This window comes from Trifolium pratense, linkage group LG2 (genome assembly GCF_020283565.1).
Source record: "Trifolium pratense cultivar HEN17-A07 linkage group LG2, ARS_RC_1.1, whole genome shotgun sequence".
Classification (NCBI taxonomy): Eukaryota; Viridiplantae; Streptophyta; class Magnoliopsida; order Fabales; family Fabaceae; genus Trifolium; species Trifolium pratense.
In genome coordinates, this window is record NC_060060.1 from 60,392,710 (window position 1) to 60,464,129 (window position 71,420).

The window sequence follows — 71,420 nt, forward strand, 5'->3', positions numbered from 1 at the left end:
ATAAGTGAAGTGTCCCGAGTTCGAACCCGGCCTCCTCCACATATAGTGTGATGTCCCTACCAACTGAGCTAAGCTTACGGGGACAAATCAACAACAAATTTAGTGGCAAACAAATCCTCACAAAGTTTGACTTTTCATAAAAAAAAATTCCTCACAAAGTTTGACATTTTTAGCCAATAAGCACATTTAAATTTTACAAGTTGTAACTGGTTTTTTTTTCTTTTCCGCCATCTTTTTAAAATTGACCACAAATAAGTGTTATCTTTGTAGTTTCAATTCGAAAATGACAAATCAAAGACAGCAATTCTTTGCAAAATCGATCGTGATTTTCAGGGCAAGTCATTCATCAATGGTAGTATTCTGAAAACCATTCAATTTGGTAGTGATTTTTTAATTTATGCAACAAATTTAATATTTTATTTGAGTTCAGAGATTTTTTTTTTTTGACTCAGAGTTCAGAGAAACTTAAGATATAATTTTCTTAATTTACCCGCTAATTATTTTGGAGGAATAAAATTATTTAGTTATCGGTTCACCAAGTCGTAGTTCAATTGATAAAAAATTATCGAAATTGTTAGGCCGGACAAGTGTTAGGTTGCGAGGGAGTAGTCGGGATCATCCACATTGAGCTCAGACTTTATGGCACTAGGTTTTTGGGTACTTTCACTTATAAAGTATTCAACCTCCACATTTCTAAGTATGTGAGACTTAACTCATCTCACAGTTGACACAACAAAAGTTTTTTTTTTTTTTTACAAGAATATGTTTGAATACAATCTAAAATGTCTGGACACTCTGAATAAGAGTGTGAACAAAGTCTCTTGTTATTAACCGTCGAAAATCTTAACCAATTGAAAATTTAATTATTCATCTTAGTGGAAGGAAGTCTCTGGAAGGAACATACATTATAGTTAACCATTTTAGTTTGTCAAGTCCAAATTTACATTAGACAATGAACTGTTTAAATGACCATATAAATCTTCAATCAACATTTTGGTTGGTCTATATATACATCAAAATTCAACCATGTTGCCACCTTGGGAGGATATACTGCAAGACTCCATCTTAGAATGGGATGTATCAATTTTTTATGGCTGTGGATATTGCTTAATAAGTTGTTAATTGGCTTTATCTTCACCTAATACATGATTTGATACAACAATAAACGGTAACCATCACAATCATGCATCAAATCAAATTTTATATGAAAAGAGAAAGGATAATCACAAATATTGGCAGACATATCTCATTAATTCTTTTCAAAGACAAATTTTTTTTTTGACAGGATTTCAAAGACAAATATTAATAATTGTTGGATGTTGTTATGTTAGTAAATGACTCTTTTCCTAGCAACAAATAGTTCGAGCCATACATAATGTGCTTTTCATCAATCGATTGAAAATCAGAGAGATGTAGCCATCATTTTTACTGTTTCTTTTCTTACAGTTGTCAAATTTACTACTTTGGATTTTAAAATCTGAATGACGAAAATTCAGTTTTATACATCTAAGTTTTAGAACCTGAACACCTCCTATACATGGTTTGAATCTGAACATCCCATATACATCCAAATTTTAAAATTCGGATATAAAAAATCTCGAAATTTCATTTTATCACAAGAGGAGTTCAAACTTTGTATGGGAACGTTCACATTCAAAAATTCAGATTGTAAAATTAGTTTTTGACATCCAGATTTTAAAATTTGGAAAGGGTAAACTTGACAAAATAAATAAATTTGGGGTTGAGCGAGAACTGTGGGGGTGGAAAAAGAAACAACGCATAATTTTTACTGACAAGCCCAATATTGTACATTTGTACACAAGGCCTTACATCTTTTATGGGAATAGAAAAAAAGTAGGACAAACATTAAACTTTAGAATTCTACTTCTCGCACCCCTTGGCACACATGCACGCCCCCTGATATTCCCTTGGCCTAAATATTCAACATTAAAAAAACTTCCGTTGCAAGCATTTCCATTTATGTTTTGGTAAAGCTTTCCTTTTCATGAGCGTTTGACTTTGGAGAGTTTTACTGCTCATAATTTCAAAATATCTTCTTGATTTCCTTGATCATTGGCTTCGTATTTATTGTGTGTTGAAGCATGATTTGAAATCTTCTTTGAGTCCTTTACTTGATCATATGTCCTGATGGTGCAAAAGCGTTTTACTTGTATGATCAAAGTGCACAGCTAGACTATCAATGTCTTACTACTTCTGAGTCCAGAGTTGATCTTGATTGTATATATCAAAGTCAAACGTTGATTCTTGTTTCATAGTCGATCTTGATTCAGAGTCCAGAGTTGATCTTGATTCAGTGGCTAGCGCTTGACTTCATTCACGCTTGTCCATTATTTAAGACTTTGTATTTTTGCGTTGAGTCGATGTCTTATCTGATGCACACTTGACAAACTGATTAATGAACAAAATTGTTCTCTATACTTTTTGTTATAATCAAAACTTAAGACAAGAGTTGTAGAACCAAACTTGTTCCAACAATTACTTGGTTCATATTCACAATTATACGTAGTGCTGCATTGAATTTCCCCCCATAATGTGGGACTAAGGAACCCACAAGGATATTAGCTAGAGTAGATCAAGAAACATTATTGCTCTTTAAGAAAACATCAGAATTGCTTTATTGACAAGTGAAATATGTAACAATAAAGTAAAAGAGTTTCATTCTCAATCAACCAAAAACATCCGCATGTCTGAAATTAAATGATCCAAAGTTAATATTCAATTCAAGCATATAATTTCCTTAATCACCATCACCTTCAGTCCTTCCCCAAACTCATATTAGATTTTCAATCTAACTCCATCTAATTATTATCAGCTTTAGAGACTAGAAACCATAACATCCTATTAGGCATATGACAATCAGCAAAAACAAAATCAAACATAACACAGTAAAATCACTCAAAATCAAAACAAACAGTCCCTAAACATATGCTAATCATGAACAATGTTATCGTCACACCTTTTAACACACTCACCTAAACAAACTCCCATCTATTGAGCCACGTCACCCTATTTGTTTTAATTTTTACCTGCTTACCGGTTTAGCACAGTTGATTATCAAGGCAAGACTCATTATATGAGACGAAGCTCCTATGATGCACAAACATTGTTTTGAGGCAGTTGATCGCACCTTAAGGGATATTCTTGCACCTTATGATGAGCGCAATAAATACATTCCTTTTGGGTGAAAAGTTGTAGTATTTGATGGTGATTTTCGACAAATTCTACCGGTCATACCCAAAGGAACTAGGCAAGCTGTTGTAAATGCTAGCATTAATTCATCCAAAATTTGGCATCACTGCGAGGTATTGACATTAACCACTAATATGAGACTTTTGCATGGTAGTGTTGGTCAGGATCTACATGAAAGAAAAATGTTCTCAGATTGAGTTTTCGGAATTGGTGTTGGAAGTATTGGAGACATAGATGATGTTGACATTAACCTGCGTATTTCAGATGATATTCTGATACCAAACTCAGATGATTTTATTGCCTCGATTGTTACTACCATATATCCATCTATAATTGTAATATGAAAGATCCTACATTTTTTCAGGATATTAACTCCAAAAAATTCAATTGTTGACTTGACTTGATTAATGAGTACATGTTGTCATTGATAGACAGTGAAGAGAAAGTATATTTGAGCTACGATTTTCCAGAAAATGATAACTCTGGTTTCGACATGCCGGATGATATACACACTCCCGAAATTTTAAATACAATTACCTGTTTGGGCCTTCCAAATCACAAGGTACTATTATGTTATTGAGAAATATGGATCTAACTCATAGGTTGTGCAATGGAACTCGGTTGATTATTACAAAGATGGAACAATTTATTATAAAATGAAAGATAATATCAGGAAGCAATATAGGCAACACAATTTTTATTCCCAGATTATCCTTAACACCATCTAACGTCAGAATCCCTTTCAAATTTCAACGTCGGCAGTTTCCTATCGCTATTTCATTTGCCATGACTATTAACAAGAGTCAGAGTCAGTCACTGAAAAATGTTGGAGTGTATCTTTCGCAATAAGTATTTTCGCATGGTCAGTTATACGTTGTTGTGACAGTAGTTACATCGAGAAATGGTTTGAAGATTTTAATCGTTGATGATGACGGAAACCCTACAAATACCATTTCAAATGTCGTTTATAAAGAAATTTTCCGTAATTTGTAGGATTGCTTGTACTTTCATATTTATGTAAGTTGGTAGAAATAAATTAAACAGTAAATATTTTTGATTTCTTCGCGTATGAATTACTTTGTTCATTAGTCAAAATAGATATAATATTATTGATATATTAATATTGACCCATGCGAACGCACGGGCATGGTGACTAGTTTCTTATATATTCTTTAAGAATATATTCAGGCATCCCTCAAGGATCGCAAAAGATAATAATTTCATGTTAAAATGTTGCTAATAATGAATTTTAATTAATGCAATTATGGTAATGGTCAATTGCCTATAATAATTTTGATGCCAATTTTAATAACGAAAGTTAATAGAGAAAGTTAATAATGAAGATTTTATGACAAAATTATAATCTTTACTATGCTTTTTTTTTTGGTATAATTATTTTTTTAGTTTGGCAATTTTTTTTGTTCATATTATTATTCCTGATCCATGATCACGTTGTTTCTTATATTTTAATTTTATTTATATTTTCACATGTAAATTATATCTAATCTTGATGAATTCTAAAAGAATTTAACGAGCATTCTTGAATGATTCCTTAAATACCCATTTTTGTGTATAAAGATCAATCATGATATAGTTTCCGAAGAACTAAAGATGATAAAATAAAATCCTAAGATGGAAGCATCCCTGAAGAATTGCTGGAAAAAAAAAATGATACTCGTTTTGAAAATAATTTGTGAGACATTTCTTGAAGAACTAATTTTTTAATATTAAAACATTCTCGAAGGAATGTTGACAATATTTTTGCACATAATAAAGCGATATATGTGAGAAATGTCAATGAGGATCATGAATCAAAGTCTATTAAGGATTATAGACAATGAAATGATTGACTATACAAAATTAAATAGAGATGGTCTGTAGTCAAAAGTTTAATGTATTCACATCTATTACTGTTGGATAAAGATAAGAAGATTGATGACGTATCGTCACACTCTCATAATCCATGCTTATTTGAGGAATATTAGGCTTATTTTAGAGTTTTTAAGCAATAAATCAAGAGAAAATCGACTCGGAAACAAGATTGCTTGATACACAAGAAAGCAGGAAAAGATGCAGGAAAAATCTCATTTGAACTACGCTGGGGGCGTAGCCCATCACGCGCCGCGTGATGAGGGTCTCAGAGAGCCCAAGTTTTCACTCTGATCACGCGCGGCGTGAAGCTTTGATCAAGAAAGGATTGCTCTCTGACTAGTGCCACGCGCGGCGTAGCATTGATCACGCGCGGCGTGATGGAAGGAAAATGAACTACGCCGGGGGTGTGGGACGTTACACGCGCGGCGCAGGATGGAGATCAGCAACCACGCGCGGCGTGATGGATCTGACGCGCGGCGTGGTTGCAATTCCTATATAAGGAAACTCGATTTTTTGCATCTGGGTTCGAAATTTTAGAATCTGATCTTGATCTTGAGAGTTCCAGGCACGAATTGAAGACTGATCCTGTGTTCCAGTGGCTAGATTGGAAGCATTCAACATCATGGGAGCTGATTCCTTGAAGTTGGAGCAAGAATTGAGCTACTTCACTATGAGAGGCTAGACCTCCATTGAGGTTGGATCATGATGAGGAACTAAACTAATGTATTCCATGTAATCATTTGTATCAGTGTTGAATCTCTCTTATGAATGTTATTCAATGAAATTCTGTCTTTAATGCTTTACAATTTATAATCAATCTTGCAATGAACTTAGATTTTAATTATGTATGAGAGTATGAGTTAAAATCAGAACTGAATTCATTATGCATTTGAGTGTTTCCGGTCGAGAGATTGAAACATAGAATGTAGCATACGATCAACACGTTTTCAAATACTCCGCTACCGGTAGCTTCCATCCAAGAGATTGGAGAAGTATCGGTAGAGGATAGGGTGGATTTTGACAAGAGATTGCGATTCACCATATTGCTGATCTAGTTGTAACATTCGAGTGGTTCATTACGATACAATTGAATTGCATGTGAATACTATTGTTTAGGGAATTGTCGACGATCCAACCTCACTCTTAATCAATTGATTTCTCAACATTTTCGTACAAACCAATCATTCAAACCAAACCCCCAATATGTGTGTTATCTTTAATACGTTTATAGACACGAATCTACTTGTTTAATCGGGCAATCCCTGTGGATCGATACTCTTTTATTACTATGTGGCGATATTCGTACACTTGCGAATAAGTCATCAAAGATCTAGATCTCAAGCTCAGTATTTTTATTTAAAAAATAAAAATTGTATAGAAATTTGAATCATCTGATCTTAATACAATGGTCACAAATTTGTTTAATGCGTCAATTTTTTATTGCAGGGAATCCGACTTCAAATTTTTTAGGATTTAGTAGCACATTTGCTTCCGACGCCTTCCATTGTCTTCACCTCGACGCCTTCCACTGTCTTCACCTCTGTAGATATTCTTCTTTTTCATGTAGAAATTTATCCTCTTCTCCGTGTTCTTCTTTGGAAATGGAGGTGCGAATAGTAACCATCCGCTACCTTTATGTTGAATAAAAATTAAAAATGATATACATGCCCCATTTTTACTAACAGACCCAATACTCTACATCCCAAACTATGCCAAAGCTATAAAGGAGCCTCTTGTTAAACTTTTCCACTTCCAAAACTATGTTAATCTCGTTGGCTCGTCTTTGGACCAAGATTGCCTGCAGTGAAAAGTTCAACGCACTCAACCAGTCGATTATTTGATCAAGATCGAAAGGTCAAGGTCTCAATCGTGAAATTTTTTACTTTAAAAAAATTTAAAAACTGCATTGTGCCAATTGTGTTAATGTAACCGTATATAGGAGAGATCAACCATTACAACATCGAAAGAAGACACATTACATGTAACGTGTAGGTGATTATGTACATTGTGCAATTTCAAGTCTATAGTATACAAATTACTTATGAAATATGATCATGATTGTGAGTATTTAAATGGCCGGTGATGCGAATCATCACTCTACTTTGTGACTAGGTAAGGTCGAATAACCACAAGCACAAGTGTTTCTGTAACAGAATCATATAAATTAGCTGATTTATACAACATAACGACGAAGATAATCCAATCGAGCTGAAAGTTTGAGCTTCATGAGAGCCTTGACTTCGTGCTTTCTCACCATTTCTCTAGAGATGTTCAAGTTTGACGCAATCTCTCCCAATGTTCTGTCACCCTTACCATCAAGTCCAAATCTCTGTCTGATCACCAAGTTCTCCTTAGGCTTCAGCGAATCAAGCTAGAAACACAATAAAACAAATCTAATATTAGTTGCAAAGGGTTTATACTCGATGTTTCACAAATTTAACCGACTTTAGCAGCTCATCACACAATTCCAATTATGTTCATTGTTCACGATAATAAAATTGAATATAATGACCTATTGTAATACAGTAATATTATCGAACAAAGCCTTAAGAGGTTAGAGTCGTTACCACGTCATCAAGAGCAAGCCTTAGTAAAGCAGGTTGCCTCCTATTATCACCATCAAGACCGCCATCATCAACGACACCATTGATAAACTCTTCTTCCGTGGTTATATGTCTCGAATGCAGTGAAAGAATAGGTTGTGATGCCTTCGTTACATCACGGTATCTTTCAGGGGATATGTGAACTCTTTCTATTATTTCTTCCTCCGTTGGTGGCCTTTGATGCTTAAATGTTAACTCACTTTTAGCTCTTTGGATCTCTGCTCTAACCTGCACAGAATTAAAAGATATCAGGCACGGCCGAATCAATCAACCAAGTTCATTCTTAAGTTTCTTAAAAGCCATATTTTCTATGAACGTTCTAAGGCTGAAATCTTGTATAGTATACCAATTATTGGCCAAAGAAAATATTGTTTGATGAAAATAGTAATTATAAGTAGCGGACTCTGAAAATATAGTATGCTTCTGCTAACACGAAACATAAATAAGAAAACAGTAGTAGTGTAAGCTGCTTAACCCAAAACATTAATCAGCATGAGTGGTAAGAAGAAGAATGCATACCGACTCAAGTCCAAAGGGAACCCGCGAGAAGCTTGAAAGGGTCATGGAACGAACGATAGCATGTCTTATCCAAAACAAACCGTAGGTTGAAAGCCGAAATTTCCGGTTTGGCTCAAAACGATCAATTGCTGTTATAAGTCCCTTAACTCCTGCCTGACAAAGATCTTGGAACCTCGGGCTATTAGCAAAATCGGAAAAGTATCTGTTGATCACGAACAAGACAAGCCGGAGGTTGTGCTGCAAAAGATCATATTACCACCATTTCTTAATTAATAAAATAACTTGATCATTCCAAACAATATCACTAAACTGCCGCTATCATGGTGAAATTTTATTAGAAACTCCCTCTAATCCTTAATATAAGAAAAAATTTACTTTTAGATTCATTGAAAGATTGATGTATTTGGTCTATGATATAGACTAGATACATCAATTTTTTAATGAATCTAAAAATTAAACTTTTTCTTATATTAAGGATTAGAGGGAGTACATGTGTAAGGCTTTTTTACACTTGCAGTACCTATTTTTAAACTGTTGCGTAAGAAACAAAAAAATCAAATTATATTTATAATACGGCCATGTGGGGGTGTATCTGTCATGATGAAATCTTCGATGATTTTCTGATGTTAAAATTTGTATCATTCTCTCTTCTTAGGTATCTACTAATATTTTCAAGACCGCACTCATGAAGAGAGAGATACGAAATTTTAAGATTATGAAGTCATCAGAAATTCCAATGCAGGAGCATCTATTCCCATAACCATTAAACTCAACATCATGATTTAACAATTATTATAATTCAACTACTATTGGTGTGAATATTGGTCAATTGAGTTTCTCGGTCAGAAGTTAGAATGAGATTCAGTTCATGCAATTTCTCCAAATATGATTGTAGAATCTTAGATAGTATATTGAGGAGTAATCAGGTTTAGAGAATATGATGAAAACGATCGTTACTCAATCCTAACTCCCTCTTCTAAGTTGAGTTGACTACTATAAGAAGAATTAGTAAAGAAATGAACAATTTGAATTTTACCTTTATCAGCTTGTTTCTTGCAGCTCGACCAACCTCTATTGCTTTCTTTACTTTAGTAGTGCGCATGTTTGTTGCATCAGCTATTTCCTCCTCTGTAGGTTCTCTTGATAGCTCCTTCTCTAAATCGTCTTTCACTTGAAGAAGTGCCTGAAAATTAAGAATTATCGTTTAATATCAGAAATCAAATAAAATTTCCGTGTTTTTGCCTAACATCCTTGACCACTATATTGGAAATATTCTCTACATTTTGAATTCCTTGATCAAGTATCTAGGAATGGATTATTTGCAAATGTTTTAGGTTTTCAAGAAGTTACAACTTACAAGTTCAAAGTCCATTATGCCATATGAAAAAAAATAATTAAAAATTGATCATATGGTCAAGATGTGGATTCTCAACGCCGTCAAAGGGTGTTAACATGAAAACCTAGAACAAATTATGAAACTTGACTTGCAAGCTTATGCCATTAGGTTGAATGCATTCTTGCTTCTCAGCAACGAAAAGATCTACACTATTTTAAGAAGAGAAAAATCAAAGAAAGTGGGGTCGACGGGATAAAATTACAGTAATTAGCTTCTCACCTTCATCGGTTGCATCAACTTGAACAAAAATGCATGCTCGGAATTAGGAAGAACTGGAGGTATTTTCATTTTTTTCCAGTCCAGACTGACCAAACTAGCTGGTGCTGAATATTCCCTAAGAAGTTCGTCAATCTTCTCAATTCTATTCCTTCCATTTCTTTTTTTCCTAGTTGGAATGACATCTTCACTATTGTCGGTTGTTTTTAACGCAATCCTCTCATCAAGATTCATCCGTTTGGCTTTTGTTTTCTGGCTTCTAACCACCCTATCATCGTTTAACTCCTCTTTACTTACATCATCGATCTTCTTACCCCTTCGAGAGACTCTTTTGATCTTACTTTTTATATAATCTACATCAAATGCATCGGATGGCGGACTAAGTTTGTATATATTTTCAAGTATGGCAGCAGCTTCGTTGTAGTCCACATCCAATGAAGAAGGAAAATTTTCCTCAGTGAAGACAGCTTTTTCTTTCTTAGGTAGTTTATTGGTTTTCGCTATCCTTTTTTTGTGCGTCTTTGTTTTAACTTGCGTCGGAATTTTCTCTTGAGTTGTAACCAAAGCTGTGTCATTCTGTTTATCTCCTTTAAATGCTACAATTATCGGTCTCTTCAATACAGTATGGTGAGTTGAAAACTTTGTATTCAATCCTAGTGGAGACCGAGCAGCTGAGCTAGAAACGGTCACAACTCCCATACCAAGTTCGCCTAAGCAGCGTTTAGAAAGAAATTCAAATGACAGATTCTCAATGCCAATATCCTGCAACAGGCAACAACAATATTTCATTGAATTACCAAATTACTCAAGTGCATAACTAACTATGAAGCATGGACACAGACACCGGACACGACACTGATACGCCAACACCGATAATAATTTGAAAAAAATGACATAATTCAGTGTAATCATAAGTGTCGGTGTCGTGTTGGTGTCCGACACCGACACGTGTCCGACACCAGGACACACCTAATATGAGGAGTCTCAGTGTGCTTCATAGATAACTAATAGCTTCACTGAATTATCAACTGGTAAACACAAATAATCACATGATTAACCATTCAATTTAGCTTCAATATCAATATCAAAACATAAATACATGGACAACAAGTAAATATATTGCTTTACTAGCTACAAATACATATTAATTCTTATTGATTAACCAGTGATTAGAAAGAAAAAAAACACTCTAATCACCTAAACAATGCACATTAACACACCTAAACCAATTTGTGTCCCTGTGAACCTAGCTCAGTTGTTAGTATATTGCATCTTCGAACTTGATACATTCACTTATTCACCTTTAAAAGGTGAAATTATAGCCACTAAACTACTTAGCAAAAAAATCACCTTAACCAATTTAGAAAGGAAAAACAACTACTCTATAATCGATTGCTTACTTTCAAATTATCGATTGCAAGTTTCACACACAAAATCATTCAATTCAACTATCCATTTTTCTATACTTAAAGAAAGACTAAAAAAAAAAACTCAAAGAAGAAACACATGTTAGAAAAAACAGTGAATGTACCTTTGATCTCTGAGACGCCGATGAATCTAGACGAAGAATCTATTGGATGATGCGAGAGAAGTTTTATGTGTTTGAGGTTGTAGTATTTAACTCAGATTCGAAAATTACGATAACCACAATTTTTGTCTTTGAAAAATCAACGGTCAAGAATAAATGTTTATGAGATCTACGGTGCATAAATTGGACACGTAAGATGTGATTTGGAATATGAGTGCTGACGTAGCTATGTTAGAAAGAAGATAGTGTTGGTGAAGTAACTACGTGGCGTTTTTGGAGTGGATGTGGTGATATTTTGTACAGAAAAATAAAATGAAATTGTGGATGAGAACTTTGACACATGGCTGATGGAAAATATTTTTGTTACTTTTTTTGTGACAAAAATTATATGAGAGGTGTTCTGTTGAATACGTTGCACATTAGGAACCATGATCCTTTGTCCACGTTACTTAAGTCCATCCATGGCCTTAATCTTTTTCAAAATACAAAGTCTCACTACTATCTATATTTTTATTGTGTTAAAGAATTACACCTTCTGTCCCAAATTTTTAATGTAGATACAAATATTAAAAAATACTAATAAGGTTAAGGTATATTAATAAATTTTTTTTTGAATAAGTTCAATTAGTCCATCCAAATTGGCGTCAGAGAAAATCGAACCTTAAACCTCAAGAGGAGCACACTCCAAGTCCAAGCCAATATCAATGCACCAACCCAAGTTGTTTCATAAATTTAATAAATTTAAATAGACTTGTACTATAATTTTACTTTTAATTTATTTAATGAAAAAATAATTGTTTCATGTATATTTTTATTTCTGTAAGAGTATAAAAGGAAAAATATTATTAATTGTGTGTTGATTTTTTTAAAATCCAAATTTTAGAGCTAAACTAAAATATTAAAAGGATCAATGATCAGAGAGACGAGGAGTTGTTAAAAAGAAAATTTTACGTTGAAAATAGTTTTCTTAAAAAAACTTTTAAAGGATAACTATAAAATTTTAATATAAAAAAAAATTGGTTAAGAAAACTGATGCATCTAATTCAAAATTTGGATCAAATACATAAATTTTTATTGATCTAATTTTTTCTTATATTAAAAACAAAAGATAATATTGTATAAGTTTTCTTTTTACAAAAAAGATAGCAGTGTTGGCCTAAAAAAAAATAGTAGTGTAAGTGTCTTAATGATATTCATTAACATTTTTATATTCCTCGTAATGAATAATTTTATCACAATTTATTTTTCTTACAAAAGAGAACAATCCAAAGGAAAAAAACTACAAAATTAGAAGAACGTTATGTGACATGCAAACCCTAGAGATGCCATCAAATAGAAGACCCTCAAGTTTAATGGAGGGATCTCCAAAACATGAAAATTCATCGAACCTAATAAAAAAACTAAAGTTAACAAGTCAATCTGCACTTATGTTGCCTACACACAATGTATGATTAATTTGGACAGAATGCTCAACCTCAAAATCTTACGATAGGTCGAACTAAAGTAGAAATTGTCATTAGTTAGATTAACAAATTTTTTGAATCATTCTCAATTATAAGGTGAGTGATGTTCTCCCTCCAAAACCATGTATAAATCAAGGTACATGTTTCACATCTCAGCATGAAATGATGATATAAGAAAATGTTGCAACTTACATGCCTAGAATACTTTCCTTCCAACAATTGTGACCTTGAATTGGTTCATTTTGTGACCTTCATTCATTTTTTATTTTTAAAATAATTGACGTGGTTCTTAATTCAAATAGCAACATGATACATGCTCCAGTTTAATAATTGGGTCAAAGAAGATTCCACACGCTAAGGCTGACGTGAATGCACCGTGGATCATAAAGCCCACACACTTCTTCGGCCCATAAAATTTTTTGTTGGGAAAAACAGATCATAGAAAAAATAAAAGAATGCAATCAACAAGACAAAAATATAACGTGGAAATTCCAAAACCGGAGAAAAAACTACGGCCGTTGTCAAAACCGACAACCAGAGAATAAACAATAAAAATTGTTACAACACATAGATTTCACTCTCAACCAAGGTTATCAAAACCGGACCGGACCGGCCGGTCGGACCGTGAACCGATCATGAAAACGGTTCGGTTTTGAGTAAAAAATGGATAGTAAACCGACCGGCAAAAAAACGCGCGAACCGGGTTGAACCGGCGAACCGGCCGGACGGTTCAAGCGGTTTTGCAGATTTTTTTTTAAGAAATAGGCCAAAACGACGTCGTTTTAATTTTTTTATTTTTTTTTTAAAAAAATCTGAAACAAAACAATGACGTCGTAGGAATAGGAAAGATTTTTGTTTTTCATCTATTTTTCATTTGGTTTGAATTATAAATTTTATTTTATTTTGACTTGTGATATTTTATCTTTTTAATGTTTGAAATTATGAAATTTTGAGCAATTATTCATATATATTTATTTATATATTAATTAAAATATATATTTAATTAAAAACGGTTCGACCCCGATTGAACCCGGTCCGACCAATTGAACCTTGAACCGGTGATCTCGTCGGTTCGATGACCGGTCCGATTCTGACAACCTTGCTCTCAACCACCCCCATGACCCCAGTACACTCACATTATCCAAAGTAAATATTTGAACTACATCTAAAATTCTCTTAAACAAGTGCACAAGAGAAAAGAAAAAAGACACAAATATAAACTTAAAGGGCTCGTTTGGTGCGCATGATAGCATAGTGACATGATAGGATATAAAACAGGATAATGATATGATATGATAACAGCAGGATAACAGTTATACTCAATTATCATATTCTGTGTTTGGTGCACACAGGATAACAAACATGATAACTATTATATTTTGTTTTTAATACATACTTGCTCATAATAATATGATAAGATATATAACATATTAAATTGACAAAATTACTCTTGTAAAACAATTTTTATTTTTTTTAAATTATTTTGTAATACTTTGAATTTTATAAATAAAAAATATAAATAAGTAAACAAATAACTTTATATAATTTAAAATAAAAATCATGAGAAAATAATCAAGTTTAATTTTTTATATGAATCATGATCAAATAAATAACTCAATAATATATACATGTTAGATAAGCCAAATAAATATATGATATATCTCATACGTAAATAATAAAACTACTATTGCAAAAGAATTATATTTAATTTTTTATAAAATTTAAATTAATATCCCTATTTGTCAATTTTTTAATAATCGTTTTACTTTAAAATATTGTAATTTTAGTAAAATTTTGATTTTTTAGAATATATAAATTACAAAATTACCCCTGTGAGAAAATCACATATATATTTAAAAATTAATTGTTTTATTATTTATATTTTATTAATTTTATTTTATGTATTTTAAAATATATTTTATAAAATAAATCAATATTTTTTTTCCTTATCCTATCCTGCTGGTAACCCAGCTCAAATTCAGGATAAGAATTATAACTAGAGAGACAGGATATGATAAGCTTCAGGATTAACTTATCATATCCTGCTGTATCACCAAACACTGGATTGCGGCAGAATATGATATAGTTATCCTATCATGTTTCTTATCCTGTGCACCAAACGGGCCCAAAGTGTTTATAAGTGCTACCACTTGGTGCATTGAAACAAGAAACTTGAGGTCTCTAAGCGATGTGAGACTTCTCCACTATGACTTTCTTGACATTTTTCCTTCATTAGCAAAGTGAGACTTACATTGCAATCAACCCCAACATTTTTGGCTACCAATGTTGGTTGCGATGACTTCTCTTTAGGCTCCTCATTGTTCTTTTTCCTTTCCTGAATTTTACTTTTTTGCCCTTCAATAAAAACTTCGGTTTCTACGAACCGGATTTTTTTGCCTTGAAAAAAAAAATTGGTTTCTGTTAATCGAATTTTTCCTGAATTTAAACTAAAAAAAACTTCAATTTCTACGAACCGAAATTTTTACCGAACACAAAATTGGATTTTTAGGGATATAAAAAAAACATGGGACTAGGGGTGTGCAAAAAATTTGGTTATCCTTAACCAAATTACTAACCAATCCATATCCAATTTTAGTTTGCAAAATCCATTTAAAAAAAAAACCACACCACTCCAATAAAAAAACACCAATTATAAACCATAACCATATTTTGTAATTTGGTTTGGAATTGGTTTGAAAATTTAGGCTCAATAGCTAATTCATGCCCAATCTTCAATTTTTTAAAATTTTTTATTATATAATAAAATAATTAATTATAAGAGGGGTGGAGGACCGGTGGTCAACGCCGGACCACCGGCGGCCGGTGCGGCGGTGCTCCTGCCGGGACGGCGGCGGACGACGGTTTCCGGCGGACCTCCGGCACTTTCACGGCGGTCGGTGGTGGTGCTCCGGTGGCCGCCGGTGGTGCTCCGGCGGTTGGCCACCACCAACCACCCATACTATTTTAATATTATTTTATTTTAAAAATCAGATTTTTAATAATTATTTTAAAAATAATTAAAAAAATCAGTTTTTAATTTTTAAAAATAATTAAAAAATTCAGTTTTTTTTTAAAATAATTAAAAAAATCAGTTTTTAATGTTTTTAGTTTTTCAAAAATTTAGTATTTTAATTTTTTTCCTATTTATTAGTTTTTTTTTGTATTTAAAAATCAGATTTTTTAATTTTAAAAATTACTCTTTTTTTAAATAATAAAAAATATTTTTAAAACAATATAAAAAATAAGTTTTCGGCTAAGTAAAAAATAATTTGGGTTTAAAAAAAATATTTTGTGGGTTGATTATAAACCAATTCAATCATAAAATTAATGAAAAATTATGTTTTTAAAATAATTAATAAATCTATTTTTTTTAATCAACTAATAAAAAAAATTAGTTTAAGTAAAAAACCTATTTAAAATTGGATCATGTGAATAACTTAAATTTTATTATAAACCGGTTATAAATTGGTTCGATCCGGTTAATAACTAAATCCAAATTAGTTTTAAAAAATAACCGGTTTGTTATTGAAATGATTTTGGTTTAGAACCAAAACCATCAATTAGGTGTGGTGTGGTTTCCAAACCATGCACACCCCTACATGGGACCTAAAGAGATTTCATCGTTGGTTGCTTCTACAAATAAAATTCATAGAAGATTCCCAAAAGACGAAAAAGTAGCTTATCAAAAAAAAAAAAAGACGAAAAAGTAAATATTTCTAACAACTGAAGTGTTGTTTTCTTCCGTTTTTCTGATAGCTAATTTCCTTTTCTTTTTGACGACGGGAGGACGGAGGAGTAGTGTCTGCGTCTCCACTCCACTCTTGCCATTATTAACTAATATTGAATTGGTCTTATTCTATTTCTAGATGACTTTTTTTTTATAGTACCATCGTATTTATATATTTCAGTCTGAATCTTTTAAAAGGAAGGACGGTGCAAGTTAATTTGGTGCAACTAAAGTGAATTTTAAGGTCGGTTAAATAATTTTTATCATATGATAAATATTTTTTTTTTATCATATGAGATTTTTTTTTCATATATGACATGTTGTTGAATAATTTTTTTTTTTTTTGGAAGTTTAAAGTTAAGGCATTGCTGGTCGTACCTTGATAATAAGAGTCGATCCAATATCTAATAGATCATATGCTATCAAATTTTTACTATCGGGTCATTCATGTCACATTTTAGATGTTCAATCTTGGGTGCGAGAGATGTATATTAAAAATCCTACATTGATTCGAACGTGCATACTATCATTTTTTTAAAAAAAGTTATATGATTTAGTTTTTGATACAAACTTAATCAAACCCCACTTCAAAAGAATCAATCCTAAAATGATAGAATTGTCTAATCTTAAATAAACTTTCAAAATAGATTTATAATTTTTGGTCTAAGTTGAGTTCATTAAACTTTCTTACAAATAAAAAGGTAATAGAGTGAGGTCTATACCATTTTTTTTTGGGTAAAACATGTTTTTCGTCCCAAATTAAATTTAAATTTTGGTTTTAGTTCTAAATATTAGATCAACTAAGGTTGTCAGAACCGGACCGGTCATCGAACCGGTGAGCTCACCGGTTCAAGGTTCAATTGGTCGGACCGGGTTCAATCGGGGTCGAACCGTTTTTAATTAAATATATATTTTAATTAATATATAAATAAATATATATGAATAATTGCTCAATATTTCATAATTTCACACATTAAAAAGATAAAATATCACAAGTCAACATAAAATAAAATTTATAATTCAAACCAAATGAAAAATAGATGAAAAACAAAAATCTTTCCTATTCCTACGACGTCTTTGTTTTGTTTCATATTTTTTTTTTTAAAAAATAAATTAAAACGACGTCGTTTTGCCCTATTTTTTATTTATTTTTCTTAAAAATTGCAAAATCGCTTGAACCGCCCGGCCGGTTCGACCCGGTCCGACCCCGGTTCACGCGTTTTTTTGCCGGTCGGTTTCCTATCCGTTTTTTGCTCAAAACCGAACCGTTTTCATGACCGGTTCACGGTCCGATCGGCCGGTCCGGTTCGGTTTTGATAACCTTGAGATCAACTAACTGTTGACTAACGGAAGTCCACGTGATATTGATAAGTAGGATTCCGTTGACATGTGACATTCTATGTGGACTGCCATGTCATAATTTTTTATTTTATTTTTGTTTTTTTTTATGGTTGTAATTTGTTTATCTTTGATGAAATTGTATTATAAGTTAATTTTATTAAAAATATATATATTTTTTTAAAATTGTGACGTGACAGTCTATGTAGAATGTCACGTGTCAATGCCACGTGGACTTTTATTAGTCAACAGTTAATTGACCTAACATTTGGAATTAAAACCAAAATTGAAAATTAATTGAAAACGAAAACAAGTGATTTTAAAATACAAGGATGAAAACTAAAACTCAATACAAAAGTAAAGACTCAATATATATATATATATATATATATATATATATATATATATATATATATATATATATATATATATATTTTACTAAAGAGGTCTATACCATTTAAGAGGGAGCTATAGTATAAAACTAAATTAGAGAGATGTGATTATAAATGGAAAAAAAAAATCAACGTGCATGACTAAAAGAAAAAAGATAAACATCTAGAACAAATATGCCTTTTTGTGACATGAGTTACATCCCTATGATATTTTGTCTAAGTATGATTAAGTAAGATAATCACTTGATAAACAAACTAGTTCATGTTACTAGATCAGAAAAGGTTGAATTGAATCTTGGACTCATCTCATGTGTGACGGGAGTAGACGTGGAAGGCCATCGTCACAACTTGTCACAAACGCTAGAAGCAAATGAAACAGTTAGGAAAAACCTTTGAAGATTCCACGTAAGTTTTTGTTACCTTCTTTTCCCTTTGACTTTTTTCTTCACATTATTTTATCTCTCTCAAGTCATCATGTTCTTTTTGTCCAATTCTTTACTGTACCAATTAATGACAAATATTATTTAGTATACATTTTATTTGATATCAAGTGGACAATTTCGATAAATTCATAAGTTTTTTTTTTTTTTTTATGTTGTCAAATGTCGACAACTAAAAAATAAACATTATTTGAAAATTGTTACAATACATAAACTTTACTCTCAAATCACTCAATCCCAATAAACTCGCACTTTTCAAAGTAAATATTTAAACTACATTTCACAATACTCTTAAAAAAAGTATAAGAGAAAAAAGGACACAAATATAAACTTAAAGTGTTTTCAGATGTTACTGTTTAGTCAATAGATTTATAATTAGTGTTTATTAATTTTTTTTTTATATTAAACATTATTTGTAAACCTATCTACATCAACAATATACTGATATATATTCAAATAAGATATTTACTAAAATATTCACTTAAAATTATATAAATTTTCACGTTTTGATTTTTTTTTAGACTATATATAAAATAATAATAATCATATGGTATAAAATAAGTGAGGGTCAATGAGAAATAATTAAGATTTGTTCCATGGGGGAAGAAAGGGTCAACAATTAGAAGTCTCTCCAATATACTACTCTAACCATTTCAATTTTCAACTTATACTATTGGATCCTATGACCAAAGACCAACGAAAATTCATATACTCGTCTAGCCACTTTTCGTATAGTCAAACTTTTCTTTCCTTTTTCTGTTTCCCACTCTTTTTTTCTTCCTTCAAAACACAACTACCTTAAATCCCATGCTCACAACTCACATTCTTTCCCAAATCCCAACCAACCCATTTTCTTTCATGTTCTCATAATCGTCTTCATTTTTAATCACTATATCTTTTAAATCCCATTTCTAATCCTAACACACTTACTCAATCCTATGTTTTAGGACTTGTTTGGCACTTTTTTCTCTGTTTTCAAAACCAATTAATCATTTAAGTTTAATCAACATGGAAGATTCAAAGAACTTAATACAAGAGCTACTACAAGGAATGGAGTTGGCAAGACAGCTTCGAATCTATCTCAATGTCTCTTCTTCTTCTTCCAATGAAACACGTGAAATTTTGATAGGGAAAATCATATCCACATTTGAAAAAGCAATTGAAATGGTGAACCACAAAGGACATGTTAATGTTGGTGAATCATCACAACAACAACAGCAACATACCTCAGGGACAGTTGCAATTCGAATGTTTGATTCACCACCTTTGAGCTCTAGTCCAAGAAGTGAAGACTCTGACAGAGATCACAACACTCCTAGAAAAAGGTATGTACTAAATACTTCATCCGAGCATCCCGGTCATAAATATAAGATAAAGTTGAGTCAACAATAGCCGCGGTATTTTCTGATTAAATTTTGGATCAGATATATTGACTTTTGTTGACCAAACTTTCTCTTACATGACAGAAGTATGTATTTTAAAAAACTAGCGGCAAAAATTACACGTACTAACTATATCGAAGTTGAGTTTCTAGTAGCATAAAATCCCTCATGCTCAGAAACACTATTAGACTTGATGCGTACAGATAAGCTCTTTTTATGCTACTTGGGTTTTCCTAATTAATAACACAAAGTTTTGCTTTGATTTGCATCTTCATGTGTACTCTACTATAAACATGTGGCCTTACCCTAGCTAGCTTTGTTTATGTTAGAAACACTCTACCAATTAGATGGACAAAACAAATCCGAGTTTCACCGGGAATGGCAGTCGAAGGGCCTCTTGATGATGGATATAGTTGGAGAAAATATGGCCAAAAAGACATTCTTGGAGCCATACATCCAAGGTAAGACTCAATTTAATGCCAATAAGTCTATTAATATGTTCGGTGTAGCTATGAGTTTGACGAAATCATGGTGGTACACTGGTATGCTGTAATTCTGCCAAATTTACTATGAGTATAGACATGCATTAGATTTTGAAGTAACTATATGAGTATAATTTCATGTGTTTGTGTATATGCAGAGGCTATTACAGATGCACTCATAGAAATGTTCAAGGTTGTTTGGCAACAAAACAAGTACAAAGATCCGATGAAGATCCAACAATCATCGAAATCACTTACCGAGGAAACCATACATGCAACATGGCTTCATTAAATCCAATTGAAAACCAAGAAACAAATATTGTAAACACAAATCCTCAAAGCTTCAATCACGAGAAACCAAACGAACAACGTTTGAACAACCTACGAACAAGTCTAAGAGTCCAAACAGAGAACCTAGATTTCCTCAACCAATCATTTGCTCCTTTAATCCATTTACCTTCAACTTCAGAACTCAAATTTGAAAACCATGTACTTGAAAGTAGCTACGCCGAAAACTTCAATTCTCCTTCGTATGTTTCACCGGCTAATTCAGGAATAGGTCACTTCTCGATGTCTCCAAGTTCAAGCGGGTTTCAAAATGTGGCTAGTGAGATGATCCCTCTTGCTACTTCTGCTGCAAATACACCAACCACTACTTTAGATTTTCCATTTGACCAATTTCAATTTGATGGCCAAAACTTCACATTTGATCACTCTCCATTTTTCCCTTGAATACACTCAACTATATATGAGAAGAAGCTAATGAATAATTTACCGAAATTTTTTTAAGTTAAATATGTTTTTCGTCCATATAAATTATCAACGTTCGTTTTTCATCCTAAAGAAAAAAGTGGTATTTTATCGTCCCATAAGAAAGGCTAAAATAATGACCGGAAAATGTTGTAAGACGATAAATTTAGTGTCGTGGCTTTTTTATGAGGATGAAAAATGAAAGTTGATAATTTTATATGGACGAAAACATATTTAATTTATTTTTTATTTTTTTTTATCTTCATAGACAGGCTCAAGTTTCATGTTGATGTTTTCTATAGTTTGTATCCTCCTTTTCCCTTTTTCTTTTGGATTTTAAAAAACAGAGTTTAACTTGACTTGCAAGAGGTAGTGCTTCCACAATGTAAAGTACACGCGTTGAAATGGTCTATTTTATTCAAGTTTGTAAAGAAGGGGGCAGAAAAAAGACCATCCATTATTTGTTTTTTTAATGGAAAAAACAATAATTAATGACTAAGCGATCACACGAAGAACCAGGGACGAACACACTAAGAGGCTATGTGGTGGCTAAAGTCACACCAGATTTTCATATTTTTTTTTAATAAAAATATATGCAGTGAAAGAGAAAAATTGTGTGAGTAGTTATTGTGTGGAATTGGTTAGCCCAACAGACATTTTGCATGATTATTTTCATTCTTTATATAATATTAGTCGGTACAAGTTGGATACGGTCTTTTAGTCTTTTTCGTATTTATTCAATGTATTTGGCCTTTACTATATTATTATTCATCAAATACATCATTTATTGTTTTAGGACAGATCGTTTGGTAAAATTCGAGTTTGATTCGTAGTGGGAACAATTCTTAGCCAGATTTTTCTAACCTCACGGTCGGACTCTGTATTATCGGACTCCCTTCGCCCGCAAATCAGAGGACTAATGTCAAAAAAAATATATCATTTATTCAATTAGTTTTAAAAGTGAATATTTGATTATAATTAAAGTAGGAGAAAGTAGTTTCTTAAAAAATATACGATTTTTAGTCGTAACGAAAATAATTGTACCACTTTAATTCTTATGTTCGGGAGGATGCAAATTTTGCAAATTTAAAAGGACTTTTAGATCTTTGTGCAAAACTTGTGGAAACAAATAAGTGCAACACATATGATTTGGTTTATAAGTTTTTACAAGTGTGGAACGCATTTTTTCAGCTATGAATTAATTTAGTAAAGAGTCTGCTATGTAACAAAATGAATGAGTGATCAATGGTTAAATGACCGTCTTGTAACTCTTATAGAAAGTGATGTTCTTGCAACAATTGACGATGATGTCATTTTAGCTCATTTTCAACAAATGAATGGTAGACGATTTTTCGTTGTAAATGTATTATACTTAACAATAATATATCTTATTTTCAGTATAATTTAGTTCATTGTTTCTTTATTTATATTTTTTTTGTTACATTTTCTTTAAGATTTTAGCCACACCAAATTTTCATGTCTAGATTCGTCCCTGCGAAGAACTATTATAGTCATTCTTTAAAAGAATGTCTAATAGAGTTAATTAATAAAATTAAAAGAAACAACAAAAACGAGTCATTATGACCTTCAAAGTGTCTAAACATATTTATACACTCAATAGTATCGGAACTTGAAAATTACCTAACTTTTTTAATGAACAAACAAGAATTTACCTTTTGAATATTTGTTAAAAGGCCAAATGGAACATGTCACCCAAATTTAACCAAAGTTTGTTGTATCTTATAACAACGTTTGAAATTGGGAAATAGATTAATTATGAAATTAAAATGGTGAATTACAAGAGTGTCCCTGTATACTTACTAGCTAGCTAGCTTATACATATGGTGACCAATTACACTATCAAAGAAAATGATGATAAACTAAATGAGTCTTTCACGTACTCTGTTACTTGTACAGCTACGTACATACAACGTTAAATTAAGCAATAATAACAAAGAGAGAGAGATGTTTGGTAAGGATGGTGTGGACTAGACATATGCATGAACCTAATTTTAGCAGAATGTTTGCTGAATTTGTTGAGCTAGTTCTTCCGCACTCAGTTGGCATTCAATTCCAATCTACACAAATATATTTTCATTAGAAATCTATGTTAGTCCTAATGAGCGTAGCTCAGTTAGTAGAGATATCGTACTGTATGTGCAGGAGCTGGGGTACTTAAAATAAAAACTATGTTGTAACTTATCATTATAGTATATATTAGTGAACCTAAATTCAACACCAAGTAACATACATTATAGATTATACATATACATACCCAATCATAAGCAGATAATTAAGCATGCTTTTGTGAGATGATTTATACAAATAATATTTGTAATAAATTAAAGAGAAAATTTCTATGTAACATTGATAAATTAAAGAGTTTTGGTACTATTTTTTTCTTGAATAATAAATTAATGAATATATTTTTGTGAATTAAGTAACTATTTGTAAACTTTTCTTTTTATGGTTTTCTTCACCACCAGTATCCGACCTACTGAACTGTCTAATCTAATTTATGGGTCAATTCTTGCATGAAGTGATTAGCCCGATTCACATACATCAATTTTTATTAAATCACATGTCTCTTAGATTTAAGATGGAGTATCATATTTTCATGAGTATATTTTCCAACACTAATAAAAAGCCAACAACCCATCACCTTTTTCTTAAATAAGATATTTTTGTCTCTATTGAAGGGTAAAAACCAAGAAAAGAAAAAGACTATACATGCATTTCAATATTCCAATAATAAACATACCTTGATAGTGAAGGAGTTCATCATGGTATCATCAGGAGTACTATTAATGTTAACATGAAGAATTTCAAGTGCAAGATCTTCAAGTGCAGATATAATCTTCAAAGCTTGACCTGGAATTCTTTGAGAAACAGTTTTCAAAAGAACATGAGGACCTGAAAACTTGACCTCCACATCAGCAATAGGTGACTTAGAATTTGCAACAAGCTCATTGATATTATCATTGACAGAGGAAGCAGAGGAAGTAGTAGGAGATGGATCAAGAGGTGAAAGTGCAATGTAGCTTTGTTGTAATCTTGGCTTGTAAGGGCTACTTGGTTGTGGAGTTCTTGGACTAATTGGTAAGTTTAGTCTTGGACTTAGAGGTGGTTTTCTTGGGCTTAGTGGTGAAGGTCTTGGACTTGAAACTAACCTTGGACTTAGTTGTGAAGGTCTTGGACTTAGTACTTCATTATATACTTTTCTTTGTTTCTTGGCTTCAAGAGCTTGGAGTAGTTGTTGTAACTCATTGATGTAATCAACTACACCTCCAATTATTGATGCTTGATCTCCCTAATTACATAAGAAGCAAGGTAGAGTCAAAACGAGGACATAACGGAAATGGATTCCAACAGTCAAATACTGATAGCAGTATGATCTCAACGATCTTATTTTCATCGATGATTTACAATAGTTTTGCTTATTTGTCGAGTTTTAAATTTAGACTGTTTGATTACAATAAGTGCTCTGATTATGTGGCATCTAACGGTTTGAAATTCTAGTTGTGCATAAGTAATCAAACTTTTGGAAGTTTCTTATATTTACACTATCATCCAAATATTTTTATCTTTTTACCACTAAAGATAATACTATTCTCTCTTTCCGGCTAAACTTTATACTAATTAAGAAACTGTATAGAATCTTGATTCGTTTAAGCGAAAAAAAGAAGTTGTGCATGCATGAATTCATTTTGTGATAAAAAAAAAGTATTTTTAGATATAAAAATTGATTTTGACATATTTAAAACCTTAACATCAAAACTTACTCAAATTTACATAAATATAATGTTTTTTTTTTGTCAGTAGACGAATTAACAAACACCACCAGAAAATACTCTCGCTACATAAATATAATTTTTTTCAAAATCAATCAATTTTTGGCCTTGTCAAAACACAAATACTTACCCTTTTGACATAAAAGCAAGGCATAAGAGACCTTAAAACAGACAAATGCTCATTCATTTGCTTTCTTCTGTTTCTCTCCACAGTAATGTGAGAAACCCTTTGTTGTCCAACATTGTTAATCTGTTCCTCTAACAAAGTTGGTGTAAGCTTCTGTCTCTTGCTTTTGTGTTCTGTTTCAAGTTCAGTTTCAGAATCTTGTAGTGAAGTGGTTGATTTTTGAGACACCAATCTCGATGTCGAACTGTCCTCATTTTCTTTTGGAGTAACAGCTTCAGATTCTTTGATGAGAGGAAAATCAGTGAAATCTTCTAGACTTTCTAAAATGGCAAAAAGATCATCATCTGTTACACCAAAACTGTTGCTGTTTCCAAATTCTGTTCTGTCTTCAAAAATGTTATATAAGTTTTCATCCATTGGAAAAGATTGTGAGATGAAAATGGGTGGAGACAAAAAAGGAGTAAATATAGGGGGAGGTGTTTTTTAAACCGTTAGATGATGACAGGCTGAAGGTAATATTGCAGAACAGAGGCCGTATCAGACAAACTGCAGAAAAGTAATCAAAACTTAAAGAGAAATGTTGCAGAGAGACAGAGAGAGAAGGAGGAGATAGAGATAGAATGGGGAAAGAAAAGGGTTTTAGAAGTTTTATATAGTGAGAAGTGCTAAAGGAGTAATGTTTATGGGGTAGTAATAATATATGCAACTACGCATATACTTCCATCCGTCCCAAAATATAAGCAAAAATTGATCATCATCTGCAACTACATACATACTGAAAGAGTAGTAATAATATATGCTTAAATTGAGATATATAGTTATATACTACATCGAGTTATGTTATTTGAATATCAAAATATAATTTATAATAAATTGGTTCGAGTGATAAGAGATTTGACTCTTTAACCAAATGGTCATATGTTTGATATTTGCTTCATGCACATAAAAAAAAATCCAGTTGATAAAGAAGAACTCGCCTTTATGCCCCACAAGTACTCTGATAAAGATTAGTCATCGCTGAATAGTGGTAGATACTTCGTATTTACATAATGCTAACAAAAAAAAATAAGAATATCAAAATATAAAGATGATATGTAGAGTGTCCGACAACAATTGCTTCTACCAGAAAATGAACTCGGGTTCTCCTAAACAATTCGTCCAGCTCGTTAACCACTTGAGACTTGAGCTAATGTCTTGGTCCGTGGTATAATACTATGTATCTATGTCTTCTTATTTATCTTCTTCAAATGACACACAAAAAAAAATGTATGGCAATGCCCAAACTACCTCTTGATAATTTGCCAACAAATAGTATAAATAGATTTGCATGTGGTTCCTCTCCTCTTAAAACCCTAGCCGTCGCCACTTTTTTCTTTTCTTCTTGTTAGTTTATCAAAGAGGGGTGATTTTAAAATCACCCCTCCAAATTGTTTCTCTTTCTCGTTATATTAAATAAGTGTGATTTTCACATATTTGTTTGTTTTTGTGTATTTTGTTGTTCGGTCTTTGTGCGGTGTTGTCCCGTCTTTATGCGGTGTATTTTGTATTTCCGTCTTTGTGCGGTGTTCATTTGTTTCAGGTTGAAGGATTAGTTTCGATCAAGTGCAAATCCATTCAATGCTGACTTTTGTGTCATCAACACTACAAATCTGGAGGCATGGACATTCCAGACACTTCAATATAGTCATATTCGTAGGCTTATGTAATTTGTTGTTTTATGCTATTAACATGGATGTTGTGAGTTTGTTGGCAGATTCATCCTTGTTGTTTTTAGCAAATTTGAATTTGTATTGCATTGATGTACTCTTTCAATTCGAATGAATGAATATCATTTACTTTTAGTAAAAAAAATAATAAAATTGCATGTGATATTGTTTACGTTGGAATTTGGTAAACAACCGCTAGTTTAAGTATTTAAACTCGCGAGATCAACTAGTAAATCTCAGGACAATTTTGTGTTTGTTCGTTTCAAGAAAACGGTTTGAAGGTTCGTTTGAATAAGGAAACGAACACTTAGGAATTAAAATATTTTAAAGCATACACGAGAAACTAATTCGAATCGCCTCGAAGTAGCAGTTTCTCAAGCAAGTATCTGGATTCAGACTTAGAAAAAATTACTGGAAAACAAATTGCATTGCATTGAATGAAAAACAATTACAAATAAAGATGGTTCACAAAACATACATTTCTCCTTCGAATTCCGTTCGTTCGATCGCTGAGTACTTAGAATTTTTAGAGAGAATATTTGTATAAATTTTGCGACCCTTGTTCAGAATGAAAAACTACTATAAATACTACTACTAAGTGGTAACTGTTTCTTGATCATCTGGACGCTCCTTCATTTGCCACGTCGACCACGTTCTCCACTTTCATCTTTCATTCCTTCAGCGCGCGCCAAGATCTTTTGGGCCGTTCGTTGTTTCTTTTTTGGGCTTGGCCCAACTATCTCTCGATTCGATTTTGCGCCTTCGATAGCCTCCTGGTAAAACCAAAACTATACGCATCCTCTACAACTCTCGAAACGCTTTTCTGCTTCGACATAGGGAGTTCTCGACACCAACTTTGAAAGTTTTGTTTTGATAATATAACCTCCAAAATAAATATTGGACCCACCAATTATATTTAATTGATAAATACCAAATTTATGTCCAACAAATTGCCCCCCAAAAATGCCATTTTCGACGGTGTCTATCGAAAGAGGAAGTGGCATTTTTGAAAGTATTAATGGATAACTTTCTTTTCCATTTATCTCTCCTATCGTTTAGGCTGCCATTCAAAACTTTGGATTGGCTCCAAAACTTGTTTTTTCTTTCCACCTGTCCAGGGGTTTGGACACTTGTCAACATAGGAAGTTGAAAAAATTTGCTATTTTCCTCAATCCGTGTGCCTCTATAAATAGCCAGATTCTTCCTTTATTGCGTTTTTCTCCAGTTTTTGCTCTGTCAACTGTTCATCTTCTTCTTCATCTTCTGCGATTCTTTCTTGAATTCTTGCTTCCAAAAGACTTCTTGTCTTCACTTTTCTACTTATCACCCAGTCATCAACTTTCTTTTCACTCGGATTTTCCTCAACCGTTGCAAACAACCTGTGATTCCCAAATTTAACCCTAATCACCATTCTTTCACGCCATCTTTATACATCAATGGCGTCAGATTCAAGTGTCAGAAAATTCCTTCCTTACGCCGGTAAGTGGACCGCCGCCACTCTTTCTTCTTACGATGAGGATGTGGTTCCAGAACCATCGTTGCGTCTGGACTTGCAAAAGTTTTGGGAAAGTCAATTAATCTTTCCTTATTCTGTTGATAACCTTGTGCATGCGTTTGGGGGACCCAAACCAAGTGATAAAAGCCGTAATTCCAAGGTTCTGTCTATCTTTCCTGTTTATAAACCTTGTGCTCCTAGGGTTTTCATTAGTGAACCCTATAATTTTAGCTATATCAAGGCGCCTAACAGAGTGTTTCGATCGGCTCCTTCTTTGAATGACCAATATCTTGGCTGGTTAGACAGGGTACAACGTGATAAGGCTGATATTTGGCAAGCCTGTGGTATTTATGACCTTATTCAGCTCTCTCGGACAGGCCTTAAATACCAGCAAGAGATGATTATTGCTGCTTTACACTTCTTTGAGTCTTCTACCAACACCTTCCACTTCGAATGTGGCATGATGACTCCTACACTGCTGGATGTTGCTGCCATTACTGGCTTATCGCCTCTTGGCGACACTTATGATCCTTGCAAAGCTTCCGACACCATCAAATTTGATTTTCGAAACAAATCTTACTCCAAATACATCGTGGAAAATCGAAAGACTAGCGATGAAGTAAGTGACGATGAACACGTTGCTTTCCTAACCTTATGGCTATCGCAATATGTCTTCTGCACTCAATCTCTCCAAGTAGCCAAGAAATTCATCCCTATGGCTATTCAACTACATGAATGTCAGCAATTCAATTTTGCTCGACTTGTTCTTGGATGTCTTTATGAATCCATGAGGGATGCTTGTGAACACCTTAAGAGAACAGGCGATGGATCTACCTTTTTGGGTGCTGGCCCTTTTTGGTTGCTGCAACTATGGCTAACTGCCACCTTTCATGCTGAGCTCGACCTTTTCTTACCTGAGCCATACTATGAGGAATCGAGAACACGTCAAATCGAAGGCACAAGGCTGGCGAGGATGGTGCCTAGGGAAAGAGGCCTTGGTTATGATGTAGCTTTCCAACAGTATTTTAATGCTTTTCTCAGCCTGAAGAAGTTTAAGCCTAGCTTTGCTCCTTTTATGGATAGGCCACTTGGTCCTCCTTGGTTTACTCACAGATTTCCTTCTCCACCAGAATTTGAGATGGTAACCAACAACATTTGGAATGCTTACTTGACGCCTACAGTCTTGTCTTGTCGAATTGGCTTGACCTCTGGAGATTTTGGGTTAGTTGGCTACTTCCCAAACCTGGTGTCTCGCCAATTTGGCTTAACTCAAATACTCCCTAAGAGCATATACTTGGAAGAAAGGGAGGTTTGTTTAGGCAAGCATGGCATGACAGAACCACAGTTCCATTCATTCTTGAACCACTTCAATCAGCCTTCTTATGAGCTTACCCCATTCGACTTCGCTCCCTCACATGCCTGCACTAGGGAATTTTTTACCTGGTGGTCTCGACACTATGAAGGACGCCTGGTTGACAAGACTGCCTTACTCACTGCTATCTCTAATGGGTTCGACTCATCTATTTTGAACAAGATTAAGTCGAAATTGAACGCCAGAGGTATTCTTTTAGTTTTACTTTTACTTGCATCATTTTTACCTTACGTGCTTTTCTCTTATGCGCACTTCTCCAATGCAGGGAGTAAGTCGAAGGCAGGTTCTAGCAATTCTAGCAAACCTCTTCCTCCACCACCTAAGGTTGAACTAAAGGTAGGCCTTTGCCTTTTTTGTGGCTTCTCACACTTTTGTAGGATGTCCATATTAACTTTGATATGCCCTTTCCAGATTGCTTCGCGCAAAAGGTCTCATTCAACTGAAACTCCTTCTGTTTCGAAGAAACAAAGAACTATTCCAGCTACTTGTTCGAGTGCTCCAGATAAGGTATCCATTTAGCTTAAGACTTCTTTTTCTTTTGTCTTGAATGTGAACTTACTGAACTGTGGCCTGTAGGATATTCCTGTCCTTTCGACCATCCCTGAGCAGACTAACACTGCCACTATTCAAGATCTCCCTCATAACGCTGAACCCATTACTGATGAGAAGAAGAAAAAGAAGAAGAAGAAAAAAGAACACCAACCCAACCAAGAAGGTACTCCTGAACACAAGTCCTCTGAGATTGAGGCACAACCTGATACTCTGGCATCACCTGAGGACCCTCCTTTAGAGCAATCGGAGAGGAAGAAGAAGAAGAAAAAGAAGCACAGAAAGTCTCCTGCTGCAGCCACTGTTGTCGAGGCTTCTGCTACTGCAAAAGAAACAACTTCACAGCCTGAAGCTTCTGCTACCCCTCAAACCCAAGTAAGCCATTCTTATTTCTTGTTACTTCTCCAGCTTTTGGCTGTGTTACTCATTCTTTCATGGTTTTATTTGTTTCAGCCACAAAACTCTGCTCAAGCTATTTCTCAGGATGAGCCTACTCCTAGCAAAGCGGCGGAGGGGGTGGTCGAAGGACCAAGCGATGCACATCCTGAAGATGTTGCAGAAAAAATCCCATCTCCTCAGCCTGTCGGAACGGCCATTCTTGCTGAAACCTCATCACCACCCAAAGCTCCTGGCTCGCCTCACCACGCTTTCGAAGATGATACCCTTAAGCCTAGCAATGAAGAGGACCAACTCGATCAAAGCTTACCACAACAGAATCCTTCGACAAATCCTGCCCAAGTATTGGCTGATAATGATCCTCCAACCAACTTTCAAGCTGACCCCATTGCTAATACTGAACAAAGGCCAACAGTTGATGGCGAGCACTCCACTACCAATCAACCACAACCAAGTGGGTCGAACCATGAGTCTAGTTCGCCCAGTGCTGGCACTTTCGACTCTGAAGATGGGAACTCCTATATTGGTGATTCACTTGGTGAAGAGGGAACTTCCGTGTCGAAGCCATTTCCTACTGTTGTCTTACCGGCTGAACTTGCCAAAGAGCTAAGAGATTTAACCCCGGCAGATGCACTCAACAAGCTTTTATCAAGTCATGGCGCCTCTAGCTCTGCTGTTGGGAATACGGAAGATAAGGAAGATGCACTTGCGCAAGAACAGTTTGAGCACGAAATCAGATTTAGGCGAGAGATCCTTAATGGGGATATGCTGGGCCTGCTTGAACATGATTCTTCTATATATTACAACATCAAAGCCCTTTTTCGCAAGCTGCAGAACCCAAGGACTGACGAAGCCATGTTCCTTTTAGTGACTCAGGCTGAAACCTTTTTAGAACAATTCGTTAGTCAATCTCAGCTCCTAACCAGGACTAGCAGCCTTTTGACATCTCTGCTTGCCACCCAGCAACACCATTTCGAGCAAGCTAATAGTTGCAATGCAGAGGTCACAACTATCAAGGCTGCCTCTGATGAAGCTCTTGAGCAACTTGTGGCTTGTGAGAACAATATTGCTCAATGGCAATCTGAAATCGAAGCGCTAAAGGCAAAGATTCGACAAGAGGAGGCTAAGATGGAAAAGCTAGCTGCAGTGGCTATTGAAGCACAAAAGGTTAAGCTTGATGAGCTAGCACGTGAAGGTATCCAACACTACAGTGATGGTCTAGCTGTCCGGAAGCGAGTTGAGCACCTTGCTAGTGATAAGGAAATGCTACAACGTAAACTGGCGTCCATTCGAACTCAGTATTACCAATTTCAAGCGGCCAATCGAAAGCCTCCTTCAACATCCCAACAACAACCTTGACTTTATAAATTTTCCTTTTAGTCTCAAGTTTTTTTTTTTTTTTTTTTTCTTTTGGATGTCGTAATTGTAAATCTTTTAACACTAGCAACTGTCAAACAATTTCGTACATGCCTTTTGAATGCATGCCCGTTTTGGCTTTTTAATGCTGCAGGTTCATATATTGGCTGAGTATTTTATTCCTTTGTTGTTGTTTGCTTTCCTTCTTTTGGGTCACTCTCCCAAGCCTTATTAATGGCACTTTGTAAGGAATGAAGCGAACATGTTCCCAAAGCAGTCAACATAATTAACTACATGGCTTTGAGCATTAATGCAATGGCATTTCCTATGCAAACTGACTGTGGTTAGTTGTAACTGCCTAGCTATTAACGCGTATTAATCCTTCTATAAATACCCACGCCTTGCAACTCTTTTGTTCAGCACTTTGCACCAATTAACGCATCAACACCTCTCCACAAAGAATGGATAACAAGAAAAATCTTCCTTCCTCTTCCCCGGGCTCAAGCACACCACGTCCTCTTGGAAGGGGACGAATCAAGATTCCAGCTTCCAAACCTCCACGCACTAGAATCCTTCGCCCTAGGCCGGCACCAGCCAAGGTAGTAGAAACCATCATTCTCTCTTCTGATTCTTCAAGCTCTAGTTCAGATGATGAAGATGAGGATTACCTTGAGTTCCTCAGTACCCTAGAACCTGATGAAGAATACCCAGGAACTCCAACTCCTTCTTCTGAGGATGAAGACTCTCAGATCTCAGAACTTTCCAATTCTGATTCAAAGGATGAGGGAACTCGGGTTCAGGGTAAACCTTAAGTGTTTATCTTTCAACATTCAACCATTTCTTGTATTTTCTTGAACATTCTTGAATGATTGGTTGTATTGTTGATTTTGTATGAATAAAAATTGATTCTTGGCATTTTCTTTTACCATCTTGCAAATTCTATCCTTGCGTTATTCATTTTTTATGGTTATTTCTTGCAACATTGGCTTGTATTTCTTTAAATATTTGCCATTCATATTGACTGAACGTCTCTCAGGAGTTAACTCTTCAATCTCATAAGCTCCATTTGACAAAACTTGAGAAATCTTAAATGGTCCTTCCCAATTGGGTGACCATTTTCCAAAGACTCGATCTCGTCTGTCCATGGGGAGGATGACTTTCCAAACTAAGTCTCCTACGTCAAAGAGTTTGGATTTAACCCTTTTGTTATATGCTCTAGCAATTCGTTCTTTTTGTCGAATCAAAGCATCTAACGCCTGCAACCTTTCCTCATCCACGTCTGTTAACTCATCTAACATTATGTTCTCATAGTGATCAGGAGGTAGTTCCCATTGCCTTTGTACTCGAATCGACTGCATCATTATTTCAACAGGTAACACGGCATCGTGACCATATGTTAGTCGAAAAGGTGTCGAACCTGTTGACTCTTTAGGGGAATTCCTACATGCCCATAGGACTTGATCCAAGGTCTTATGCCAATTTTTTGGCTTTTGGGCAACGTGCTTCTTAATTAAACTAATTATAACCTTGTTGGCTGCTTCAACTTGGCCATTTGCTTGAGCATAGTAAGGCGTCGAAGTCATTAGCTTAAAACCCAATTGTTCGGCAAAATCTTGCATCTTTCGACCAACAAACACCGTTCCTTGGTCTGTAGTGATCGTCTCAGGAAGCCCAAACCTATAAATAATATGGTCTTGGATAAAATTGATCACTGTCTCCTGATCCACATTTGTCAGGGCAACAGCCTCTATCCATTTGGTAAAATAATCAATCCCAACTAGTATATAACGTTGGTTCTTGGATGACGCGGGCCTTATCTCACCAATTAAATCTAAAGCCCAGCCTCTAAAAGGCCAAGGTTTGATAATCGAATGCAACTCACTGGCAGGGACGTGTTGTATCCCCGCGTGTTTTTGACACTCTTGACAACCTTTCGCATATTCTATGCAGTCCTTAAGCATGGAAGGCCAATACAAACCCTGTCGAAACAAAAGCCATTTCATCTTGTGGCCTGCTTGATGGGCACCACAGGCTCCACTATGGGCATTTGAAACTGCTACATACGCTTCGTTTTCATTTAGGCATTTCAACAAAACCCCTTCAGGAGTCTTCTTAAATAGTTCATTTCCCATGATTGTGTAATTCAAGGCTCTATACTTAACCTTCCTATCGGCTGTACCTGTTGGATTTTCTATGTATTTAACAATGGGTTGTCTCCAATCCGTGTCAGCCAAATTGTCAATCACAAAGACTTCAGTCATTACTTCATCAAAGTGTGCATCAGCCATTTCGGACTCCCTTTCGCCATTTGGTTCATTTGCCCCCAGCTGATAGGGTATTACCTCACATGAGATTAGTTTTTCTTTAATTTCAACTATCTCATCTAATTTTTTCCCCGTTACCTTATAACCAGAAGCAATTTGGGCTAGGTCATTGGCTTCTTGGTTTTCGATTCGAGGCACGTGTTGAATGTCGCACGAATCAAACCGTTTTAGTAACGAGAAGGCAATGACAAAGTATTTCATCAAATGTTCTTGAATGCATTTGTATTCCTTTGTCAATTGTTTTATTACTAACTCAGAATCTCCTCTGATTTTAACATGTTTTGCCCCCAAGTCCAAAATAATCTTTAGACCTACAATTAAAGCCTCGTACTCGGCTTCATTATTGGAGCATGTTCCATTAATTTTGTACTTAAATTTTGTTGGAATCTTTAAAGGAGAAATGATTAAGATTCCAACTCCTGTACCATGTTTGTGCTTCGAGCCATCGACGTACAACATCCAAGGTTCATGTTCTACATATGTTATTGAGGTCTCAGCCACCGAGTGGTCAACAAGAAAATCAGCCACTACTTGACCCTTTACAGCCCTCAGGGGTTGGTAAGTCAATGAATATTCAGTTAAAGCTAAAGCCCATTTCCCAATTCGACTATGCAAAATTGGTTTTAACAACATATGCTTAATGATGTCAAAATGAGAATAAACATAAACATGAACTGGTTTGATATATTGCTTAAGTTTGGTACAAGAGAAATACAAACATAGACAAAGCTTTTCAATTGGACTATATCTAGTCTCAGCATCATTCAAGATTCTACTTAGATAGTAAATAGCCTTTTCTACGCCATTTTCATCCTCTTGTGCGAGCATGCTTCCAATAGTCGAATCTGATGCTGCGATGTACAACTTCATTGCTTTGTTTCGAATAGGAGGCATTAAAGTTGGAGGCTTCGACAAGTATGCCTTAATATCATCAAATGCCTTTTGTTGTTCCATTCCCCATTCAAATACATCACCTTTCTTGAGCCTCAGCAGTGGAGAAAAAGGTTGAGCTTTACCACTTAGGTTTGATATAAACCTTCTCAAGAAATTGACCTTTCCTAGCAAAGATTGAAGCTGTTTCTTCGTTCCTGGAGGTTCTGTCTCCATGATAGCCTTTGTCTTATTTTGGTTAATTTCTATGCCCTTCTTATGCACAACAAAGCCAAGGAAATCTCCTGCATGTACACAAAAAGCACATTTCAGTGGATTCATTTTTAATCCACATTTTCTCATTCTTTCGAACGATTTTTTAAGATGTTCGATATGTTCATCCTGGGAAGCGGATTTCACAACAATATCATCAATATAAACCTGCATAAATATTTCGATAAAATCATGAAAAATTAAGTTCATAGCTCTTTGGTATGTTGCCCCAGCATTTTTCAATCCAAAAGGCATCACCACCCACTCATAGGTGCCTAAAGCACCAGGGCAACGAAATGCGGTTTTTGGCACATCATCTTCATCAATAAAGATTTGATTATAACCTGAATAGCCATCTAACATACTCAAATATTCATGCCCTGCTGCTGAATCAACTAACATTTCGGCTACAGGCATGGAATATTCATCCTTAGGTGTAGCATTATTCAAGTCTCTAAAGTCTATGCAAACCCTAAGTGATCCATTTTTCTTAATAACAGGAACAATGTTAGCTAACCATTCCACATACCTGGTTGTTCGAATGAACTTGCATTTGAGCAACCTTTCAATTTCTGCTTTGATCTTTGTCATGATTTCCGGTGCAAACCTCCTTGGAAGCTGCTTTACAGGTTTCTTATCTGGTCGAAGGGGTAGCCTATGCTCCACAAGATTTCTGCTTAACCCAGGCATTTCGTTATAGTCCCATGCAAAGCAGTCTCTGTATTTCTCAAGCAACTCGACCATTTTTTCTCTTAAGGTTGGGTCTATATTGGCACTAATGTAAGTTGGCCTTTTAACAGAGCCATCTCCAATATCAACCTCCTGCAAAGGGTCTTGGGCTTGCATTCTCTGAGTCGAACTATGTGGATCTTTCTCAAAACCCAAAGGCTCATCATCATAGATGCAATCTAACCTTTGCTTTTTCCCATCATTTACTTCACTAGCCTCCAAGGCCAGTTCGTCCCTTAAGTCATCGTTGGCTTCGACAGCCATATTTTCTTGAACATTAATGGCCTCAAGAGCCATTTTGATTCTATTCTCGGCTGCGTAAGCCGTAATTCGATCCCATGCTGGGGACTCAATCATCAAACTCATCATGGTTGACCCATCCAGACACTGGTGGGTATGCATCCTCACACAAGGGTTTCTCTATGTCTTCCCTTTCCCAACAAAAGCCATGGGCTGGATGCAACTTAACTGAGTGGTATACATTTTTTGATACCACTTCATTTGGATCGAAGGCAGCATCTTGCTCACCACAAGGAGCAATCGAGGCCAGGTTTTTGTCGAAATTTTGTAAAGTCACAGTGCCTGTCTCTGAAACATATGCACTCTGATCTGCTTCTACGTTCTCGACTAAACCATCTTCTCTCCAGATGATTAATCTTTGGTGCATGGTTGAGGGAACAGCTCCAACACCATGTATCCATTCTCTACCTAATAACAGATTGTAATTAGGTTTGGCAGCTATGACCATAAACAAGGTCTTTCGAACTGTACTACCAACACAAACTTCCAACTGCACTGCCCCCAGGGAATGACCAGTTTTTCCTTCATAGTTGGCCAACACCACATTGTGGGAATGAAGGTCTGTGTCATAGAGACCTAATTTCTTCAACATGAAGTGAGGCATGATGTTCACCACAGCTCCTCCATCCACTAAGACTTTATTGATTCCCACATTATTGACTTTTGCCCTAATGAACAAAGCCTTCAAGTGGTTCTGCATTCCCAGATCTGGCTTTTCGAAGACAGCTTTTTGCTCTTCGACACAACCATTTTGCATAACATAATAACACATTGGCTTATGATCAGCCAAATTGAGGGCTTCGAAGTCCTCTTCCAGCTCATTGACTTCAGTAGGTATATCATATTCCAGTGGCAGAATCGACACCACATTGACCATGACATCAAAATCAGACCCCTCATCCAGGAGATCATCATCCTCCATGTCATCCTCATCTTCTGCCCCTCCTTGGGCATTTTCAGCTATTGGCTCTTCCAATATTATGGAAAGCCTCTCCTTTACTGGCCTCTTGGCCATTTCAACCTTTTCAGCCTTCTGGGTTGCTACAGCCTTGCCCCCAGCCTCAGCCTCTTTTGTTGTCAACTTTTGTTTCCTCTGGAACCTTCGCCACTGAGTGCGGGTCATAGGATTTTTTCCCTTATAGTTATTCCTATAAGAGTATTTGTTGACTTCAGTGGCAGCATTCACTTTTTCCTTCCCAGCTACCACTTTTGAACCCTTGGGTTCGGATACAATGTTCACATTAACATTGCTAGAGCTTCCATTTTCCATCATCCTTCGATTGAAAGTGACGTACTGTCCACTCACCCATTGGTTAACAGGTGCTCTCCCAGATGGTTTGAAAGTGTTTTGGGGGCCTAGCCTTTGCTGGATCGAAAGGCCTTTGGTAATAGGCTTTCCCCAGTTGGCTCCTTTGTAAGGCCAAGCTTTCTGATTTGGCCTAGATTTTGGCCATTTTCTCTTGTTTTCAGCATAAGGTACAACACTTTGAAGGCCTGCAGTAGCCTCTTTGTCGCACACAGCACTGCATCTAGGGCAAAGCATCACTTCAGCATTCTTCAGCTTGCACCTATTTAGGAAGTCCACCAATTCTTCCTCAGCATTGGGGTACACCTCACGTACCCTCTTTTCATACTCCTCTTCAGGCACAGCCTTGATTGGAGCAGCAGCGTCTATCACTTCAACCATGTTGCAGTCATAGACTTCGACATAGGTAGCGTCTGCAGGTGGCAAGGGATCTGAATCTACCTTCATTGGAGGCTTTGCCTTATCAGCATACTTCAGCCTTCCTTCATTCAGCGCTTTTTGCACCAAATCCCTGAAAACAACACATTGATAAGTTCTATGTCCCAAATAATTATGAAACTTACAATAACCTCTTTTCTTTCTTTGTTCTATTGGTGGTATTTTCATATCTTTTGGCACAATAATTTGGCCGTCAGTCACCAATAAATCAAAAATCTCATCACATTTAGTAATGTCGAAAGTATAAGTCTTTGTAACAAACTTATCATTTTTTGGTTCGATAGGATTTTTTCCATTCTACGGCCTCAACAATTTGCAAGTGTAAGGAGGCCCAGGCTTTAATTCAGCCACATTAATATCACTATCGTCGAAATCTAAGTATTCATCACTCGTTTCATAATCAATTTCATTATCATAGGAATCAACAAAACCTATTTCTTTCTTTTTCTGAAACTTAGAATTTCTAACTTTTTCAGCTTTTAACCTTTCGATTTGTCTCACTCTGTCAGCCAACTGTGACATGTCTCGAAGGTATTGGGTATCCAATTTCTTTCGAATTGAATAATCTAACCCACCAGCAGCCATTTCCACTAGCTCGTGTTCAGGCACTTGAGTAAAGCACCTGGATTTCAGCAAACGAAACCTATTTAAATAGTCATCAATTGACTCTAGGTTTTTTCTTTTTACACTGGCTAACTCTTTCAGACTTATCTTGGTTTGGCCCATATAAAATTGCTCGTGGAAAATCCTTTCCAATTGGGCCCAACTATTGATCGAATTGGGAGGCAAAGTTGTAAACCAAGTAAATGCATTCTTGGTAAGCGAATTAGGAAAATACTTCATTCGCAAATTTTCATTATTCGCCAAATTCCCAGACTCAGCTAGATACCTGGCAATATGTTCTACGGTTGATTCATTAGTGTCCCCAGCAAACTTAGTGTATTTTGGGACTTTCCAACCTCTTGGTAACTCGGTTTGCAGCACATATTCAGTGAAGGCAGAGACAAAGTTTGGCCTTCGACAACCCGTGTTTAGGCCGTTTTGGGCCAAAATCGTTTCGACCATGTTAGCCAAATTGTGTTGGCCAAGCAAATTATTGTTTTGCACCTCTCGCACTACCTCGTCAGGATCCTGGTTCCTCCTAACCATTACCACTGGGGGGTTTTGATGTACCACTTGTGGATTTGGGTTCATAACAGGAGGGTTTTGATTTACTAATTGAGGCATTTGATTAACCTCGTGAGGATAATAGGTTTCCTCTTGTACAACTGGTGTAGGTGTTGGGTTAGGAACTGTTTCAGTAGCCACATAGGTTGGCCTTTGCTGCACTGGAGTCGAAGACATTGCAGGTAGTATTACTTGTGGAGTAATGGGATTTACTCTAGGAGGAGGTGGGGGTGTCCCAAAAAAATCTGCAATTCGACTCATTTGAAATGCCAACATTTGATAACTCTCGTTGGTATTCTGAATTAATGGATTAAACACAGTACCCATTTGTTGTGTTAAGAGATTAACCATTTCATGGTTGCTCTCATCCATTTGTTGTCTCAAAGACAACACAGATGCAGTCGTTAAGGGTGTAGGAGTTACCCTTGACGAAGTATACCTATCAGATTCGAAACTTGGCATCCCTAAACCAAGTGTAGGGGGAGGCCCATACATAAAACCCTGACCTGACGGTGGTTTCGAACGTCCAAAACCAGCAGTTACGGACGGAATTGCCATAGTTGGAATTGGCAAAGTTGGAATAACATCATGCACAGTCGAAATGGTTGGACTGGAGAATATTGGAACATTCACTAACTCAGATGTTACCACACTTTGTGGAGGTGGATCGACTCCACCACTCGAACTTGCTTCGCTACTCATCGCACTAGAACTTGGAGTTTTACTAGGATTAGATCTCTGAGTAGTTTTAACCATAACCTAACTTATCATGAGTTATATGCAAGTAACAAGTTTTTTATTCCACAATATAAAAATAAACACAACTTTAACAAACACAAAACCAGTCCCACTGGGCGTGCCAATTTGTTTACGTTGGAATTTGGTAAACAACCGCTAGTTTAAGTATTTAAACTCGCGAGATCAACTAGTAAATCTCAGGACAATTTTGTGTTTGTTCGTTTCAAGAAAACGGTTTGAAGGTTCGTTTGAATAAGGAAACGAACACTTAGGAATTAAAATATTTTAAAGCATACACGAGAAACTAATTCGAATCGCCTCGAAGTAGCAGTTTCTCAAGCAAGTATCTGGATTCAGACTTAGAAAAAATTACTGGAAAACAAATTGCATTGCATTGAATGAAAAACAATTACAAATAAAGATGGTTCACAAAACATACATTTCTCCTTCGAATTCCGTTCGTTCGATCGCTGAGTACTTAGAATTTTTAGAGAGAATATTTGTATAAATTTTGCGACCCTTGTTCAGAATGAAAAACTACTATAAATACTACTACTAAGTGGTAACTGTTTCTTGATCATCTGGACGCTCCTTCATTTGCCACGTCGACCACGTTCTCCACTTTCATCTTTCATTCCTTCAGCGCGCGCCAAGATCTTTTGGGCCGTTCGTTGTTTCTTTTTTGGGCTTGGCCCAACTATCTCTCGATTCGATTTTGCGCCTTCGATAGCCTCCTGGTAAAACCAAAACTATACGCATCCTCTACAACTCTCGAAACGCTTTTCTGCTTCGACATAGGGAGTTCTCGACACCAACTTTGAAAGTTTTGTTTTGATAATATAACCTCCAAAATAAATATTGGACCCACCAATTATATTTAATTGATAAATACCAAATTTATGTCCAACAGATATCCACAATTAATTTTTAACCAACTTTTACTTTACATACATGTGACTCTTATTCTCGTTGATTGTTAAATAAATACCTCCAAATTAGTAAGGGATATCATAAAAAAACAAAAAAATATACACAAGAATCAAAGGAATCATACTACTTGACATGAATTTTTTTAGGAAAATGCTAACTAGTGCCCTTGAGGTACTGGTTAAGGAACTAAATAAGGTATGAATGTATTGGAAATTGTGTAATTTACTTTTTATAAGTATAAAAGATGCTCTTTTCAATGCAAAAATTACTTCTTTTGGTATCCTTAACTAGTGCCCCGGAGGCACTGGTTAGCATGACCCATTTTTTTAATCTAATAGTGATGCCTCTATTTTGTCCCTTAATTATTACTAGGACAGCAAGTGGAGGTTAAATAAATAAAAGGGACTATATACTATGCATGTCCAATGAGAGTTAAAAATGCTGTTTGTAATTAGTATCAGAGGGGTGAGACAGTGGAGATAAAAACTGAGCATATCCAACCACATTGAAATTGTGATTCATAAATACCTCTGTTCTTCTTCATTAATATGTCACTGAAATGAACGGTAAAGTCTTTAAATTTGATTTGATGTACCTCGGATACTTTCTAGTCTAGCACTTAAATGAAAACAATTTTGCAGAAATAATAGTACTATCAACACCTCCAACAGAGAATCCTTTAAAGTTAAAAAAAAAAAAGTGGATTTAATGAATTCCATTATTGGAGAGATTGATGAGGCAGATACAGTGGTGCGAAAGGGGTTGTACCCGCAGATACTTCGACGCTCAAGTAGGTTGCTTGAAGGGTATATGTAGCCTCTACCGCAGAGTCAATGTCATAAATGTGAGGACAAATTCGACGTCCTCACGATTAATAACTGTGGGAATAACGGTTGAAAAATCATAATTGGGAGTAAATACCAATCCTTCCGATCAATGTCGGCCATTACAGATGCGCCTGCTTCTGTGACCATTGAGCAGAGATGTTTCGACTTGGGCAGCGTGTTTGTTGGGCCAAATTCGACGCCTAATTGTACTGAGGTCAGCACCAAATTAAGCTTAGGCGAGAACATTAAGACATCGTTAGTTTCACAGTAAGAATATTAATCTTTATTTCTCATTCCAATTAAAGAAAGCGATGAATCTGGTAAACCAAAGGTCCAATTAATTTTATTTCCTCCTATTAACATGCATCTTAATAACTACCTGTGATATGTCCCTTTCCATAAGCACCTTTTGCGAGTGATTATAAAAGGAGACCAAGGAGGGAGCATATGTATTCATCATAAATCATGATATGATCGTTTAATTATTACTACTATAGTACTATCCTACTATGGGCATATATGTTTGGCAAGCTAAAGCTAAAGAAGCTAGCTTATAACTTTTTTCTTATGACTTATAAGCTAAAAAATCTGTTTGGTAACAGTCTTTTCAGAAAGAGCTTATAGCTTACTTTATTGACTTTTAGCTTATTTTCTAGAAGCTATTTCAAGCAGCTTCTGAGCTTCTAGCTTCTAGCTTATAATTTTTTCTTCCACTTTTACCCTTATAATTTTAACTAAAATCCACTTTTACCCTTTATAACTTATTTTCATTAAAAATAACATAATAATAATAATAATAATAATAATAATAATAATAATAATAATAATAATAATGTTTTAAATGTGGCAATATTATGTACCTTATCAATGCTAAATATATATAGTTGATAAAATATAACGTTAAACATACATAGTTTGTTATCAACAAATTTACCATAAAAATAAATAATGATCACGTTAAAAAGAAAGTTTGGTACAGACTTTAAAAAATGAAAGCTTGGTATACAAGGTTATGAATCAATGTTTTTTTTACTCAATATTATTTATTTTATATATATTGGAGCAAAAAAATTGTATATAATAACGTTATATCTTGATAACAAAATTTACATGTTGAAAAAATTCTATCGTTATGTTGATTTTTTTTATATAGTACAGAAACTGAAATAGAAATATTTGAAATAATAATATTTAAAATATAAATTAAATTAAAAATTAAAAATTATTATTATTTTAAATATGAATTTAATATAATTTTTAATATATATTATTTTGCACCAAAAAATTAATATGTATTAAGAATGTCCTTTTATGTCATTTTACATTTATCAGCTAGTTGAACCGCTAATTTTAACAAACACTTTAATTAGTTTATCGGCCATCAGTCATCAGCTATAAGCTATCAGCCATCAGCCATAAGCTAACTTATCAGCCAACCGCTATTTTTGCCAAACAGAGCCTATATATGTTTGATGCTTAAGTACGCCTGTGTTTAAATTTTGATGTTTTCTCTTTAGACCCCGTGATTCTTTTTTCCCTTGGATTTTAATTTTTTGCCCTTCAATAAAAACTTTGGTTTTTATGAACCGAATTTTTTTTTGCCTTGAAAAAAAGATTCGGTTTCTGTTAACCAAATTTTTCCTAAATTTGAACTAGAAAAAACTTCGGTTTCTGCGAACCGAAATTTTTATCAAGGGCAAAATTAGATTTTTTGGGTATAAAAAATATTGGGACTAAAGAAAAAACATCTTAAATTTTTTATATTTCACTCTGACCCAAATATGTGCCTATATTTAATAATTGAAAGACGTGCAGTTATTAAGAAGAATGGGAACATAGTAATTTATTTAATTTTTTTGGTTACAAGAACAGAGTAATTTAAATATAGAATCCTTGGTACATAGGTCACCTTAATTTATGGAGGGGGAAAGGAAATGCAACAAATGCATACATAAATGTGTGGTTGTTAATAGGAGAAACCGTTATTTGCTACAAGGTCCGAAGATGGAGAATGTTCTACATCAAATCTTACTATACAATTACCCAGCCAGTCAAGGCACTCATAAATAGTGGATTATGTCCTTTGTATATGTTGCCGTTATTTTTTGCGCAAAAGGACTGTGTCATGCGGTTATAATTATGAACTGTCCGATCTTTCCAAATTGTTTTACCGTGTGAGTTATCGAAACCGTCTAATTTCAAATGAATACTCCAGATTTATTATTGTGTGAAACTGCATGAATGTTGGACAGCGGACAATCCTAGTCCATTTTTTTTGCATGATTTCTAACTTAAAAGCCTGCAATATTTTTCCATCTTTTTCACTTGATGCCTTTTTCTTCCTTTTTTTTTTTTTTTTTTGTTTTCTTTAAATTGGTAATCTTAGTAATTAGTTTTGTTAGTATACGAAGATGGAAATCACACTCCCAAATTTTTGTCATTTTACTTCTTAATTCATCTACTTTAGCCATTAAAGTGATCGCCGATTTTATATGACACTCTTAAATTTATTTCATAAAATGTTTCTCATATTTATCTTTGTGTTAACTTCACTCACATAAAAAAAAAATCTTTGTGTTAAGTTTTGTGATTAAAATCAATGCCACATGATGACTTGTCTACTATGTGTAATGTAATTATATTATGCTCAAGTGCTTCTACAAATGGAATGGTCATTTCAAGCTTCTTGAGCATCTTCATGAATTTGCGAAATTCGAGGTCTTGGTTCTTGACCTTCTTTCTCCTTAGATAAGACACTTTATCATATGGTGAAGGAACTTGAAACTTGGGGTCCTTCACAAGAGATTGCTTGCCTTTCACACTCATTCTCCACTCTCTTTTCAACTTCACCCTCATAAGCTTTTTCACCCTCATTTTTTTCTTCTTTCATATTTTCTTTTCTATTTTCAACTACACCATTCCTCATCTTTTCAACTACACCATTTTTACTCTCCTTCCTCTTAGAATTCTCCCCCACTTTCCGCTGATGGAACTTCTTTACTCCTCAAATTAATGACATTACAACTTTCATTACGATGATCCATAGTATTTCCACCAAAACCGCTTTGAGATTGTAGAGAAGATAATTGTTTTGCTAGTTGACCCATTTGGTTTTCGAGATTTTTGATGGAGGCTTCATGACGTTCGCTTGACATTTCTTGGTTGGCCTTCATCACCTCAAAATTGCTTTGAGTCATCTTCATGGCTAAGATAAGAGTATCTTCAAAAGATTCAAGGTGATCTTCAAAATGTTGATCTTGAGGAAATGCTTGTTTTGGATTAGCTCCATAAGAAAAATTCATGTGATTCTTCACTCCAAGATTATATGTGTTGAAATAAGGATTGTTTTGAAAGGTTGCTTGCACCGTATATTGGGCTTCTAGTTGCTTGGTAATAATTTGTAGTAAAACATTATTGAACTTGTAACTAGTTAAAAGTGTCTCTTGATTGTATGATTCAAACATGACTTCCTTCCTTGCCTAAACAACAAAGAAAATACCTTAGTAGCACTTGCACTATACAATAAAATGAACAATTAAAACTCTAATTATTTTTTTATTTATTATATTTTTTTTTTTGGATTTTCAACTATAACAAAAGTAAAATCAAACTAAGTAAATTGTTGGTTCAATTGCCTTGTCAAAATTAATCGACAATCCCCGGCAACAGCACCAAAAACTTGATGAATAAATTGCAAGTATACAATTACCGTCAAGTAGTAATTAAGATATCGTGTCCACGAGGATTGTTGATTATTCTAAACTAAGACAATTAAACCAATGCTTTAAATAAAATAAAAGAATATTTGGGGGGGTTTTGTTCATAAGAATTTGTTGAAAACAAATATTGGAATTTTATCGAATGGTTGGCGGGCGATTGGATATCTTCGGTTCATCTCATAGTAATTTATTTGGTGAATCATATTATATACTCATGAATTACTCAATTAGTTTCAAGATTGAATCAATAAAATTATTGTTCTCAATCTCTTGGATAATAATCCTCTCACTTAATCTCTTGGGTGAATTTGTGTTTAAGTGAGGTTTTCACAAGCATTGATTCCTAAATCACAATCAATAAACATAAATCTCTAAAGTGATTATCAATATATCATTCCTAAGTTCATAGTTAATTTTCATTCTCATGATAAATCAACTATTAAGTTCATCACACAATTTCGTCAAATTATATGAAACATTAAGTGCAAAGAATAATCAATTGAAACTAGATTATAATCCAATTGCATACAATCAAGTTCACATGGTTCAAACAAACTACATGAGAATCACCTAAAAATCCAATCTAAGAATCTAACCAAACATAGTGAAAGAGGAAATTATATTGATGAAAAGAATTGCAATCTTCATGATTAGGGGAATTGGATGTGTTTCCACACTTGATTCCTTACTTAAATCCACCTTTTTGATGCTTGAAGTTAGCTCCAATGCCTCACTTTGGTTCCAAAATTGCGTAACCTCAAAACTGATATCCAAATGTTAAACAACGGTGAACATATGGAGAAGAAGAATAACAAAGGAAAAGAGAACACCCTTTAGGTTAGGGTTTCAATCATATGAGCAAAGCTTAATGAAACAATAGTACAATAGAGTATATAAACTAGAAATTAGAAAAGACTAAACTACCCTATATAATAATAATAATAATATAATTATTATCTAATATCTCCCCTCAAACTCACGATGCATTAACAGAGAGCATCGAGAGTTTGTCAATCAAGAAACGAAAACGTTTAATAGAATGTGTTTTCGTGAACAAATCAGCAATCTGCAAGGAAGAAGAAATAAACGGCAAAGTAATGGTGCCATGCTGAAGATGGTGACGTGTGAAGTGACAATCAATCTCAATATGTTTGGTACGTTCATGGAAGACCGAGTTGTGGGCAATTTGAATTGCACTCTTGTTATCACAATACATAGGAGTTGGTTGAGAAAGAGAGATACCCATATCAGAAAGTAGCCAACGCAACCAAACTATTTCAGTGGTGGTGGATGCCATAGCACGATACTCAGCTTCTGTAGAAGAGCGGGAGACAATGTCCTGTTTTTTACTCTTCCAAGAGATGAGAGACTCTCCAAGAAAAATACAAAACCCTGTGGTAGATTTGCGATCAATAGGATCACCAGCCCAATCAGCATCAGAGTAAGCACATAACTCCAAGGAAGAAGACGAGGGGAATAAAAGGCTCTGAAACTGAGTTCCCCGAAGATAACGCAAAATACGAAGCACGGCTGCCCAATGTACTGTAGTGGGAGAAACAACAAACTGACTAACAACATGCACTGCATAAGCAATATCAGGTCTAGTAATAGTAAGATACACCAAGCTTCCAACCAAAGTACGATATAAAGTGGGGTCTGCTAGAGGAACCCCATCAGAGGGAGCATATTTCACATTCAGCTCAAGCGGACTATCTATTGCTCGATTATCAGAGAGGCGAGCTTGTTCTAGAATGTTGGAAATGTACTTGCTTTGAGATAGAAGATAACCTTTACGAGAGTAGGCAACTTCAATCCCCAAAAAATATCGAAGAGGGCCCAAATCCTTCATCTCAAATCTTTTAGCTAACTGTAATTTTACCTCATCAATTCCATCAACATCATCACCTGTAATAATCATATCATCAACATATAAAGATAGTATGATACGTCCATGAGAAGTTGTCCTGACAAATAAAGCAGAATCATAATCACTAGAGCGAAATCCAAGAGATGAAATCACAGTTGAGAACTTTTCAAACCAAGCTCGCGGAGCTTGTTTCAAACCATATAAAGCTTTCTTCAACTTACAAACTTCCCCCTGATTATGAAAAACACCTGATGGAGGTACCATATAAACTTCTTCTTTAAGATCACCATTTAAAAAAGCATTTTTAACGTCCAATTGAGATATATGCCACTGACGAACAGACGCAACAGCAATAAGAGTGCGAATGGTAGTCATCTTGGCCACAGGAGCAAATGTTTCTTCATAATCCATACCATATTGTTGAGAGAATCCCTTAGCCACAAGACGGGCTTTGTAACGCTCAACCGACCCATCAGATTTGGTTTTAATCTTATATACCCAACGAGACCCAATAGCACGTTTTCCTGGTGGAAGAGGTACTAAGTCCCAAGTATTTGTCTTGTGCAAAGCAGCAAGTTCCTCTGCCATAGCCTTTTTCCAAAGAGGATCAAGAATAGCTTCTTTATAGGAGGACGGTTCAGACAAACTATGAAGAGAGGTTAGAAAAGAAGCAAAAGTAGCAGAATAATTTGAATAAACAAAATCAGGCAATCGAGTAGACTTACGTTCACGAAGAGGGTAACGAGGAGGTGGAGGAGGTGGTGGAGGAGGAGGAGGTGTAGGAGGGACAACAGTCATAGGAGGTTGTTGAGTAGCCATTGGGACAGAAGGGACATCTGCATCTGGAGTAGCACTAATATCATCGCTACAGTTCTCAAAATTACAGTCATGAAATATATCATTATCAATACAAAAAGGATCAATATTAGTTAGTTCATGCCTATTAGGAGCATGAGAATCCGAGGAAATAGAGTAATATGGAATATGCTCAAGAAACACAACATGACGAGAAACATACAATTTGTCACTTGAAGGATCATAACAGCGATAACCCTTCTGACCAGCTCCATAACCAAGAAAAACACATATTGTAGAACGAGGAGACAATTTATTACGTTCTACTTGTGGACGAAGTACAAAGCAAGTAGAACCAAAGACCTTCAAAGAAGAATAATCGGGACAAGAACCATACAATTTTTCAAAGGGAGACAAACCTGAGGTGACAGATGATGGAATTCTATTAATGGCATGAACAGCGGTGAGAATTGCTTCGCCCCAAAATTCACGTGGAACAGAAGCAGACAACAAAAGAGAACGAGCAGTCTCAACAATATGACGATGCTTCCTTTCAGCAATGCCATTTTGTTGAGGAGTATCAGTACAAGAAGTCTGGTGAATAGTACCATCATAAGCAAGTAACTCAGAGAATTTATTAGAAGTATATTCACCAGCTAGATCAGAACGGAAACATTTTATAGTAGCATTATGTTGGGTTTTAACCATAGCACGGAACATATGATAAATGCTAAAAAACTCTGAACGATTTTTCATAAGATAAACCCAACAATAACGAGTATGATCATCAATAAAAGAGACATAATATTTAGATCCACCTTTAGTAAGAACCGGTGATGGACCCCAGACATCAGAATGAACCAAGTCAAAAGGTTCACTGGACACAGAAACACTTTTATTAAATGGCAAGGCAGAAAATTTAGCAAGTTTGCATCCACAACAATCAGAAATATCACTAATTTGCAACTTTCCTAAAGCTCCAGTAGAGACTAAGTATTTTAATCTAGATGCAGAAACATGACCAAGACGAGAATGCCACAAATAAAAGTTAGAAGATGATAAATTCAAACGAAAAGATGATAAATCAACATTGGAAATTGAAGTTGATGCTGCAGTATCTGGAACTCTTAACTCATCCAAAACATAAAGCCCCCCTTGTCTATGACCTGTCCCAATCAACCTCCCAGATTGTGGATCCTGCACATAACAATGAGTGGAAGAAAACATAACCGAGTAACCAGAATCACATAGTTGACTAATAGAAACAAGGCTCATGGTGAGATTAGGAATATAATAAACATCAGAAAGAGACAAATTAGATGTGGACACTGACCCTATTCCTGCTAATGACATAGGAGTGCCATCAGCAGTCATAACCGACATAGATGATGTAGGATTTAAAGACAAAAAGGACTTACGATCATACGACATATGATGTGATGCTCCAGAATCAAATATCCATATAGAAGAAGATATATCTGACAAGTTAGAGGGAGTCAAACCTTTAACATAAGAGACAGATGTGGCATGAGGCTGAGCAGCAAGAAAATTTTGGAACTTCTCTGCAAGATCAAACACTGGTGAAGTAGTCTCGTGTGAGTATATAGGACCAATACCATAACCAACAGGGAGAGGAGCAATAGAAGCAGCCATATCAAATACAAGAATTCACAATTTTTCAATCCGATAGTCTTAGAACAAAATAAAGTAGTGCTTAACTGCTAACCAACAATAAGCCTTCAAACAAAATCAGCCAAGGGAGTTTAACGTCACCCACCAAGTTTTCAATTCCAATTGAAACAATTAAACAAACACTTCACAGGCAAGACAAATGATGTAGTGGGGTTACCAAGTTTTCACAAACAAATTGAATTGAAACAAGAAAATAAATTCTTCACCAAATTGAGTGGAATTACCAAGTCTTAAAAAATCCAATTGAAACAACAATCACCATGGCTGTGAGACTCACATACCGAAGCCGTCATAGCTATGCCACTAAATCCAACCAGCATCGTATTGTTAGGGAAAGGATTATTCATGCTTTCCTCGTTGAAGAGCAAAAAATCGTAAAGAAGGTTTTGAAGATCCAGAAGACAAAAGAAAAGCTAGCATCCAAGAGTTAAGCAGAGTTGATCATTGATGGAAAAAAGTTAAAAATCCAATTGAAACTACAAAACAAATTCTTCACACCAATCGGTGATTTGGGATTCTCATACTATCACGCTCTATTTTTTTTTTAACACATCACTTTATGAGACAATCAACCAAGCTCTTTGATACCATGTTAAACAACGGTGAACATATGGAGAAGAAGAATAACAAAGGAAAAGAGAACACCCTTTAGGTTAGGGTTTCAATCATATGAGCAAAGCTTAATGAAACAATAGTACAATAGAGTATATAAACTAGAAATTAGAAAAGACTAAACTACCCTATATAATAATAATAATATAATTATTATCTAATATTGATGTAGTGGGGTTACCCTATATAATATCCAAACATATTTAACTTGGTATCAGAGCCGGGTTAAGGACTGCAATGTGGGCATTTGACCTAGGACCACGCTAGGCGTGAGGGTGGGTGTTGAATATGTTGTTGTGTTGTTGGAGATTATTTGAAGTCCCACATTGCTTAGGTTCCCGCGATGTGAAGTGTATAAATATGTGAGGGCAGCCTCACCCTTTGAGCTAGCTTTGGGGGATGAGATCCAAGCATATTTAACTTGGTATCAGAGCCGGGTTAAGGACTGCAATGTGGGCATTTGACCTAGGACCACGCTAGGCGTGAGGGTGGGTGTTGAATATGTTGTTGTGTTGTTGGAGATTATTTGAAGTCCCACATTGCTTAGGTTCCCGCGATGTGAAGTGTATAAATATGTGAGGGCAGCCTCACCCTTTGAGCTAGCTTTTGGGGATGAGATCCAAACATATTTAACTCCAAAGTCATTATATAGTAGTAACTGCGCATGAGGCGGTATCTTCCTGCGCATTATACGCAAGAGGCAGTGTCATCAAGCAAGCAGCTGCATTTTTGCGCATTAATCGTCACATTTCGCGCATTATACGTAAGTGGCAGAACCAAAACATGGCAAAGATCAAATCATGGCAACAAAGCAAGTGGCTGCTTGGCACTCAATACTAAAGCCTTAACTTCATGCAACTTCATCTCTCCCTTATGGATAAACTCTCTTATATTCTCATACAATTTCTCACTAATTTTATGTCTTAAAATCATCCAATCATCCGCTAAAATTTCTTGAATTATGTCACTTTAAGTGTGTAATAACGGAGTTATCAGTTATATTTTCAAATTTTGCTCTTAGTTTAGGGATAAATCGTTATAGCCTGTTAGTTGGAATTGTACTATCTATTATTCCATTACTTTTATTTTGTACAATAATATATTTTCATAAAAAGAAACAGAGACAGAAACAAATTTACAGTCTGAATATGTTTACAAATGCAACCCCTTGTATGTAGCTCTACACTGGTACATATATATACAAAAAGAAAGGCATGTGCCAATTATATCCAAACAACATTGGTGGAAATCTTTAATCTTAAAACTATATCTTAGGTTTAAAAAATGTTTATAAGTAAATAAATTCTAACATGATTAATTGGAAGGAGTCATCTTTGTAATACGATCTTTAAAACTAGTTTTGATAACCAGCCTACTTTCATAGCGTTTGTTATGTTTAACTTTTCTTATATTTCAGGTTTTAAAATAAAGAAGGTTTTAATGCAGTGTTTGGTCCTCCTATTTTGAAAAATCTGAACTTTTGATCCCCTGATTTTGTTTTTTCTGAATTTTAGTCATTCAACTCAATTTGGTCAAATTTAATCATGTTGACAAAGGTTTTGCAGTATCCATATTGACAAACATATTTCTTTAAAAGATTAATATGTTTATCCTTTTGATTGGTTTGAAGATGAACGTGAGCGGCTTTGAAGATGAACGATTGTGAGGAAGATGAATATTTGCGTTTTCTGGGTTTATGTTTCTACTATCTATACGGTTCAATGAATAAGAACTTTCGGAATTTGGAAATTTTGCGTTTTTGTGTTTGCTTTTACCGTTTTTCTTTTTTTGTTTCTTTGACTAAATTTTTGTTTCTTACTTTTACTATTTTTCTAATTATCATTAATTATTTACTTAATTATTTTATTGTTTTAATTCTTTATTTATTTAATTTAAAAAAAATTAATGACATGGAATATGTTTGTCACCATAACATAGATATTGCCATGTCATTAATGAGGTTGACAAATCAGTAAAAATTTGACCAAATTGAGTTGGGGGACTAAAATTCAGAAAAAACTAAAATAAGGAATCAAAAGTTCAGATTTTTCAAAATAGTAGATCAAAAGAACTACTGCCACAAATTCATCCATATCAAGGTTTTTAATGTTGTCAGCCAATGCAACTAAAATTCTTATTATCTGGTATATATATTTAATAATTACATATGCCAATTAAATGCAAACCGATAACAAGTTGTCCATTAACTATTTTTAGATAACCTTGTAAAAAAAACTATTTTTAGATAACCAAATCAGTTTTCTTAAAACTAATTCATAAATTTATGAGACACAATATTGCTATGCATGACTTTTTGAACTTTTTTACAAAAGATCCACAACATTTACTAAGAACCCTAAAGTGTCGTACACAAATGATATAAAAGTATGTCGATTGTCAGACACAATTAAAGCATGGCCGATTTGCTTGCTTTGAGAGCTGCATGTCCTACAATAAAAGCTTGGGTCCTCAATCTCAATAGTGCGGAAACCTCATTCAAGTCCACACATGCATATTTCTCTCATACTCACCCAACCCGCACACCAGAACATCAATTGGCCTAAATTTCAATTTAATGTGGATCACGGTGGCAGTGGCGGGTTGACCTGGATGACGGATACACGGTTCGTGGTGTTTATCAGCTTCTGACAACTCAGGATACAGTTACTTTGGATGCTGCGTCGGGACTTATCTGGCACCGCCAGGTTCCTTTGAAGGTTTCCATTTGTGCCTGGCGACTCTTGCGGGACAGGTTACCTACCAAAGCAAACCTGGCTAATCGAGGGATTTTATCTACGGAGGCTCACCTTTGTGTTTCTGGTTGCGGAGAGGTTGAATCGGCTCAGCATCTGTTCCTCTTTTGCAGCTCTTTTGGCTCCCTGTGGTCCCTTGTTAGCTCCTGGATTGGGTCTTCTTTGGTGACTGCTCAGACTCTTCCAGATCATTTTGTTCAGTTCACGGATTCAGCAGGTGGTTCTAGAGCTCGACGTTCTTTCATGCAGCTCGTATGGTTGGCTAGTGTTTGGGTTGTGTGGACCGAAAGAAATCATCGTTTGTTTACAGGCTCAGCAAACTCGGTGCATCATATGTTGGACAAGATCAAGACGTTCTCTTACCGGTGGTTGAAAGCGACGAGTAGCACTTTAGCTTTGAACTGCCATAGTTGGTGGTCTAGTCCTTTGCTTTGTTTGGGCCTTGTATAGTTTCTTTTGGTTCATGTATTTTTGACTGTATTTGTAACCTTGGTTAGTCTTATTGGTACGTCTTGTGCTAAAAGACTATTTATATATATATACATCTCATTTTGGCTTGTTCAAAAAAAAAAATGTGGATCAATCAAAACGTTCACATGTACCTTTTTTCTTCGCATATACTCTCGCCTGCCTAAATAAATCAAGAAGGACATCATTAACAAATGTCGGAAGATTTTGAGCAATAGATCTTAGATTTTGAGCAATTAAATTTTTTCTTAATTTTTTAGTAACAAATGTATTTTAACTTGTAGAAAAATTGGAAATTACTACAAAACGAGTATAATCTTCAACAGTTCAAGAGTTTGAGCATCTTCTTGAAGAATTGGGAGTTGCTTATAACACCTACAGCTTGAGCATTTTTTTTTTTTTGACAAATTGGCAATTGCTTGCAAAACTTGCAATTGTTAATGATCTCATGAATAAGAGGTTGTAAAATAAGAGCAAAAAGGAGTGGCCCTAACATTGAGTAAAAACGTTGTCCAAGTATACACAATCTTACAAATTAGCAAGTGATCGATAAGAAAACGTTGTACCAGGGATAATCGTTTAAGTAAACTTTTTCATTAAACAAACAAAATAATAATTTTAATTCACCGTAACCAAACAATATCATATAGTTTTCAGAGTTTTAAACAAATTAATTAAAAAGGATTTAAAGATGAAATTTGGCAACATTGTTGGAAGTATGATCTATTTAACTAATAATTAATCTAGTATCTGTGAGTGACGAGTGGTGTCACAACGTAAAAATATGAAACGACGGATAAGTTATGCTCATGTTTGAGTTGGCTTAAGTTTTTTCTTATTAGTTCATCTCTATTTAATTATAGTAGTTCTTAAGTTCCATTTATTACTACATGTCTCATAATAATAAACTTGTATTCAATCCTAAATTGGCCAAACCTTGAATCAAACATATATCATAAAAACATAAAGAACTAAAAATGCAATAAACACCACAATGATTCCCATGAATAATACTTGACTCTTATTGAATTTCATAAAAAGTCCAACAATAAAATCTTTCTTCTCTAATGATTGGAACTTTTGAGTTTTAGGGTTTATAACTCATTAGACCGCAACTCTCATGGTAATTGGGCTAACTATGCTTATCCTCCAAGATAATATAATTGAGCACATGGGAGCACATCAGCGACTCCAGCTGACATGTCCTTGCTACCTCTGATATTTATCTAGACACCAGCTCAACTTTGACCGCTCTATGACTGCCCTTATGTTGTAAGAACTCATATTTTTTTGACTCTTAACATCACATGAAGACACAAAACCCTTCACATTTAGGCTTTTATTACACGACTGACATGACACCAAGCGTCACTAGACTAGACTCAACGCATCAAGAACACGTGAAATCTACAAAACATAGCAGGTAGTGTCTCATACTTAAAGGACACCAATTTGTTTTTAGTAATATGTATATAGTAGTTAGAAGATACTGATGCGTTTAGTTTTCATTAGCATGAGTTTGCACAAGTGTCTTTTATTTTCACTTGTGTCTTTTACAAAAGAATATACACTACAAGAAAACATTATTTTATTGGCGGATTCAATATATATTTATTGGCCGTAAGACAAAACAACTTTACCATGACAACTAATATGATAATTTTTCAACCAAGTCATTTCATCTATTTCTCATACTAACATAAACTCTTTTGCTTCACCATATTGTTCTCTTTCTTTCGGTTCCCCCTCTTCAACTTGTTCTTTATATTCTTACTTAGTTTATATCTTCAAAAATGTTTTTGTTTTTAATAAAGGAACAATATAAAGAGTCATTCATCTTCAAGCATATGAGTACTAAATTTTCGAGAAGAAAAAATTGCTGCTGGTTTAGATCTGGTACTTCATCGAATCTGGAATCCTTCGGAGGTTCAAATTTTATATTCTTATATTGAAAGTTTAGGGATTTGTGGGTTGAATTTTTCATATTTAACTTTGAAGAAGATGAAGATGAATGACTCATGGAAACAACACAAGAAATTAATAAAGAAACATTATAATTATTCATGAGTGATGAGTATGTACAAGAGATTTCTATCTTCAAGCATATGAGTACTAGTAAATTCTTTGGAACTTGGCAATGACCCATGAGTAATTTTAATTTCCAGTTTTCATCTTTTATTTGAATTTGAACAAAGGACAACACTTGGTCAGAACAATTCGCATGCTTTAGGTGAAATTAGGATTAGTGGATATTGAATCGTTTTGTTATTAAAAAGAGATGAACATAATGAACTGCTAAAAAAAAAACTTTAATATACTTTTGGGCTGCCTTTACGTTTTGGCTACCGCCAGTAAATTCCGTCCTTCTCGTTTCTGGCGGTTTGGGCCGCCACTAAACTTACCAATGAGCAATTTTGTGGCGTTTTTTGGCCGCTAGTTGGCCGCCAATAAATTTAAACTTACTGACGGTTTTTGCTTGTTATAGAGGATTTTTGCCCCTCAATAAATGACATTTTTCTTATAGTAATATAAAGAAAAATAAGACAACATAAAAATAATTAATGTTTATAATATGATATTATGTTTCTCATTAATTCAAGTTCAAAGTAGCGACTCTTTAAAATTCAAGTTCGAATAAATGATGGAATCTTACAAAATTTTGTTTGACTATAGAAACAAAATCAGTTATTTGATTGATAATATAGATATTAGATACATAAATGTAATAAGTGTTAGAATTTACTAATTTTAACATATATTAATATGTATTATCACATGACATGTGTGAGTTGAAAATAGTCGTTTAATACGTGAAGAACTAGGTAGAATAGATTATTTTAGAAATATATTTGTGGTGTTGCATGTAGCTGGTTGGTCGTTGGTGTTCTTAGTGATTATATGCATGACATGACTCCAAAAATCGTATTTGACACGAGCCATATACATCAATAGGTCTTTTAAGTTTCAAATTGGCTCATTTAATCATTCTTGATGATTGATATGCATGACTTTGATCAAGAGTCATATTTAATATATGAGAATGAGGAAAACCAAACAGATATTATTTATCTAATATTTAAAAGTTCACTATATATTATTTGTGTTATCATATTTTTACGATTAAAATTTGTAACACTTAAATTTTTAAATTAAAATTTAAATTATAAATTAAATTCAAAATTTTAAGACACATTGCTCCGTGTGTTTAGTTGAATATAGGCGGTAAAGGCTAGATTTTGTAGGTCACAAAGTTTGGTCAATTAAAGAATATGTGTTATGTCACTATGTCTATAAATATTCATTGTAAAAATTATTTTGACACAAAATCAATCAAACTCTTTTTTTTTTTACTTGCAATTTATCATTTTTTTTTTATTTATGCCTTTTATTTATCTATATTTTCAGTAGTTTAATAGTTCCAAAACCCAACAATTTCTAGTTAGTACACTTTGGAGGAGTCACAGAACTACAAGGGAAGGTAAAAAATCACTATTGCGAGCTGTCTGCTAAATTGTTGCCTAACTTTCAAATTCAACAACAAAATATACCATTAATTTAGTTTCCTAAGGGTCGATCTTGACTACAATATCATAACCTTAGTCTCACTTTATTCTAATAAATAGTAGTAATAATCTTTAGAGAGTATGGAGGAACGTCTAAAACAACATCAAGTCAATGTTGCAGGACCACGTCCAAGAGAGGGAGCTGCACCATATGACTTCATTCAAAATCTTAATTAAGGATGTGTTTGATTTGCTAAAAATAATATATTGAACATTACAACTTTTTTTTTTTTAACATTACAACTCTAGCTGTACTAAGTTTGATTCTAAAATTGTTTTAGAGGCTCAACAAATTAAGGGAAAAAAGATTAGACAAAAACTAAAAAATTATCCCTCATTAAATCATAAGACAATTTTTTGACTCAAATACAAGTTGGAAGAAAATAATAAAATTTTTTGTCCACCAAATATTATACAATACAAAAACTTGTTCAATACCCACATTCGATGAGTAATGACTTGTATATGGATTTATAAGTAGAGACAATCATCATTTTAAAGTCTGTTTTGTAAGATTATGTTAGACCCAATCCAAAGTTCTATGATAGTATCAGAACCTATTTGATAAGAGATGACCTGAAGGCTGAAGATGTACTCATAAATAACGGTAGTCATCACCGACAAGTGTGAGTTAAGTCTTACATTGCTTAGAAAAGTGGAGGTCGAAGACTTTATAAGTGAGAGTACCAATAAACCTAACACCTTAAGGTTTTGGGTAAGAGTGGTGTTCAAGCTACACTTGTGAGGTTTGTTCTTAAATCCAAATGTGAATGATCCTCCGGCTGCTCCCTCGTGACCCAACCGACTTTATGAGATAGATTGAGTTAACCCAAATTCAAAGTTATAGAGACTTTTAACATTTGGTATTTACCTTTATAAATAAATAAACACGTGAGAACATTCATATAGTCAACGTAAAACTAACCACTCACACTTGAATTAAGTAACAGTATTTGAGTTTTCTTTAGGTACCAACAATTAGGTTAATGAGTTGTTTACAACATATTTTAGGAAAATGTCACAAAGAAACAAATAAATAAGTAGATTACGGCAGATGGAAGTGATGAGAAATTGTAGTGAGACAAATATCTGCAACTTGTGTCGTTCCTTTCGAATCCCATATTCATACAATTATTACTATCAATGCCTTCAATGTGCAGACACGGCATCTCCGTGTCTACTATGATCTCTCTCTCTCTCTCTCTCTCTCTCTCTCTCTCTCTCTCTCTCTCTCTCTCTCTCTCTCTCTAAATTGCGGGGTCACTTAGTTGCAGGGTGGATCTGCTACCAACCATTCACAAATACGCAGGAGTAATTGCTATACCTTTCTGTTCTGCATGGGAGTGCGTTTCATTAAAATTCATATGTACATAATTTTTCAATATTTGTCATTTATTTTCCTCCAATTAAACCGTTCAATTTTTTTTTGTTATCATGCATGCATACATCAATTTTGATATTTACCATCCTCAACAACCAACCAACCCTTCTGTCTAAAAATTTCACATGATGCCAAAACAAACCACTATGAATTTAATTACGTTCTACATTAGGACAAAAATGTTGCGTGCTGTCATTGTTTTTGGTAGTATATATAGTATTGAATAGTGTGATATGTATAATGTTAAAGTTCAGAGAGAAACATAAAGTGACGGCTAGGGTTTCAATAATATTATAATAGCATTACTTCATAAAATAAGGATTACAAGACAATTTATAATAATTCCTAATGGACTACTAGATTACTAACATATAAAGCCCAATACTTAAAGCCCTAATAATATTATTATCTAACACTTCCCCTCAAACTCACGATGCATTATCAGATAATCATCGAGAGTTTGTCAAACAAAAAACGAAAAATCAAACTACTCTAACTAAATATTTTATTTCTAATACTACCCCTCAAGCTAAAGCGTACTAAGCTTTGAGCTTGTTACAAATCAACCCGAAAATAAACTAAATTAACTAACAGCTTCAAATTCAACTTCTTCAGATTTCAGACTTCGAATTGTGAGTATTCCTTCACCGGATTCAATGTGAGTATTCCCTCACCGGATTCAATGTGAGTATTCCCTCACCGGATTCAAATTTCAAATTGTGAGTATTCCCTCACCGGATTCAATGTGAGTATTCCCTCACCGGATTCAATGTGAGTATTCCCTCACCGGATTCAATGTGAGTATTCCCTCACCGGATTCAATGTGAGTATTCCCTCACCGGATTCAATGTGAGTATTCCCTCACCGGATTCAATGCGAGCTTTCGCTCACCAGACAGATATTCAAACGTAATCAAATATAACAAAACAAAACCAATTTAGTCGGAATCAAATCAAACAGAACTGAACTAAACCGATCAAACCGGACCAAACAAAATGGAATCAGAGAAACACAACAGCAGCAACCGTACCTTCCAAATTCAAAGCAATCAACCTTAGAATAAAAATACCAATTTCACTAAATTGCCGACATGGCCGATCGAAAAACATTATACTCCTCACGTAACAATATGCCCCTCAAAAGAAACAAACCAAAATAGTACCAACGATTGCAAATTACACAGAAACTAGAAACTAGGAAACAACACATGATACTTACGGTGCTAACAATTTCAACAGAGACGAGAAACAATTTCTTTGAGAACATGCTCGACAGGACGGTGGAAACAACAAATATATTCCCAATTTTTTATTTTGGGAACTCGGCGGCGGAAACAACAGGTGCTTCAAGGCGGATCGAAACAAGCTCTCGATACCATGTTAAAGTTCAGAGAGAAACATAAAGTGACGGCTAGGGTTTCAATAATATTATAATAGCATTACTTCATAAAATAAGGATTACAAGACAATTTATAATAATTCCTAATGGACTACTAGATTACTAACATATAAAGCCCAATACTTAAAGCCCTAATAATATTATTATCTAACATATAACACCACATTCACATCTTTGTAGGACATGTTATATTTAAAAACTTCGGCAGGTTCTTAGGATGTTTCAAATTGGTCACTTTTTAAATCTAGCTGTTTCAGATTCTCATGCATATATACTACTAGTATCAAATGAAAATGTTGTGAAGAAAAAATGTATATGTTCTGATTTATTTAATTTTTTTACCATCTCTTCAAGTGTGCCAAGTGATGTAATAATGCTTTCCCAGACATCATAAACTTGGTAATACTAGTTCATTACCGTTATAATTATTCCAGATCTTTTTATAGGAGATATGATGTAGTGGCGGAGCCAGGACACTGACTCACGGGATGCAAATTACTAAAATTTACAATTATAAAATTTAAATTTATATATAAATATAACATTAGTGCTATTCACAACGAATAGTTTATTCGTGAATTTTCAAGAAGTTGATGTGTTGCTTTTGAAACACAAGTAAAAAACGGCTCCACTTTCTTCTTTAGCGGAAAACACATGTACAAGGGGTTATAATAGCCAATCAGCAGAATTCGTGATCCATTCGGGATAAAATCTCTCTCGAGATTCAGCATTTCCCTAAATCGAAATAGGTTGTAATTGTCAATTAATTAGTTCAAACTTTTAGTATACACAAATTTTATTAAGTCTCACTTGAATGATAAGTGATAAATTTCCTTATCTTATAAGTCAGTTTTGTCAAGTTAAATTAAAGTTAACCCTCTTAGTGTTCGGTCCTTAGATATTAGAGGGTACTCTCTCCGGACACTATAATATTGACCGGAATGAGTATGTTTGAGTTATGAATTAAATGATATATAGCTTGATTATGTGTTCATAATTGCTTTCTTCTTAAAGTCACTAGGTTTGATCTAGTGGTGAAAGATTTGAGTTCGATTCTAAAAAAATTGTCTTTCTTCTTGCATGTCAGTTTTTAAAGTTGATCAAGCTAGTAATTCTAACCCAAATTTAAAGTATAGTTAGCTCCTATAGAGATTATGCACCAAGTTAGGTTTGGTTCCTACATATGCCAATAGCATGGTAACTAGTAGATATTTTTGGCAAGCAACATTGGCATAATTATTCATGATATATATTGACATTGTTTCATAAATCATTCCATGGTTAGAGATGTTTGATAGGCTTATGCAGATCTAGATAAGCTACACTGAACAAGCATCTTTGTATTATCTAATTAAATTCAAGCATATAACTGTCTCGATCATTTATGGGCCTGTCACACAACATAAATAGGAATGTGGGACAAAATTTAAAAACAAAGTGTTACATTATAAAATGAAAAAATAAATTAATAACATGGGTCCCTACCTCCTTAACAAAACTTCATTCATTTCTCAATCTGAAAACACATTCATTATCACCCACGAAATGTATGAGCAAAACATTACTGCTTTTTCACCTAATAATAAATAAATAAATAAATAAATAACTTCTAGTCTTCTACCAAAACTAAATTTATTAAAGTGGTAAAATTTTTGACAATATCTTAGGTAAATAGTTATAAATTCGATCTCTGGTTTTACATATGGAGAAAATTCAATTGAAATGATACAATTAATCTTGTGTCTTAGGTTCGCCGCTGATAAAAATTAGGTTCAGCTAAATGATGGTAAAAACTTCCTACCTATATATTATGGTAAAAAAAATCATTTTCTTTCTTTTTCACAATCCCTATTTTGTGGAATTGGATCCTCTCATGCACTTTGTGTTCAGCCCTCTCTTCTTTTTCCAATCCAACGGTTCATGATCCACAAAGAAGAAAAAAAATGGTGCAAAAAAAATGAAAAGGATGGATGAATGGTTGAGATAAACGTAGGCTGAACACCATGAGAAAAAGTCGGAGAAGATTATCAGATCCCTATTACACTTATGAGTGCAGCATTCACAACGGGATGGATTTTGGAAGCAAAATTGAGTCCCCACATGTTTGATTCTCTTGTAGATTTCTATGCCCCATTCTAGATGTCATGGCCCCATTTCATTGCCTTTTGACCTTTAGAGCCTAAATTGGTGCAATCCTCCTTTACATGTACATTAACTTCCCTGCATGTGTTTGTCGGAAAATGTTATTTAATACTCCTTTCGGACATAAATATAAAAAAAAAAAATACTTTAAATTTTGGACATAAATATAAGGAAAAGTCAATTATTTTTAAACTAATTAATATTACTATTTCTAATATACTCTTATTTAATCATTTTTACATTTATTTCACTTTTCAAAAGTTCATGTGATTTTCAAGGCATAAATCACTTTTCAAAAGGTAATATAGTAAATTTAACTCATATTTTGCATTAAATTAAAAAAATTAACTACACTTAACTAAATTTCTTAAACACCGTATAAACAGTTATTTTTTCTTATATTAATTTGTGTCCGGAGGGAGTTCGAGTCCCTTTTTCATGAGATAAATGATCACTGTGTGCAATATAAAATATTGCCCTACTTCATGGCTCACACTCATATATTAATTAATTAATTTTTTTTTATGGGCAATTAATTAGTGCTTTGGACTCAAAGTTAGTTTCATCGTTCCTAAAGCTGGTAGTAACTTGAATTTTCAACAAAAACTAGTGACAACAAATTGATCCAAGGTGGACCTAGCTAGATCAACAGCTGGAGTTGGCGGAACGCATCGGAGGTCGACATTTGATTCTCATTGAGGTGTGGTATATTGGGAAAAAAATCTAGCTAAGCCTTACGTCGAATTAAGATAAAGTCTAATACAAGATTGTAAAGTAAAACATCAGTCACCTTACAAATTAATTTTGTAAAGATGAATTATATACTCACTATAAAAATCTAGTATTTGTATAAACACTCTCATGATCAAGTTTGTTCAAGAATGGGCATGAGGGTGTGATCGTGTACTTTACTTCTACGCATATAGGACGAGCTTTAGGAATTTATATCTGTTGAACCGGTTGAGTCTAAATCCGACGTAATCTCTAGATCATGGTTTGATCTATCACATTGTGATGATGGAATTGGTGGATTTGCTAAGGTATGTGCCATCAATGGCTCTATGCCCAATTCAGAACATAAAATAATATGAAATTTCAAAATTTAGTGTCTTGGAATGTAATTAGAGACATATGTTTTTAAAAATTTGATCAAAAGTTTATGAGTTTGTCCTTATGTTTAAGGACAATTTTTTTTTTTAAGTTACTTAAACTTAGAGACAGTAGTACAGTACTAGTGACACTATCAATTAGTTAGCAGATTGTACAAACTCACATATATGCAAGGACTTGAATTTTGTTTCATACTGTTTAAAAGTACTAATGAGTAATAGAGTGTTATCTCTATCATTGGGTAAAATTGGTCCTTACTGAAAGATATTGTATGTAAGACAAAAAATTATAATCATTGCTAGCTAGTAGTCTACAAGCAGTAACATTACTATGGCTGAACTGAACGTACCTATGGCAGTTAGAAAATTTGAATACTGCGGTCAGAATTCAGAAGATTCTGAATTCCCAGTAAAAACCAAAGATTCTTGTCATTTAGTAGTTGTTACAAATGTGATTCGGTAAATATTTTCTTAGAAGTCCTACATTAAGTTATGAGTCTCTTCCACTATATATTAGGCTAGTCGTTTTGATTCGACTTTTTTCATGTATTTAAGTTCTGACAATTAGTATTTTCATTGAAAGATCGATCACGGAAAAGATTATCAATAGGTTGGATTAAGGTGATCCACCGAATACCGATATGTGAGTGGAGCGTCGAAAAGAAAGGGCTACCAATCCTATATTGAGTATAACAAAGTGTTCAATTCAATGTGATATTTAAATCATGAAGTTCTCTCATCTATTAGACTATTTTTTTAAGTTAGACTCTCCTCGTATGATTAAATCCTAACATCTTCCACAATTTCATTCTTCTTGTAGAAAAAGTTGTATGCCATGTTCACAAACCTTTTTTTTTCTCGAATATTTTAATAGCTAAAATTTGACCTTTTGTGATAACTCGTATATATCATTTGAAAAACAAAAGCATAATATTTATTTTGGACAAATCATCAGTTTGATCCTTGAAAGTCGTTTTCACAGTCACATTCGTCCTTGAATATATCGAAATTGCCTCTTTAATTAATCAGTTTGATCCTCAAATATGTTTTTAAGTAATCAATTTAGTTTTCAAACGTGTTTTCGTTAGTCAATTTAGTCTACAAAAATACTAATAAAATTATAAAAGAGACACTAGAAATATATTTGCAATTATGATACATTCAGACACTTCAAGGACTTCGTTTTCCTAGCATTTAAATTCAAAATTCAATTATTTTGTTTGAACCTATGGATTGGGCCATTACATAGGCAGACTATGGGACTGTTTCTTTTCCCGCCCCCGCCACATTTCTAATGCGGCCCCAATTTTATTTATTTTTTGGTTTAGCCCCAATTTTTGTTTTTGAGACAAAAGACAATTATACATATCCGTATTTTAGAATCTGATTAAATAGTTCAAATTATGTATAGAGGGTGTTTGGTTTCTAAAATTTGAAAGAGAAAATTTGATAAAAAGAAAATATAATGGGAGGCACTCGAGAATTGTAGAGGGTGGGAAAAGAAACCATCCACTATATGCACCATCAATTTTTTGGAATCCTTTAAATTGGACCAAAGCCAAGATATTATAGTTTGTTATTCGGGCTTGTACCATTTTAACACCTTAAATTATAAGAGTTCTTCACTTCACTGCCCCTAAAATGTCTAAAATACTTCTTTGTTATCTAGATAGCGAATTCAGTTAGCGAGTAGTAATTTTTTGTACTCAATCACAACGTCTGCACCCTTCATGCCCCCATGAATGAAAATATTATGAAAAAACACAGTTTGATACTTACAGTGCGAACTCAAACACAGTTCGCTACTTAGAGTGCGAACTCAATTTGCACTTTAACTAGTGAAACTTATAAAAATTTGGCCACCGTCCAATACCATATTTTGATTTGCTACTGGAGCGGCTGTGACAATACCGACCAATCACGCGGGCACACAGAGTATAATTCTATAAATTGAAACCTTTTTTTTCATTTTTTTTACTCACTCATAGTGTTTCATTCAAAATATTTGCTTGGGGTGAAGGAAGGGTCGCACTTTAACTTGCGAAATGTGTTTCATTCAAAATTGTTTCATGGGAAGTGAGAGAAGGGTGGAAAGGACAAAAAAAAATTGATTTTTATAAGGTTCGCATCCTAGGATGCGAACTATTTTTTTTCCTCAGTTTTTGCTATTTACACACTCGGAGAGTAGCATACGAACGTTTTTTTCCCAGTTTTCATATGTTTACACACTCGCTTCCTACATTACGAGGGTAAAATTAAAAGCTTAGGGGACATGTGATTGACTCGGGGGAGCGCTAAAAGAATAACTCAAATTGTAATTGGTATAAATTAAAGGAGAAGATGGTACTCTCATCTTCTAGTGGTGGGAGGTAGGTTATAGGTATAGTATTGGTGGTGGAGCAGTGAATCATACGATGGACAAAGATCACATAATAGTCGTGTTGGACTAGAAGGAAGGAATTGGAAATAAACTATGAAAGTTTAGTCTAACAACATAAATTCATAGAAAAAATGCACAGGAACACTTAAGGGAAATAGTGTTGTTTTCTCATTATTTCACTGATTATATGTATGAATCCAAAAGATTATTTTTATTGTTTAAATACTCTCTCCGATCCTATATATAAGAAACATGTCACTTTTTAGATTCATTATGAAATTGATGTATCTAGACAATAATATAGTCTAAATACATAAATTTTACAATGAATCTAGAAACTGAAATGTTTCTTATATATAGGACAGGAGGGGTATTTATTTTAAGTTTATTAAATTGTAGATACCAAATAAGTGGAATTATTTCTGGGAATGAATTTGTACCTAACGATTATATACGTACTAAATACATTATGATCAACATTTTATCATCAAGTGGCTGTAGTTTAGTGGTAAGAATTCCACGTTGTGGCCGTGGAGACCTGGGCTCGAATCCCAGCAGCCACATTTTTTGAAAAACAATATTTTGTTTTAGTTTTTGGAAAACCTCAAACACCTTTGCAACTTTTGTCTTTCTACATACAGCTTGAAATTGTTGTCTTATTTAAGAGGCAGAGTAGAGAAAACATAGCACCAACTAACAAATTTATTTATCCATTAAAAATATCTACTCTTTTTTTTTATAGTAAATTTAATTATTCATCAGTATTCACAAAATAATTACTATTCATATTAACATGCTAAGTTTGTACCAAAAAATATTAGGTTTCTTAATTTCATCATACAAAATCCCCATCACCTTGCATAACATTGGTGGATCATAGAAGAAAAAAAAAACCGTTAAACTCTATTAATTTCCAACGGATCTTATCTGGTCAGAATGATCGTGGCCAGTGAACACTTCTTCTCACGGTGGATGTGAAATGTTGAACATCTTTAATCATGTCTCAAGATGTTTGTCGAAGCATATGCGTGTTTTTTCGTTTTATTTGCTAAGTGACCTACACTCTGCATTAATTAACGAATGTTGTTTTGTATGTTCGCAAGTACATGCGTGTTTTGTCGTTCTATTTTGCTAAGTGTCACTACACGCTGCATTAGTGCTCAGCAAATAATATGTCAAGTTTAGTTTACCAAGTAAGATAAATGATTCATTATGCACAAACTTAATTTTCATAATTGGATAAACTAATATGTGATATGACGTATTAATTCAATAGTGAGACTTGTTGATTAATTAAATGGTAAAAATAAACTTGTACATATTATTTATGCGCAAAAAAAAAACTATTAAATAAAGAAAAAAATAGAGAGATAAAAGAAAATCCCATGTTGGTAAATATTATTTTGGATTCCCCTAAACGTGCGGGTACACCTTAATTTAACATCTCAAACTTGGGTGGCTCCTATGAAAACTTGCATTGCCATTATAAAAGGAATTCCACATAGGTCTTTCATTTTCATCACCCGAACATCTTTCTCCTACACAAGTCTTGTTATATTATTGTTTGGATTAATTAATTTCTCTCTCCTTTCTTTCTCTCTAAAAGTGAGAAAAATTAAGAGAGAAAGTGTAGGAGGGAGAGAAATAAAACCAGAAGAAACAAAATATTAAGAGAAACATAAAATATGGCTGTTTCAAGTTCTTCAATTAGGATGGTTGCCATCATTAGCCTCATTTTTGCAACTCTTATGTCAGTGGCATCTTCACAATCCATGGCACCTGCCCCTACTCCTACAAGCGATGGTAAATATTATTTTCTCTCTTCAATTTAAATACCATTGTGATGTTTGATTAATTGTTTATCTATGAAGCACAAATTCATCTCAGATTAGCCGTGTTCACGGACATGACACCGACACTTATGATTAAACTTAATCATGTGATTTTCTCAAATTATTATTGGTGTCGAATCGATGTGTCAATGTCCGTGTTCGGTGTATGTTTCCGTGCTTCATAATTTTTATTAATTCCTTAATCTAATCATCAAACAAAATATGATAGTATCTCCCTTTAGATTTTTTTTTATTCAAAAAAAAGTGAAGATCTATTTAGTCTCTAATCTCTAAATTAAATGACTAGTAATTTAGTTTTTGAAACTATTAATATTTTAAAATTGTTCCTGAATTTTTTTTCAATCATATGGTCATTTTGCATTAATCAATTTACTCCGTAAAATTGTCCGACAAAGACTAATGTGATTGGAAAAAAATTCATTTCATAAAGGTGAATTCTTCGATATACATATTATGTGGATATGTACCGGCCTTTCATAAATTATTTTGAAATTTTCTTAATTCTTATTCTTAATGATAACAAATACCAATAATTTCAAGGAATAAGTTATTGATTCCCACTTAAAAGTCATACAGTGTGGACGAATAATTATAAAACAAATGTGCACGAATCATTCAGAAGAATGTGAGATCGAAATCTTTCTTAAACAAGTTTTAGGCTGACTTTAGTGATCCTTTTCAGCCAAACTCTATTTTCAGAGTCTCATTTCCTTAGAAATCAGAGGGTTAAGATTAAAAGAAATTATCCACATTTTATTTTCAATTTACTATTCATCAATATTCAATAGTATATCCTTCTTTAGCATTATTGAAAGTGGAATAGTGCATAATGCTAATGAATTGTTCTTTATAATTTGCAGGCACCACAATTGACCAAGCTATTGCATGTACTCTAATGCTTTTGGCTTTGGTGCTGACCTACATCATTCATTAATTTATCCACCAGAGACTCCTCATTCGATTGTAGATTCATGGATGGCTAATTTTCAAGGCAATGCATTCATTCATGTCATAATTACTGAGGAGAATGAGATTTTAATTGGAGAAATGCATTGTTGCTCCAATGAGAATCTCATTTTAGCTTACTAGTTGCTCTATAGATTATTGTGTTTTGGGATTCTAATAAATTTCCTCCATTAGTTCAACACACAAAAAAGTTCCTGCAGTTACTAGACACAAAACAGATATTTGAAAAATAAATGATAACTCGCTAAAAAACGAGTATTTTTTTTTGTTTATATTTGAAACGAATACGAACAAAATAATTATCCGTTAAGAATACAGGCATATATATTCTTTAAGAGATTTCTCATATGTAAAGCTATTGGCAATGAGAAACCAAATGACGTTTACCATGGCCGTTGAACCTGTTAATCACGCTTGAAAATTTGACCCGATGTGCTCGGCCCTGCTCATGGCGAGTGGCGACCACCGATTTTGATTACTGCATATCATAATTCATGCGGATTTGGAATTGTATGTTGTTTAATTATGTATTGTTGGTGTTTTGGATGACTTGTTATTTCATTTGCAATTACTTGTAGCATAAGCAGGTTTAACTGCTGAGTAAAATAAAAGGGTTTAACTGTCCTATGACAAAACTGTAGGTGGTCTGAATCATTGATGTTAAAAATATTACAACTCAATGGAATTAAATTTGTCATTCCCAAATTCTACACCAATACATTTTATTGTTCTATGTCGTTTGGTCTATATTTATCTCCATAACAAATGGCACTAGAAAACTCTAATGCAAAGTCAGAAACAAGCGATGATGGTCCTCTTTCATATCTTTTTTATGGGAAAAGCGTGATTAAAAGTTATAGCTAAAGAACCTTATAAGAGTCCACAAATTCTACCTCAATTGCTAGGTTGAACGTCATGACAGAGGTTTAAATCCCAGACCCTCGACTTTGTGTGCAAGTTTTCAATGGTTTGTCATTTTGTCTATGTACAAAAAAAACGTAATAAAGTCACTCCGTCCTCTATGCCTTCAGAGTAGGGGTGTGCATTGTCGGATAATTTGACAAACCAAACCATATCCAAACCGAAACCATTTAATTAGATTTGGATTCATAACCATAACCATATTTTATTATAAACCGGTTATAAAACTGGTTATAAATTTGGTTATGGATATATAACCAGTTATTTTAACCAAACCAAATTTAAAAGTGGTCATTTTTTAAATCCAATTTTTAACCGGTTATTTTTAAATCTGATAAAAAAAATCAGTTATTTCATTTTAAAAACTGGTTTTAAGACATTTTAAAAAAATCTTTTTTTTTTTGAAAAAAATCCAAATTTAGTAAAACTTGCGTAAAAAAAATAGTAAAGAAATCAGAATTTTATACATAGAATAAATTCCTATATTTTATTTGGATAATGTAATTGAATTTCCTTCATTTAATTTTATTTATTTTAATAAAATCGACCATAAACCCAAAAATTGACCGAAAAACCGAAAAAAACGGCGGAAAAACCTAAAATCGGCTGAAAAACCTAAAATCGACCAAAAGCCCTAAAATCGACTATAAACTCTAAAATCGCCTGAAAACCCAAAAAATTAATCGAAAACCCAAAAATCGACCCTAAACCCAAAAAATCGGCCGAAAAACCTAAAATCGGCAAAAAAACCCAAAAATCGACTATAAACCCTAAAATCGACCGAAAAACGAAAAATCGACCGAAAAATGAAAAATGGACCGAAAAACGAAAAAATCGACTATAAACCCTAATATCGGCCGAAAAATGGGTTTATAGTCGATTTTAGGTTTTTCGGCCGATTTTGAGGTTTATAGCCAATTTCAGGATTTTGGGTCGATTTTAGGTTTTCGGCCGAGTTTTTTTGGGTTTAGGGACGATTTTAGATTCTTCGGACGATTTTTTGGATGTTGGCCGATTTTGGATTTTCGGTCGATTTTTTGTTTTTCGGCCGATTTTTTAGGTTTTCGGCTGATTTTAGGGTTTATAGTCGATTTTTGGAATTTTGGCCGATTTTAGGTTTTTCTGCCGATTTTTCGGGTTGCCGTCCGATTTTAGGGTTTATAGTCGATTTTTTGGATTTTGGACGATTTTAGGTTTTCGGCCGATTTTTTGGGTTTTCGGTCGATTTTTGGTTTTTCGGCCGATTTTTTGGGTTTTCGGCCGATTTTAGGGTTTATAGTCAATTTTTGGAATTTTGACCGATTTTAGGTTTTTTCTGCCGATTTTTCGGGTTGCCGGCCAATTTTAGGGTTTATAGTCGATTTTTTGGATTTTGGCCGATTTTTTGGGTTTTTCGGTCGAATTTTGGTTTTTCGGCCGATTTTTTGGGTTTTCATCCGATTTTAGGGATTATAGTCAATTTTTGGAATTTTGGCCGATTTTAAGTTTTTCGGCAAATTTTTTAGATTTTTGGCCGATTTTAGGGTTTATAGTCGATTTTTGGGCTTTTGGGCAATTTTAGGTTTTTTCTGCCGATTTTTCGTGTTGCCGACCGATTTTAGGTTTTTATAGGATAATTAGCGTAAAAAAAATAGTCAAAAGTTTAATATCAAAAAATGAAGAAATGCGCAAAAAGTCTAATCCAATGGATTTGGACATGGATATGGGCATTTAATTAAAAAACCGGATTTACATAATGGATACCCAACCATTTTTAGAATGGTCTGGTTAATATCTGTTTCCAAATAAC

The 71,420-nt window shown here is 34.2% G+C and overlaps 4 protein-coding genes and 1 non-coding gene across 6 annotated transcripts; 3 read left to right on the plus strand and 2 right to left on the minus strand.

The window, feature by feature from the left end:
* Positions 1-7,040: 7,040 nt before the first annotated feature.
* LOC123909303 (RNA polymerase sigma factor sigE, chloroplastic/mitochondrial) lies at positions 7,041-11,454 on the minus strand. Of its 2 annotated transcripts, none has more exons than XM_045960124.1 (6): positions 11,348-11,454; positions 9,820-10,578; positions 9,241-9,387; positions 8,205-8,441; positions 7,650-7,913; positions 7,041-7,453 (listed from the first exon to the last, which is right to left on the minus strand). In XM_045960124.1, the coding sequence occupies exons 2-6, from the start codon at positions 10,513-10,515 to the stop codon at positions 7,256-7,258; spliced, it is 1,542 nt and encodes a 513-aa protein (XP_045816080.1). In that variant the 5' UTR covers positions 10,516-10,578; positions 11,348-11,454; the 3' UTR covers positions 7,041-7,255. The 2 variants fall into 2 exon arrangements, with proteins under 2 accessions (XP_045816080.1, XP_045816079.1); XM_045960123.1 differs by lacking the exon at positions 11,348-11,454 and adding an exon at positions 11,217-11,345.
* Positions 11,455-19,498: 8,044 nt separating this feature from the next.
* On the plus strand, positions 19,499-22,029 carry LOC123909304 (probable WRKY transcription factor 30). The gene is made up of 3 exons (XM_045960125.1): positions 19,499-20,029; positions 20,416-20,547; positions 20,727-22,029. The coding sequence occupies exons 1-3, from the start codon at positions 19,713-19,715 to the stop codon at positions 21,298-21,300; spliced, it is 1,023 nt and encodes a 340-aa protein (XP_045816081.1). The 5' UTR covers positions 19,499-19,712; the 3' UTR covers positions 21,301-22,029.
* A 1,040-nt stretch (positions 22,030-23,069) lies between these two features.
* Positions 23,070-25,903, minus strand: LOC123909305 (transcription factor SPEECHLESS-like). Its single transcript, XM_045960126.1, has 3 exons — positions 25,240-25,903; positions 24,080-24,628; positions 23,070-23,396 (listed from the first exon to the last, which is right to left on the minus strand). Exons 1-3 carry the CDS (start codon positions 25,651-25,653, stop codon positions 23,331-23,333), a joined length of 1,029 nt encoding a protein of 342 aa, XP_045816082.1. The 5' UTR covers positions 25,654-25,903; the 3' UTR covers positions 23,070-23,330.
* Positions 25,904-53,111: 27,208 nt separating this feature from the next.
* On the plus strand, positions 53,112-53,960 carry LOC123905140. The gene is made up of 2 exons (XM_045954775.1): positions 53,112-53,162; positions 53,292-53,960. The coding sequence occupies exons 1-2, from the start codon at positions 53,112-53,114 to the stop codon at positions 53,898-53,900; spliced, it is 660 nt and encodes a 219-aa protein (XP_045810731.1). The 3' UTR covers positions 53,901-53,960.
* A 12,422-nt stretch (positions 53,961-66,382) lies between these two features.
* On the plus strand, positions 66,383-66,454 carry TRNAH-GUG. Its single transcript has one exon. It is a non-coding gene; the product is annotated as a tRNA-His (tRNA).
* The last annotated feature ends 4,966 nt before the right edge of the window (positions 66,455-71,420 follow it).

Excerpts from the sequence above, each read along its gene's own strand:
- LOC123909305 (XM_045960126.1), bottom strand. The coding sequence starts at position 25,653 with ATGGATGAAAACTTATATAACATTTTTGAAGACAGAACAGAATTTGGA. Across the intron at positions 24,629-25,239 it reads CTTGCTTTTATGTCAAAAGG|GGAGATCAAGCATCAATAAT; the intron begins GTAAGTATTTGT and ends TTATGTAATTAG. Across the intron at positions 23,397-24,079 it reads TGAACTCCTTCACTATCAAG|ATTGGAATTGAATGCCAACT; the intron begins GTATGTTTATTA and ends ATATTTGTGTAG.
- LOC123909303 (XM_045960123.1), bottom strand. The coding sequence starts at position 11,255 with ATGATTTTGTGTGTGAAACTTGCAATCGATAATTTGAAA. Across the intron at positions 9,388-9,819 it reads AGTTGATGCAACCGATGAAG|GCACTTCTTCAAGTGAAAGA; the intron begins GTGAGAAGCTAA and ends CTTAATTTTCAG. Across the intron at positions 8,442-9,240 it reads CAAGAAACAAGCTGATAAAG|CACAACCTCCGGCTTGTCTT; the intron begins GTAAAATTCAAA and ends GATCTTTTGCAG.
- LOC123905140 (XM_045954775.1), top strand. The coding sequence starts at position 53,112 with ATGGCCGATTTGCTTGCTTTGAGAGCTGCATGTCCTACAATAAAAGCT. Across the intron at positions 53,163-53,291 it reads GTCCTACAATAAAAGCTTGG|TGGCGGGTTGACCTGGATGA; the intron begins GTCCTCAATCTC and ends TCACGGTGGCAG.
- LOC123909304 (XM_045960125.1), top strand. The coding sequence starts at position 19,713 with ATGGAAGATTCAAAGAACTTAATACAAGAGCTACTACAAGGAATGGAG. Across the intron at positions 20,030-20,415 it reads CACAACACTCCTAGAAAAAG|AAACACTCTACCAATTAGAT; the intron begins GTATGTACTAAA and ends TGTTTATGTTAG. Across the intron at positions 20,548-20,726 it reads CTTGGAGCCATACATCCAAG|AGGCTATTACAGATGCACTC; the intron begins GTAAGACTCAAT and ends GTGTATATGCAG.